General features: G+C 35.2%; 3 protein-coding genes across 5 annotated transcripts; all 3 read right to left on the bottom strand.

The window, feature by feature from the left end:
• Positions 1-27,705: 27,705 nt before the first annotated feature.
• On the bottom strand, positions 27,706-44,161 carry LOC131646371 (FBD-associated F-box protein At5g56370-like). 3 transcript variants are annotated; one of them, XR_009297449.1, is made up of 5 exons: positions 43,364-44,161; positions 43,022-43,168; positions 42,631-42,931; positions 41,314-41,421; positions 40,854-41,222 (listed from the first exon to the last, which is right to left on the bottom strand). XR_009297449.1 is itself a non-coding variant. In XM_058916424.1 (4 exons), the coding sequence occupies exons 1-3, from the start codon at positions 44,048-44,050 to the stop codon at positions 42,653-42,655; spliced, it is 1,113 nt and encodes a 370-aa protein (XP_058772407.1). In that variant the 5' UTR covers positions 44,051-44,161; the 3' UTR covers positions 28,435-28,515; positions 42,631-42,652. The 3 variants fall into 3 exon arrangements, 2 of the variants coding, with proteins under 2 accessions (XP_058772406.1, XP_058772407.1); XM_058916424.1 differs by lacking the exons at positions 40,854-41,222; positions 41,314-41,421 and adding an exon at positions 28,435-28,515; XM_058916423.1 differs by lacking the exons at positions 40,854-41,222; positions 41,314-41,421; positions 42,631-42,931; positions 43,022-43,168; positions 43,364-44,161 and adding exons at positions 27,706-28,269; positions 28,360-28,515; positions 28,716-29,582.
• A 783-nt stretch (positions 44,162-44,944) lies between these two features.
• On the bottom strand, positions 44,945-46,677 carry LOC131649505 (uncharacterized). The gene is made up of 3 exons (XM_058919267.1): positions 46,539-46,677; positions 46,369-46,449; positions 44,945-46,278 (listed from the first exon to the last, which is right to left on the bottom strand). Exons 1-3 carry the CDS (start codon positions 46,675-46,677, stop codon positions 44,945-44,947), a joined length of 1,554 nt encoding a protein of 517 aa, XP_058775250.1.
• Positions 46,678-57,742: 11,065 nt separating this feature from the next.
• On the bottom strand, positions 57,743-60,558 carry LOC131646370 (FBD-associated F-box protein At5g56370-like). The gene is made up of 4 exons (XM_058916422.1): positions 59,794-60,558; positions 59,452-59,598; positions 59,061-59,361; positions 57,743-57,851 (listed from the first exon to the last, which is right to left on the bottom strand). Exons 1-3 carry the CDS (start codon positions 60,478-60,480, stop codon positions 59,083-59,085), a joined length of 1,113 nt encoding a protein of 370 aa, XP_058772405.1. The 5' UTR covers positions 60,481-60,558; the 3' UTR covers positions 57,743-57,851; positions 59,061-59,082.
• Between the last annotated feature and the right edge of the window lie 11,531 nt (positions 60,559-72,089).

Here is a 72,089-nt window from a genome sequence, read left to right as displayed (position 1 = left end):
TAAGTTAGAACTGCAGAGTTTGGGAACTTGTCATTCCATTTGAGCCTCGTTAATGCTCATTCTTCTTAAAAACCCTAATCTGGTGTTCTTGATGAAGACTTGGCTAAAGGAAGAGGAAGCATCCAAAATTAAGGAAAGATATCGTTTTACAAACTGGGTTTCAGTGGACTGCAGGCTAATGGAAATGAGAGATCCGGTGGAATTATCCTCCCATGGAATGATTCTACGAACTTCAGCATTTCAACCTTTTCTCTAAACTACGTAAAAGCACGGCTTGGCAGGAAGAGGAAGAGAATCATTGGTCTTTGGTAGGTATATATGGATACCACGAAAAACATAACAAAAGGAAGACATGGGAATTGATTTTGGATCTTGCGAAGGATATTGGTGATCGATGGGTGTGCTTTGATCAATTCAATGATAATAATCATTCTTGAGACAAGAAAGGAGGGAATGTCAGAACCCTATCACAACTATCATGGAGCAAGCAGCCCCTCGACCTCTGTGGTTTAAGGGACCTTAGTTTTCAAGGTTATCCATATACTTGGTCGAATGATAGGAGTGAGCCAGATAACATATAGTGTAGGATTGATAAGGGATTTGTAAATTCATGTTTCCTTATTATTTACAAATTCATATTTCTTAGTATTTGCAAGTATTTTCATGTATTTTCACTTCTTCATCCCCAACCAACATTTCTCAAGTCTGCAACATTGTTCAAGGTAAGTTATCTGATTCCCATAATGAATGGTGTAGTTCTAGGTTTACATAGGCTGAAATCAAAGAGGCTCTTTTGTAAATGCACCCCACAAAATCCCTAGGCCCAAATGGGCTCCCTACACTGTTTTTCCAAAAGTAATGCCAAATTATGGGTCGTGATATTTGTCGACAGGTTCTTGATATTTTAAATAATAAATAGAATCCTAGAAACCTAAATAAAACCTTCATTGCCTTAATCCCTAAAAAGAAGAACCTTGGATACTCGAAGGATTTCAGACCCATTAGTCTTTGTAACATGATTATGAAGCTAGTCATGAATACGGTAGCCAATAGACTCAAGTGTGTTTTCCCTAAAATTATTGACAAGTATAATGTATCTTCTAGCCACAATGCGAGTGCTAGAATAAGAGATGTGATGCACAGTAGGTTGTGATTTAACATTGTTGATAATCACTCCAGTTTTTTACGACTTTCGGTTTTATCTGGCAGGTCAAAGAAAGCAATCTTCTCTTTAGTTGTTTATTGTGTTTGAAAGAAAATCAAGGGGTGGAAGGAAAATTTCTTATCAAGAGCAAGGAAAGAGATTTTGATCAAAACCAAAACATGGATATGAATGCCAGAGTAAGTACTCTTATTGATCATGACATTGGTTCATGGAACATGGATATGCTTCATGAATGTTTCAACCACCATGAAGCGCTACAAATCGCTAGTGTCCCGCATTTCCGCATATTCCAAGATGACATACTTATATGGCACTATGAGAAGGATGGATAATATTCAGTCAAAACTGCATATCATTGTTGTACCCCAATTTTTGACCACTGATATCCCACCCTATTTCAAATAGTAGGATCATCATCATTATCATTATCATCATGCATATGTTATTTGCTAACAAAAATACCAAAATGTTGTTGCTTGTTACTTGTGTTCCAAGACAGCGGACTAGTCAAAGGGAGACCAAGAAAATTAGGGTTTTTAAACCCACAAGGGAGTGCAAGCATTCTCATATGCTCAAATGATCAATCCCATCAAAATCGAAGTCCAAGGATGGTTCAATTCAAGATCAACAACTTCCAAGTTCATCTGGTACAAAAATTTGGGTTTTGACCTAATTCATCTGAGAAGTTAACTTTTGATCAGGACATGGTTCCATGGCTCAAACTATGACTCAAGGATCTTTAACTCAATATTATAATCCACTCACATCATTCAATTGAAGAGAAGAGCTCAATTCAATTGGAATCCACAAGATTGCAGTTCATCTAGAAAAAGCCAATTGTGTAGGTCAACCTTTGACTTTTGAGAAATTTGGTCAACTATGGACTTTTGAAGATCAAAATCATCAACATATGATTATTCAAGTCATTTGATCAAAGAAAATCAAGAAAGTAAATCAAGTGTTTTAGTCATAACTTCATGGGCACGTAACTTCAAATTTCAAGTATGCAACTGGAAAAACTTCCAACATGAAAGTTGTAGATCTTGATCCAATGAACAAATTTGTCACAAATAAAGGTTTCCCAAAAAATGAATCATTTGAGAGATATGGGCTCATGAAGATCTGTCCAACACTTAGCAAAATTTTCAAGAATTGAAAACTTAGTTTTCTTCCAACTTTGTGGCCAATTTTCACCAAGATCTAAAATGAGTTTGGGAAAACTTCCAATAAGTGGATTGATGTATGTAGCAAGGGCTTTCCAAAGAGACCATTAGCATTAAATTTCAACACTTGAGCTAAGAGTTATAAATTTGTGAATAAGGCACCATAACACTTGAATTCAAGCCATTCCATGAAGAACCAAGTTCCAAATTTTGAATCCAAATCTGCAAGAATCTTGTTTATAACTCCTATAACTTGTTGGAACACCATAATGAGATGATTTTGAGTGCTTTTGAGCTATGAACCAAGTGCTTTCACCATTTCCCATTGAATTACACCATTTATGGCACAAAGTTAACACTTCCATTCTTATAAAGCTACTTTAATCACAAATTCCACTCTCCTTGAGCTCCCAACTTGTTTTCTTTGTACCAAAAGCAAGCTAAACACAACAAACAAGCTTCCCATCTGTAGAAGAATCTCTCCCAATCCTGCTTAAAGGTTGTACTTCACCATGGGAACCATAACTTTCATGTTCCTTCACCAAGAAGCAAAGTGACCTAACTTGAACATGTGATCTCCTATTGATCTGATTTTTCCCTCCACAAGTCACGTTTTGTGCCTATAAATAGAGAGCATTGCCTCTTTCAAAAATAGACAGAAAATCTCATTCTCACTACCTCACTCAAAAACTCCATTTTTCCACTTTGCACAAATTTGCAAATTTTGAGTTCCCTTCAAGTTCTTTGCAAACTAACCATTCAAACACATCATATACACCATATAGAGCTGTAGAAACCTTAAGTTTGCAACTGTAACACCTCCATTATCATCCTCCATTTTTAACTTTCTTCACTTGCAACTCAAAGTGAACAAAAAGTTTCAAACACTCTCAAATCCAATTAATCATTTCATTAGCTCCACCAAGGTCTCAGGAAGGTGTTAGGATCCTTACATTGCTTCTGGAAGTTGATTAAAGAGGAATTGGACCTTCTCCAATAAATAAGATTTTTGCATTTTGGAACTATATCATTTGAGCATCATTTTTAACATTTCTTGATACTATTCTTTTTGTTTAATTGCCATGAATAAAAGCCCTATGAAAATAGGCATTGCTTGAGCCTGTGTGCAATTTAATTTAATTTTGAAATAATTAGGTTTTTCTGGTTTTGAATAAAATTCGTGAGTTATAGTGAAAATAAATGAAACTATGATTACATTTGAAATCCTTGCGAAATTATGAGCAAGATGCTATATTCACTTGTTTGATTTGGTGCAAAAATAAGAGAGTTGCATTTTTGAGAAAAAATGTTACAGTAACTGTAACAACGAAGAAGATGAAGTTCCTGGATTTTGAAATTTTGAACTCATGAACTTGTTTTAATATATTTTAAGTGATTTGCATTCTAATAATTAACTACATGGTTTTAGTTTTATTTTAAGGCTTTCCTCTTCAAGGGAGTGGGTTCGAATCCCCCCTTTTGCAGTTTTGAGTTTTATTTTTATTTTAACCATTCAGAACTTGCTTTACTATTTTATGAACTGATTGGGCCTTATGATTATTTGTAAGCGCCTGACCTGTTGGTTAAAGTTTTAAGCCTCAACCTTGAGGGCATGAGTTCAACACTCACCAAGTGCAAACCTATTTTTTATAGCACTCATTTATTTCACTTTCTTATTCAACTTTGATAATTTATTTAAAATAGCAAAGCAAGTCATTTTAACTTGAAATTTTGTACACTCCTTATTTATCTTGTCTATTTTTAAAATGTATTTTAAAATCACAAAATATTTATTATTTAGTCATATAAAAATTAAATCAAAAAACAAGTCTTTTATGCTTTTTAAAGCTTTTAAAATCAATTTCTCTTAGTATTTTCACCAAGTAATTTGTACATATTTTGTGTGAACCAATTAGGGTTAGGTTAAAATAAATCTTGATGGTACCATGTTCCCTTAGTCACTCCACTTAGGGTTTTAATTAATCAGCTTTAATTTAATTAGGCTTAGGTGTATATAACTAAAAACCTTAAAACCCTAAATTTGTGATTCCTTCATCTTTTGATCTCTAGCAATACCATGTTAATATAACTTGTTGCTTTGATCTCTTTCTTTGTCTTTGTACATATATTTGTTGATTTTTATCCTTGTAAACTTGTACTTTATTCATAGTATTATCATTGTATATATACTTTGTCTACTAACCACATGCATGATGCAACACCCTTCTAAATCCCATGGCAATTATTAAAATAATCAGAGTAAAACATGCAACCTAGGGTGCCACAATTAATTTAAAACAAACGTATGTCAACTGTCATGCATTATTAGAAACGATTTGTCAAATAAATAACATCATGTTTAACACAGCAGAAAATACACATCACCAAAAACAAAGTAATAGAACAAAACTGAAACCATGAAATAGAGTACGCAATTAAAATCTAAACTAAATTGTTCCCCAGTGTTACACTATCAGAGCATGACTAACACGACACCAAACTACTAAATAAGATCTATAAACTATCCTCACCAAGCAATAAGCCGCTACTCCTCAATCTGAAAATATCAACATGTAAGGGTGAGTCTCACTCGAAATTAATAAGTATTATGCATTCAAAAGCAATAAAACATCAATAGAATTATTATTCACCCAATTATAACATGTATTCAGATCTCCAAACAATAACCAAACAAACACACCAATAAATAAGTCATCGAAACATAACACTCAAGTCATTCAGTCATACTATATCATCATGCACATGAATGAACTGACGATATGCATGTGGTACCATACATGGGCTAAACCCACCCGACTGATCTATTCATCTCCAAGATACAGCCCAACCGGCACAAATTCCACACAATGGGAATTATGCCCACCATTTGATCCACAACATCACCGGGATCCATCAACAAAATGCATATGAATGAATGCAAACATATGACATACTTACAACATCACCGATCCGATGCATCGCATCGTCTCATTAAACTCGCCATATCATCACCAATAAGCATGCACATGTATTATCAAGCATCCAATCATATTAAATATACTCAGATTAAGCATCATTCAATCACCACAAGAATCAATGTCGTTTCATCACCAACGCAACACATTGCAACATTCACACGTATTTGTACATAATGCTACAATTTATCATTTCACTTAAATAGAGGTTTAAAATAAAATCGGGCCACTACCCATCTCACCATTTTATTATATAGAGTATTTAATTAGCTTCACAACACTCAAAACGGCACTGAAAACGGATGGACGGTTTAGAAGACACGGATTTTAGAAAATAATTCTTTTTCAAAAATACACAGCAGTAACCGGTTAAAGCATGGCTGTTACCCGGTTACGCGTTTACGTCACCTATTCGCTATTATTAAAAATCCTCCTGTAATCAGTTACAGCAGGGAGGGTAATCGCTTACAACAGCCAAAATAGCCCAGTTTTCCCATTTTTCCACGCGGTAACCGGTTACAGCATGGCTGCTACTGTTAAAAGGGTAAGTATTTCCTTTATCGTTTCCTCAGGGATTGAAGCGATATTACTGCAGTTCTACAGTGTAATGTATTTTGAGTTAAGGTTGGGTAAAAGTTTAGTGACATAAAATGTAGAGAGTATGAAAAGTAAATAAAGACAATGAAATAGGGTTTAAAAACGATTTGGTAAAACTGTGTCAAGATTAGTTTTTGTTAGCTTGCTTTGTAAATACTCTGATGATCATGTATATGAACATATTAATGACTAATATAACCACGTATCCTCTCGATATTGTTTATCTCTAAAGCAATATCGTGAATGTTATTATATTAACCGTCAGATGATCTCTCATGCCGACAATTAACATAATAATCTTTAAAGCTTGATACAAGTGATTATCAACTCACAAATCTATCTCTAGAGTTTGTTTTTTGATAGATGAATATCCTTTAGGTCAAGATTTGAAACATATCTCTCAATAGTGTATCAAAACAACATATAAACATGAATAACAAAGATATTCACCATATATTAACCATCAACAAGGTTCATATACAAAATATCAAACTAAATACATATTATATAAGCTAACTACCTATAATCTTGACACATGAGAAGTTTAGCTCTCCATAGCTTCAACAACAAACATCAATACAAGATCTCCTAGCATAGAAATCCAAAGATGATGAAGAAAAATGCTTGAGAAGTCTTGAATGATTATGAGTTTTTTCTCTTCTTCTCTTGCCCTAGAGTGTGTGTGGTTGGTAAGAATGAAAGCAAGATAAGATTGTTTCTAAAAATATCTCTAAGTGCCTAAAAGTAGCACACTTCAAAAAGTAACTCCGCTTAGCGCACAGACGGCCGCTAAGCGGACAAACAAAAATATCTTCTACCACGCAAGGGTCCGCTAAGCGGAATGAGGTCCGCTAAGCGGAGCTGAAAACATGGTTCGCCACTGGAAAGCCCGCTAGAAGGCTGCTCAACGGACCTTACTAAACAAAAATTCTCCCTCGCCTCTGGAAAGCGCGCTAGACTGTCGCTCAGCGGCCCTTGCTCCATATTACTCCTACAAAAAGGCCTTCAAAATTTCTCCAATGTGACATATTGTCCTTCTACCATCCAAAGCTTTCCCATTTTGCAAAATACCTACAAAATACATAAGAAAAGCTAGTAAATAACATATTTACTACTAAAACTCGATTTTATTTATTTACACGATTATAAACGAAATTAACTCAAAAATGCGAAGAAGAGTTATCGAAATACCACAAAAGTAATTACCAAACTATCCACATTTTGGATTCTAATAGCTACCCGGTTACAGCGTGCACAGACCCAAAAAACTCAGTTTGACAGCACTGTTACATTCCCCATTCATCCCACTTCGTACCATTTCGATCACAAACTCAGAATAGCGCCAAAATACACATTCAAACATACTTTAAACTTGTTTTAACATTCATTAACAACAACACATATTATGAACATTTCATCAAAACCTAACAATTCTCCAAAACCCAACATACTCAATTGAATCAAACAACAATCCTAATCCATTCTACTACCCTTGACTGTATTATAATTACTAACCCGAAGAGTCCCCCCTTACCTTAGAGTTGAAATCTTTGAAGGTTCTCTTTTTCCTCTTCTTCTCCTCTTTCACGTATCTTCTCTGTTCTCCCAATTTGGCTCTTTTTGCTTCTAATTCCCTTTTTCAAAATTTCTCTATTTTATGAAAAATAGAATAATGATTAGTGAGGCCTACACTCTTAGCACCCCAATTTAATTAATTAACTCCAAATAATTAATTTAAATTCCAAATTAAATTAATTTATGAAATTATGGGGTGTTACACATGAGATATTTATCCATCCGTCATCCATCATATTCAGTCATACATAAAATGATTCAAAGGTACAAACATTCTTTTATCCATTATCAGTTGAGTTTACATTGATCTTTTTGTTATACTCACTTGTTTACTTTTGTGACACATGTTATCATAGACACACACACTTGAGGTATCCTTGATTGATTGCTTAAGTTGTTGTTTGAAATATCCAAAGGAATGGGAATGGTATTGACTAAAATTGTCAAGGTACTCAATCTCTCTTCCAAATCTCTTTTATCTTTGTGCTTAGTATTGTTAAAGCTTTGCACCCCACTTGTTTTGAAAATGGTTTTGTATTGTTAAAGCTCAACCTTTTTAAACCAACTCTTGATTTTGTATTTTTAAAGCTCAACCAACATCTTTTATTAAACTTTTGCCTTGTATTGTTAAAGTTTTGCACCTTTTATTAAAACTGGTTAAGTATTGTTATAACTTAACATTTTAAAAATCCGTTGAGTATTGTTAAAGAGTTAGGTATAGAATAGATACCTAGTGTAGTAAAAATTTAAATTATAAAAATTTGTTGAGAAAAGCCGGATATTTGAATCTAACTTTGTTAATATTTGTGAATTAATGTAATTATATTAGTTACTAATCTAGTTATAATATCAAAATAAGAGAAAATGAAAAAGAAAGTAGTATGGTATGACTTATGTCTTTTAAAGAAAATTAGTGTGTGTTTACATGAACCAAAGAGATATTTAATATTACTATTATGCTAATGTAATAATTAGTATTACTTTTGTATTTTTGACAAATTACACATCTCCAATAATTTAGCATTACTATTTTAAATTTTACATTAAGATAAATATTTCTAAATAATAATAATAATAATCATAATAAATTTCTCAGTTATTATAACTTTATAAATTTTTTGAAAACTCAAAAATATTAATTGTAAATAATCTTTTGAAACAATTTAATTTAAGGTGAATTCTTATTTACTCTACACAAAAAGTTGGGTAAAGTTACCCTATTGAAATGTTAAAAGTTGGGTAAAGTTACCCTATTGAAATGTTTAAAGTTACTAATTGTTTAATTATTTAATTATTAAACGATTTCATTAATAATTTTTTTAACTCAGCACTTTAAAAAAATACTAATTAAACGATTTCATTAATAATTTAATATTATAATATTGTAAAAAAACTTATTTATTTTAGAATTTAATAGACTTATTTATTCATTTCTAAGAAACTAACCTTTTTTTTTTAAAAAAAAAAAAGAAATTTTTTAAAGAAATTTTTTAATAACTAAAAATTGAAGTTGAAAAGGATATTAAAAAAAAAAATCAGGAACATGATTTCTCAATTAGGTCTACTCTCGTACTACCACATTGAAGACTTGTACCACCACATAGAGAATTCATTTCGTCTCAACTAACTATTTTATTCACCGAAAGACCAACAACTCGAATTTTCAATATTAGACTATCCACAGCATGTAAAATGGACTAAGAAACAAACAAATTTCAATTTTCTATCAATTGGACTTCAAGAGGCACACCATCACTTTCCCATATCACAATTCACATGACTTCCATAAGAAAATGTCCTTCTCGACTTGACTCTTTCCTTCGCTGGAAGAACATTGACTAGAATTCTCATTATCAAATTGTATATATTATTTAAAATGGACTGACAAACAAAAAAATTTCAAATGTCATCAATGGCACTCCCGAAGGTCCACCATCACATTCCCATATCACAATGCACAAGTCTTCCACTGAAAATGGTCCTTCTCAACTAAATATTTCCTTTATTAGAAGAACATCAACTAGACCTTTCAATATCAGACTGTCCACATCGTGAATAATGTACTAGAAAACAAACAAATTAAAAAGTTTCGTGAATCAGACTCCCGAAGATATGCCATCTTCTTCCTAGATCATAATTCACAAGTCATCCACTATAAATGGTCATTCTCATATGAATATTTCATTCACTAGTGAAGGATAGAAAAACACTTAGAAAGGGGGGGTTTGAATAAGTGTAGCTTTAAAAACTTGACAGATAAAAATAAATTGCACAGTTATTTTTATCCTGGTTCGCTGTTAACTAAACTACTCCAGTCCACCCCCGCAGAGATGATTTACCTCAACTGAGGATTTAATCCACTAATCGCACGGATTACAATGGTTCTCCACTTAGTCAGCAACTAAGTCTTCCAGAGTCTTCTGATCACACACTGATCACTCCAGGAACAACTGCTTAGATACCCTCTAAGACTTTTCTAGAGTATTCTGATCCACACGATCACTCTAGTTACAACCTGCTTAGATAACCTCTAAGACTTCCTAGAGTATTCTGATCCACAAGATCACTCTAGTTCCTTACAACTTAATGTAATCAATTCTAAGAGTATTACAATTGCTTCTTAAAAGCTATAATCACAAACTGTGATATTTCTCTTAACGTTTAAGCTTAATCTCACTAATATATTACAACAGCAATGTAGTGAGCTTTGATGAAGATGAAGATTCTGAGCTTTGAGTAGAACAGAGTTTCAGCAAGTTAATAGGAGTTGTTTTGTGCAGAAATCGTTAACCTTGCTTCTCATCAGAACTTCATATTTATAGGCGTTGGAGAAGATGACCGTTGAGTGCATTTAATGCTTTGCGTGTTCCGTACAGCATCGCATTTAATGTTATACGCTTTTGTCAACTACCTCGAGCCTTGTTCACGCTGTGTCTACTGACGTTGCCTATTATAGCTTTTAACGTTCCTTTTGTCAGTCAGCGTAGCTTGCCACTTGTACTTCCTTCTGATCTGATGTTTGTGAATACAACGTTTGAATATCATCAGAGTCAAACAGCTTGGTGCAAAGCATCTTCTGATCTTCTGACCTTGAAGTGCTTCTGAGCGTGATACCATCAGAACTTCAGTGCTTCTGATCTCATGTTCTTCTGATGCTTCCATAGACCCATGTTCTGATTCTGCTTCGACCATCTTCTGATGTCTTGCCAGACCATGTTCTGATGTTGCATGCTGAACCCTTTGAGACAAAGCTTCTGAGCGCTGAATTATGCATACTCTTTATATATTTCCTGAAAAGGAAATTGCATTGGATTAGAGTACCATATTATCTTAAGCAAAATTCATATTATTGTTATCATCAAAACTAAGATAATTGATCAGAACAAATCTTGTTCTAACAATCTCCCTCTTTTTGATGATGACAAAAACATATATAAATGATATGAATTTGCGATCAGAAAGAGCAGACGGCAAAAGACAAATTACACAGCTATAGCATAAGCATATGAATATGTCTCCCCCTGAGATTAACAATCTCCCCCTGAGATAAATAATCTCCCCCTGAAATAAATACTCGAAGAACTTTAATAAAAGACTTCCCTGATTATTTCGGTAGAGACGATCACATAAGCTTCTGTCTTCAGAGAATTCGTAGCTTCTGACTTCTGCTTCCATTGGACAGCTTCAGACTAGAATTTCTTTAGATCCCTAGAACACTCACAGCTTCTGATTTCTGCTTCCATTTAGGACAGCTTCAGAACTTGAATTTCTTTGATCTTCAGAACATTCACAGCTTCTGATTTCTGCTTCCATTTAGGACAGCTTCAGAACTTGAGTTTTCTGGATCTTTAGAACATTCACAGCTTCTGATTTCTGCTTCCCTCGGATAGCTTCAGAGCTTTGAATTTCTACCAACATCACTTCATGCTAGATTTGTATCAGAACATTGTTGAATGTACCAGAGCATCATCAGAGCATCTCTACATCCTGAAATGTTACAGAACAAAAACTAAACGACAAAAGTCAGCATGAACGAGTCAGAACATAAAATGTATATTAGAACACATGATATGTATCAGAGCCATATAGGCTGAAATAATGTTATCAGAGCAAATAGAATTTTGTCAGAGCAAATAGACAAATATGGATCAAATTCTATTATCTGTGCTTCTGATTCATTCTTCTTTCTTGCTTCTGACTTCTGAAGCTTGATAGCACTCAGCTTGCTTCAGTTTCCATGAGCTTATTCTGTTTACAGAATAACACTTCTTATGGTTTTGCTTCTTGTGTTTGCTTTGAAGATTCTCTTCACTTCTTTATTCCTGCAAAACACTTAAACCATATAGAACTTGCAGTTCTTGTTAGAAAATGTGTGGGAGCTTTACCCAGCAACTGATAGATTAATCAAATCATTTATCATTTATCTTCTCCCCCTTTTTGTCATAACATCAAAAAGAATATTTCAAAAGATTCAGATGAATAAAACGACAAATAAAATCACTGGAATGTAAAAACAAAGAACCGTTTCATTTATAATTTTAAAAATAAATTACAAGAGAGGAATGCAGGAGAACAGATGCAACAAGGAAAGAAAACTACAAAGACCAAAGGACTAAGATCCTAGCCTACGCAAAATCCGCACCAGAACATCATGAATCCCGTCAGTGCTTGTAGCTTGCCTTGCCATGAAGGAGCGAAACTCAGCATTGGCTACTTCTTGCGCGTCCAAACGAGAAGCCAGCATAGCTTGATTCTGATGAAGAGCTTCCAAGGTCTCCATCAGAGCTGAGGTTTCACCAGAAGAAGAGGCACCTGAATTTCTGCCAAAAGGGACAGCAATCTGAGCAGGGTGATCTTCTAGGAGATCTTCAGCTTGTGCATCTTCCATTTCCTCATCTGAGTCTGACTCAGAAGTAGCCTTAGCATATTCTGGTTCAGGCAGCTCAGAAGTTCCATCTTCCAACGCTTGAAGAATAGTTGCTAGGTTTGTTGGAGGAGTAGGACCAGCAACTTCAGCAGGATAAACCACTACTGGAAAGACCATGTGAGGTGCTTTGACAGAGGGGTTCATTCTGAACCAGTTAAACAACCACTGAAAATCTCCAGTCAGCACAGGAAACCATGGTTTCCACACCACGATGTCTCTGCAGAGATTTTCTTCTTCCACCTCATCTGCAGGTATCTTCTTCTCAAGAACACTTCTGTTCCTGATGAGATGGTGATAGCTGCTTTCACCAACTTCCAACCGAAGACCACGAATACCAGGAGCTTCAGACATGATCCTTCTCTGAGTGTCTGTAGCCCTATCCAGAAAATCCTGACGAAAGGTATCCCAAAGGTTGCTTGTAGCATACTCATCCAGATGGTTAAGGTGAGCAGCACCCAGAATCTCCAACCAGCCATTTACATCAGAATGTAAAAGCTCCAGATATGATTGAGTGGTAGGGGTTGGAGGGTTGACAGTGAACCTGGAGTCGGGAAGAACAACACTATAGGGATTAGGTGTTCTGGTGGGAAAAGGGTGTGAGAGAGATGAAGAAATATCTGATGGATGGGTTGAAGGAGAGGAGATATCAGATGGTGAAGAAGGTGGTTCCGAGAGGATGATCCTTACTCTTTTTAGTTTGGTTTCTGGTTCAGCAGTTGCCTTTCTCTTTTGTTTCCGATCATTATCTTGATTTCCAGAGCTTGACGATGGATTCATGATGAAGTTGCAGATATTGGAAACTGCTAGGGTTTATGATATGAATGCAAAGAGAGAGAACAATAAAGAAACTAGATGCAAAGTGAGAGAAATATAAGAGGGAAAAGAAACGTTTGAAGAATAAAAAGAAAACTGAAAGAGAGTAAATGATGAAAAGCATTTAATGTTACGTGACGTGAGGAGAGATAATAATGACAAAAGACGTGATTTGCACAGTTACCTAAGTAGACGTCCCCTCAACTGCACGCACGCTTGTCCAGGAATAGTGAACACGTGTTTACCATCTGGATAGCCAGTTACAGCTGTTTTGCTTTTAAAGAGATTCTGAATCAACTTAGACAATGAAACGTTAGTAATAACTGAATCACAATTTCTAATTGATTTCAATCAGAACTTCAAAAAAAAATTTCATTTCAGAAGATACCCATACATAAGAACTTCTCATCTTCTCATTCTAGGCTTGTTTCTGAAGACCCATTTTGTACCGATTATATTGAATCCATCTGGTCTAGGAACAAGATCCCAAACATCATTCCTTGTAAACTGATTCAGTTCTTCTTGCATAGCAATTATCCAGTCTGGATCTTCTAGAGCATGATCAACAGAAGTTGGCTCGATCAAGGATACAAGACCTAATTGACAGTCTGCATTGTTCTTAAGGAATGCTCTTGTTCTGATTGGATCATCCTTCTTTCCAAGAATGACATCTTCTGAATGACCAGAGATAAGTCTGGATGATCTTCTGACAGATGGTTCTTCAGAAATGTTTAGATTCTCCAGAGAAGCTGATACTTGATCTTCAGATTCTTTGCTTCTGAGAAGCTCTGCTTCTGATGCGTTGCTTCTTGGCTCAACAACTTCTGATATATCAATATCACAATCTGCAAAATTATCAAACTGCTTTGGTTTTTCAGAACCAAGCTTATCATCAAACCTGATATTGATTGATTCTTCCACAATCAATGTTTCAGTATTGTATACTCTGTAGCCTTTTGAGCGTTCAGAATATCCAAGAAGGAAACATTTTTGTGCTTTGGAATCAAACTTACCAAGATGATCTTTAGTGTTCAGAATAAAGCATACACATCCAAAAGGATGGAAATATGAAATGTTGGGCTTTTTATTCTTCCACAATTCATAAGGAGTCTTATTTAGAATAGGTCTGATAGAGATTCTATTCTGAATATAGCATGCAGTGTTTATTGCTTCTGCCCAGAAATGCTTAGCCATATTGGTTTCATTGATCATGGTTCTGGCCATTTCTTGCAGAGTCCTATTCTTTCGTTCTACAACTCCATTTTGCTGTGGAGTTCTAGGACAAGAGAAATCATGGGCAATACCATTTTCTTTGAAGAATTCTTCAAAGGATCTGTTCTCAAATTCACCACCATGATCACTTCTGACCTTTATGATTTTACACTCTTTTTCAGATTGAATCTGAATGCAGAAATCAAAGAACACTGAATGAGTCTCATCCTTGTGTTTCAAGAATTTTACCCACGTCCAGCGGCTATAATCATCTACGATGACTAATCCATATTTCTTCCCTCTGACAGATGCTGTTTTGACTGGGCCAAACAGGTCAATGTGCAAGAGTTCTAATGGCCTTGAGGTAGAAACAACATTCTTGGACTTGAATGCAGGTTTGGAGAACTTGCCCTTCTGACATGCTTCACAAAGAGCATCTGATTTGAATTTCAGATTAGGGAGTCCTCTGACAAGATCCAGTTTGTTAATCTGAGAAATCTTTCTCAAACTAGCATGACCTAATCTTTTGTGCCAGACCCACTGCTCTTCAGAAACAGACATAAGACAAGTCACCTTCTGACTCATAAGATCTTGCAGATCTGTCTTATAAATGTTGTTCTTCCTCTTGCCTGTAAATAGGATTGAGCCATCCTTATGATTTACAGCCTTGCAAGACTTTTGATTAAAGATTATATCATAACCATTGTCACTCAATTGACTGATAGATAAGAGGTTATGTGTTAATCCTTCTACAAGAAGTACATTAGAAATGGAAGGAGAGTTACCAGACTTTATAGTTCCAGAGCCAATTATCTTGCCCTTCTGATCTCCTCCAAACTTGACTACTCCTCCAGACTTAAGCACCAGGTCTTGGAACATAGACCTTCTTCCTGTCATGTGTCGTGAGCATCCAGAGTCCAGGTACCATGACATGTTGTGCTTTGTCCTTTTTGCAGCCAAGGATATCTGCAATAGGAATAATCTTATCCTTAGGTACCCACATTCTCTTGGGTCCTTTCTTGTTAGATTTTCTCAAGTTCTGATTGAACTTGGGTTTAACATTGTAAGCAATAGGAGGAACAGCATGATAATTTTTAATGTGAGTTTCATGATATTTCCTAGGCTGTGTCACATGCTTTTTGGTGTGTGTTATGTGAAAACTTTGAGCATGTGAAGTGTGCCTAATATCATGGGAGTGGCCATACTTGAACTGATCATACAATGGCTTGTATGTGAATTTCATTTCATCAACAGGTTCAAGTTTGTATGGGGTTTCACCCTCAAAACCAATGCCAACTCTTTTGTTTCCAGACACAGCATATATCATAGAAGCTAGCTGACTTCTGCCAATACTTCTAGATAAGAACTTCCTGAAACTTAAATCATATTCTTTCAGAATATGGTTTAGACTAGGAGTGGATTTTTCTGAATCAGAAGGAGATCCAACATTATTGGATAATTTTAAAAGTTTTTCTTTTAATTCAGAATTCTCCAACTCAAGCTTCTTTGTTTCAAATTCAAATAGCTTTTTCAGCTCTTTGTATTTGAGACTAATCTGAGATTTGAATTCCAGAAGTTCAGTTATACCGGAAACTAACTCATCTCTAGTAAGTTCAGAAAATACCTCTTCAGAATCTGATTCTGATGTAGATTCTGATTCGTCATCTTCTGTCGCCATCAGCGCACAGTTAGCCTGCTCATCTTCAGAGTCTGAATCATCTTCTGACTCATCCCAGGTTGCCATAAGACCTTTCTTCTTATGAAACTTCTTCTTGGGATTTTCCTTCTGAAGTTTTGGACATTCATTCTTGAAGTGTCCAGGCTCATTGCATTCATAGCACATGACCTTCTTCTTGTCAAATCTTCTGTCATCAGAAGATTCTCCACGTTCAAATTTCTTTGAACTTCTGACGCCTCTGAACTTCCTTTGCTTGGTTTTCCAGAGTTGATTTAGCCTTCTGGAGATCAAGGACAGTTCATCTTCTTCTTCAGATTCTGATTCTTCAGGATTTTCTTCTCTAGCCTGAAAAGCGTTAGTGCATTTCTTGATATTGGATTTTAATGCAATAGACTTACCTTTCTTTTGAGGCTCATTTGCGTTCAGCTCTATTTCATGGCTTCTCAAGGCACTGATAAGCTCTTCCAGAGAAACTTCATTCAGATTCTTTGCAATCTTGAATGCAGTCACCATAGGACCCCATCTTCTGGGTAAGCTTCTGATGATCTTCTTTACGTGATCAGCCTTGGTGTATCCCTTGTCAAGAACTCTCAATCCAGCAGTAAGAGTTTGAAATCTTGAAAACATCTTTTCAATGTCTTCATCATCCTCCATCTTGAAGGCTTCATACTTCTGGATTAAAGCGAGAGCTTTAGTCTCCTTGACTTGAGCATTTCCTTCATGAGTCATTTTCAAGGACTCATATATGTCATAGGCCGTTTCCCTGTTAGATATCTTCTCATACTCAGCATGAGAGATAGCATTCAGCAAAACAGTTCTGCATTTATGATGATTCCTGAAAAGCTTCTTCTGATCATCATTCATTTCTTGCCTTGTTAGCTTTACGCCACTGGCATTTACTGGATGTTTGTAACCATCCATCAGAAGATCCCATAGATTACCATCTAGACCAAGAAAGTAACTTTCCAGTTTATCTTTCCAGTATTCAAAGTTTTCACCATCAAATACCGGCGGTCTAGTATAACCATTGTTACCGTTGTGTTGCTCAGCAGAGCCAGATGTAGATGCAGGTGTAGACTTTGCAGTTTCATCAACCATCTTTTACTGAAGCGTTTTTCTCTTCCTGAATCTTTTCTAAACACGGTTAAGTGCTTGCACCTTAGAACCGGCGCTCTGATGCCAATTGAAGGATAGAAAAACACTTAGAAAGGGGGGGTTTGAATAAGTGTAGCTTTAAAAACTTGACAGATAAAAATAAATTGCACAGTTATTTTTATCCTGGTTCGTTGTTAACTAAACTACTCCAGTCCACCCCCGCAGAGATGATTTACCTCAACTGAGGATTTAATCCACTAATCGCACGGATTACAATGGTTCTCCACTTAGTCAGCAACTAAGTCTTCCAGAGTCTTCTGATCACACACTGATCACTCCAGGAACAACTGCTTAGATACCCTCTAAGACTTTTCTAGAGTATTCTGATCCACACGATCACTCTAGTTACAACCTGCTTAGATAACCTCTAAGACTTCCTAGAGTATTCTGATCCACACGATCACTCTAGTTCCTTACAACTTAATGTAATCAATTCTAAGAGTATTACAATTGCTTCTTAAAAGCTATAATCACAAACTGTGATATTTCTCTTAACGTTTAAGCTTAATCTCACTAATATATTACAACAGCAATGTAGTGAGCTTTGATGAAGATGAAGATTCTGAGCTTTGAGTAGAACAGAGTTTCAGCAAGTTAATAGGAGTTGTTTTGTGCAGAAATCATTAACCTTGCTTCTCATCAGAACTTCATATTTATAGGCGTTGGAGAAGATGACCGTTGAGTGCATTTAATGCTTTGCGTGTTCCGTACAGCATCGCATTTAATGTTATACGCTTTTGTCAACTACCTCGAGCCTTGTTCACGCTGTGTCTACTGACGTTGCCTATTATAGCTTTTAACGTTCCTTTTGTCAGTCAGCGTAGCTTGCCACTTGTACTTCCTTCTGATCTGATGTTTGTGAATACAACGTTTGAATATCATCAGAGTCAAACAGCTTGGTGCAAAGCATCTTCTGATCTTCTGACCTTGAAGTGCTTCTGAGCGTGATACCATCAGAACTTCAGTGCTTCTGATCTCATGTTCTTCTGATGCTTCCATAGACCCATGTTCTGATTCTGCTTCGACCATCTTCTGATGTCTTGCCAGACCATGTTCTGATGTTGCATGCTGAACCCTTTGAGACAAAGCTTCTGAGCGCTGAATTATGCATACTCTTTATATATTTCCTGAAAAGGAAATTGCATTGGATTAGAGTACCATATTATCTTAAGCAAAATTCATATTATTGTTATCATCAAAACTAAGATAATTGATCAGAACAAATCTTGTTCTAACAACTAGATCATCTGAATTTTCAATATTGAATAGTCCACACCATATGAGAATTATATGTGTTTGATTTATTTTCAATCACATATGAGAAACATGCGATTAAGATGTCTTATGCAGAATCATCCAATATCGTGACTCTGTGTTAATTTAAGGATAAATATTTTCTCTATTTTTAAGATGTATGTTTCTAAATATGGATAATATTTAAGAAACTAATGATTGAAGACCTATTTTTATAGAGAATCTTGTATAGATTTTAGCAGTCTCCTTGCTGCGTTTTGAAGCCCAAATCCAGATCATATACGTGCTTTAAATAGAAGACAACAAACCTAATTGAAGAGAAGAACTTACGGTGAAATATGTTAGGGTTTGTGAGTTAATTGTGAGTCTCTCTAATATCATCTTGATAGAAGAATATGATTGTTTTTGAGTTGTAAGTTTTGTCATGCATTCATAAGCTAGTAAATATTGAATATATGTATGTCACCTAGGTATCATTGATATAAGAATCTAAGTATGTGTTGCTTGTGTTTCAAGCTATTGTTCTTGATCGAAGCTTCTAAGCAAGATCAAGTATTTTTGTTGAATAAGAGGTTCTTAATCTAGTATCGCTTGTAATTGAAGATTGAGGTACATGGCCATCAATATCAGTAACTGGGATTGTTATTGTGAGACATCACTGCAATGATTGAAAGTGAGAGGTGTTTCTCTTATCGTGAGACATCACTACGGGTTAACAATTTTTTGTGTTCAATTACTTTTCATCCTTATTTTTATATCATGTTTGTCTTTCCACTATATGTTGTTCGGATATCAATGTCTCGACATCTATTAGGACATTTGCGATCTGTATATCAAAATTTCATTGTGTAAAATGGACTAGCAAATAAAAAAAATCCCAATGATTGGACTCCTGGAGATTTGTCATTAGCTTTCCGGATCATAATTTCCACGTTTTCCACTAGAAAGGGTCAACCTCAATTGACTTTTTCCTTCACTGGGAGTACACATACTAGAATTTTCAATATTGGATGGTCTACAATATGTAAAATGGACTAACAAACAAAATTTTTAAATATTTCATCAATTGGACTCACGGAGATCCACCATCACCTTCCCAAATCATAATTCACATGTCTTCCACTATAAATGGTCTTTCTCAACTGACTATTTCCTTCATTTGAAGAACAACGACTAGAATTTTCAAAATCACACCATCCACATCGTGTAAAATGGACTAAGAAACAAAAATTTTAAATTTTTTCATCAATTATACTTAAGGAGGTCCACCATCACCTTCCCATATCACAATTCATAACTCTTTCACTATAATGGTTCTTCTCAACTGTCTCTTTCATTCATTGAAATAACACCGATTATAATTTTCAATATCAAACCGTCCACATTGTATAAAATGGACTAACAAATAAAAAATGTAAAATTTTCATCAATCAAACTCCTAGAGATCTACCAACACCTTCCCAGATCACAATCCACAAGCAAGACTTAGTTGAGTCTTCCATACGAGACTTTGTTGAGTCCCTCAGGTAATACTTAGTTGAGTCCTTTAGGCATGACTTCATTGAGTATTCTTGACGAGCTACAAATGACATAAGAATATACTTTATTACACTCTTGCGGATTTGCTTTGCCTCTAAATCGTCTTAAAGTAATTCGCCTGACTGTAGATAATAGATTATAGGTGTCATACAGTTAGGGAGATATGATAATCTTTGCCACCCCTGCCTCTATGCTAGGAATGTTGAGCGTTTCTGGTATTATAGTGTGGTTGAACCCTGCTTTCTTCAAACTAGGCAGCTTAGACAATAGGTCTTCCTTGATGTTCTGTTATCTGAGTACATGAATTATCTCAAACGTTTTAAATTGATCAGAAAAGTCATACATCTTATTCAAATAATTGATTAGTTGTTTGCTGAAGCAATCAGGATCGATGAACACTCGCTTCACATCCCAACTAGCCGACTGAATCATGATGACAATGGAATCATTATTGTGGATGAGTACGTCAATCATGTCTTCTCTTTAAAAGGTTATTCTGGGCTCCCAATCCCTACCAGAGACATTGAAAGCTTTTCTAGGTGTGATATTTGATGTTAACATCGGTCAAGCATACCATCTCTATGGGGAGCTAGATTCTCTCCCAGACAACCTTCAACAATGATATTGGTGGTTTTCTTGAAACGTTGCTCGACTATCCTTGTGAGAAGATAGTGAAAGCAATCATGAGTAAATGATGTGTGATCCAAATTAATTTATCGCAGTCTCACAATGGACACCAATTGTACTCAGCAAAAGTACAAATACTTAAAAAATATTTTTTATAAAAATATTTTAACAATAATTTTTTTCTTTTTAGTGTGTTATTAATTTTTTTTAAATATGAACATGTATTATTATAGAACATGTTAAAAATAATAATTATATATAAAATAAATATGCCCGACCTACTAGTTTTTTTAAAGAAAATATTAAAAAACAAAACAAAACAACGTTACATGTGCTTTTTTTTATATATATTCATATGTTTTTTTTCAAACGTAACATATGTCAATAAAATAAATTTTTTTTGTTTACTTATACATTTCTTTTAAAAGGCAGTCTATTTCAATGGTTGAAATTATTATGTTGTTTTTAAAGATAACGTGCAGTATGAATTAAATTTGCATTGGAAATATCACATTAATGATAAAGATAAATTTAAAATTATTCAAAGAGAAAATATCACATTAATGATAAAGATAAATTTAAAATTATTAAAAGAGAAAAGCTAACATGTGCTCTTATTTAAAACGCGTGTAGACGTAGAATTAATAAAATAATTATGATGAAGAATGATCAAGGTAGTTGGGTGGAGAGTGATGAAAAACTTCAGGATATGGCTAATGAGTACTATCAGAAACTTTTTGCTGCTAATGATACTTGGAGCAATTGGGTTGATACTACCATTCAGTTCCCGCAACTAGAAGATACAGACTACCAGAATCTGAGCAAAATGGTAGATGAGATTGAAATTCAGCAGGCGGCCTTTGCCATGAATCCATGGAAAGCGCCAGGGCCGGATGGTTTTCCGGCGGGATTCTATCAAAATACGTGGTCTACGGTTGGAGCTCAGGTGTGTGATTGTGTTCATAATATATGGAGAAATCCCAGCGAGATTATGAACGTGAACCAAACTGATATTGTGTTGATTCCGAAGGTGGAGCAGCCCCAAACTATTCTTCAATTCCGGCCTATTTCGCTGTGTAACTCTATTTACAAAGTGATAAGCAAAATCATAGTTAATAGACTCAAAGTGTGTATTCCAAAGCTAGTTTCCCCTTTCCAGACAGGCTTCATACCGGGTCGAAATATTCATGAAAACATTGTTATTGCCAAGGAGATAATGCACAGTATGCATCATAAGAAGGGGAAGAAAGGATATTTTATAATCAAAGTGGATTTATCCAAAGCTTATGACAAAATAAGTTGGGATTTCATTTGGCGTGTGATAACGGAAATTAAGCTCCTGAAGGTCTTGATTAATCTTATTATGCACGCGATAACGAGTGTGGAGACGAATGTCAAGTGGAATGGAGTTAGGAGCGAGTACTTTAGACCGCAGCGGGGTATACGCCAAGGGGATCCGATTTCTCCATACTTGTTTGTTCTGTGTATGGAGAAGCTCTCCCATATCATTATGCAAGCTGTGAATAAGAAAAGGTGGGAAGCCATAAGGATGGGAAAAGAGGGTCCTCATCTGTCGCACCTTATGTTTGCCGACGATTTGCTTCTGATAGGGGCTGCCAAGGAGAAACAGATGGAGTGTGTTCTGAACACACTCAACATTTTCAGTGGGATGTCCGGGCAAGAAGTGAACAAAGACAAGACGTGTATTATGTTTTCCAACAATGTTCCGAGGAGCACGAGGAATAAGCTGCTGCACATGTCGAACTTTCGCGAGTCAAATGATATGGGTAAGTATCTTGGTATTCCTCTTAAGGGTAAGACTCTTAAGAAACAAGACTACCAATACCTGCTCGATAGTGTTGCATCAAAGTTATCAAACTGGAAAACTAAAACTCTTTCGTTTGCGGGAAGGGTAACTTTAGCCAAGACTGTTTTGCAAGCAATTCCCATATATCCGATGATGGTTGATATTCTCCCCAAGCATTGCATAGATGAGATGCATAAGTTGCAGCGTAACTTTATATGGGGTGATTCAGTGGAGAAGAAGAATTTACATGCGGTGAGCTGGGATGTTGTGTCCATACCGAAAGCTGATGGAGGATTAGGATTGCGGAAGCTCGATCAAATGAATATGGCTTGTATGATGAAGTTGGCGTGGAAGCTCAATCAAAATAGCGGTGATTTATGGTGTGAAGTCATTAGAAGTAAGTATAAGGTTACGAACATGGTTGAGGCGTGTTGTAGAAGAAACGATTCGAAGTTATGGCGTGATTTGGTGAAAGTTAATGACAACACGAGGCAGTATAGCAGTTGGTGTATTGGAGATGGTTCGAAAACGGCAGCTTGGTCGGACTGTTGGATTGAACAGGGGATGACCATAGATACAATTGGAGTTGATATTTCCAGTGGCATGTTGAATGCTAAAGTTAAAGATCTGGTGATGCATGATGGAACCTGGAACTGGCAGTTGTTCAAGGACTGGCTGCCGACGGAAATTCTTTACAAGATTCAGACAGTTCTCCCTCCTCGGGAGAATTATGGGACTGACATTTTTCTTTTTGCAGGTTTTGGTGAAGGAAGTTTCTCTGTCAAGGATAGTTACGCAATGATCGATTCGTATAACAACATGAATACGGAATTTCGTTGGAAGGCGTTATGGAAGTTGCGGGTGCAAGAGAGAGTGAGATACTTCGTTTGGTTAATGTGCCATGATAGATTGCTAACCAATCTCAATAAATCCAGAAGAGGCCTTGGAGGGGCGAGTTGCAATTTATGCGGTAATGCTATGGAGAATATGCTTCATGCTTTGCGCGATTGTCCGACAGTGCAGAATGTTTGGTTTAATCGGGTTCCTAAGGATATAAGACCGAATTTTTTTACGATGAACATGTGGGGATGGATTGAGCTGAATCTGAGCTATAATCAAGATTGGAGTAGTTACTGGGCAACAGGCTGCCATAGTATTTGGACTTGGAGGAACAAAGAGATGCATGACAGTAATTTTATTAGACCTTATTCCCAAAGTTCCTATGTGCATAAAAGAAGGAATGATTACAAGAAGGCAATGCAAAGTAGTCGCGTAATGAGCAAGAAGAATAATCAGACGATTTTGGTGAAATGGACTCCACCGGATAGAGGATGGATCAAACTCAATACAGATGGTTCTTGTCGAGAGGGGAAGATCTCTGGGTGTGGCGATATTATTCGGGATGATAAAGGCGAGTGTAAAGGAGGTTTCTACAAGTGCATAGGTGTTTGCAGCATCATTAAGGCGGAGTTATGGGGTGTGTACCATGGTTTGTCCTTAACTAAGGATTTGGGTTATCAAAGAGTGGATCTAAATGTCGATTCGTATATCGTGATTGAAATTCTAGAGTTTAAATCTGTTCCAAATATGGAGTGTATGGCTTTATCCAAACAAATTCATGTGCTAATGGCGGAATTTGAGGAAGTTAAATGGAAACATGTCTATAGAGAAGAAAATCGGTGTGCAGATACTTTAGCTAAATTTGGAGCTACAAGTCGGGAAAGTGAGTCCTTTGGAAATTGTATGCCGAACTTGATTAGACAATTAGTTGTATCTGATATTTCTGGCTCCCCTGTTAGTCGGAGCATTCAGCTGTAGTTTTCTTGTTTGGGCTTAGGCCCTCCCTTTTACCAAAAAAAAAAAAACACGTGTATTCAATATATTAAAACTTTAAATATTATTTTATTATATTTAATTACATTTAACTTTTATTTATTTATTTATAGTATCTAGTGCCCTTACCCTTATTAAAATTTGTGTTGCTATAATGAAATTATTTATTTATTTGAGTATTTCTATTTATTTATAGTATCGTGTGCTCTAACCCTTATTAAAATTTGTGTTGCTATAATGAAATTATTTATTTATTTGAGTAATATGACAACCTACATTTTTAGACCAATCAATTTTAAACAATTAAGATGGGTAAATTTACCCAACTTTTTAAGTTGGATAAGTAGTCCCTTTAATTTAAATTTAAAAAAAAAATTAAACCTTCAAGATTTTTTTTACCAAAATAGTTTTAAAAAATTTACACTTCGAAATTTGTATTAGAGTTGGTTCTCATACATACTCTCCAACTGAGCTCAAACTACCAAACTAGCTACTTGTTTTCCATTAAAAGTCTGTTGATTTCTACTACTTTAGTCTAATTAGTTGAAAACTTGATATCCATTAATCCTTCTCACAAGTCCACAACGAGACTACCAAAAATTGATGGACATTCAAACAACCTAAGTAAAACAAATTCATCAATAAGCTTAGAATTGGATCTCTAAAGCAATTAATTTTAAAGTGGGGAATGGATCCAGAATTGAGTTTTGGAGTTTAAAACAAAATCTTTGTGTAGACAGTTCCCTGCCCTTATCAGATTGCAGAGTTTCGTGTTGCAAAAATATCAGAAGATGGAGCATTGGATTTATTATGTTTATCTCTCTTTCATTTATTTATTTTTTTCAACAATTTCTTAACCCTTAGATTCATGGCAGAAAGATAGAGCTAGATTCATGGCAGAAGAAAAAAGCAGGAGACAATCCATTTCCGAAGATCAATGGCATTGGATCATTGGTGTCACTAAAGAAATTCTGGACCTGACAGAAAAAAAATCAATTGGCAGATCTGCGTGTCCAACCTGAAGCTGACAGAGAGGACTCCTTTGTGTGGTGGAAAGGAAATGCTGGTTTTTTTGTAAAAAAAATGCCTGAGGTTCTGTCAGAATTGTTCAGAGAAGATATAATTCTTGAAACTGGTTATATATCAGAATTGGACTTGATTTGGAAATCTAAAACTCCGAGAAATATTCAAGTTTTCTGTTAGATATTGTTGTTCGACAAGTTGCCAACAAAACAGCTACTTGCGACACTGAGGCATTCTAGAAGGCAGACATAATCTTGTTGGTCCTTTGTGTTTAGATGTTGAAGAAGATGCGTGGCAAAGCATGTGTGCGTGGACAGGAATCCCTGAAATGGAAGCAGCTGGACCAATGTATAATCATCTAGCAAAGTTCTGCTCATTAATCAGTTCAATATTCCATGACTAATTCTTCTGCAAATTCTGGTCTGCAGTTTGCTGGTGGCTCTGGTTATGCAAGAACCACAGCCTACTCAAAGGTGGAATATTGAGCAAGTGGGATAAAAGTCAATATATTTAAACATCTAAATGAGTCAAAATGAAACATTGCCAATAATGCCTTTAAAACCTAATTTATTAAGTGTAGACATATAAGAACTATACCACAACTATGCCCAAACTATCATTAATCAATTAAAAATTTACATGTTGGTGAGACATTTGCATTTTTGAGAGAAGCTAATTTCATTAACATTTTGTGCTTGACATTTGCATTTTTGAGAGAAGCGCTCTTGATCGACATTGTGTTCGGTACTTTTGAATTCTTCATAATGTGTTAAGCAAATTGAAGAGCACATTCTGTGTATGTAAATTGTTTAATCAAACATATTCTAAGCTGTGCTGAAAGACATCCCGGAATAGATGCGGGTTCCCTCCAATTATATACAATTTCCTCTCCATTCCCATTGTCCTGTCAACAATTCACATACTTCTTATAAGATATAAAATAGGTAAACAAAAAATGAAGTAAAAGCAAAAGAGATTGGTAGACAGTACAAAACCTCATTAATGGTAAGATTCAGAAATTTGGGACAATAATCCAGCCTTTCAGAAAACACACCCACTGCTCCTTAAGATCACTATGCTTATTGATTACCTCCATATATGTTAGATTGTAAAGAATAGGATAGCTGCAGCTATATTAGTCCTGTTGTGATACGCAAAAGTTAGATATGAACCTTAATTCTATTATCATAGAAAAACATCATAGGTGAAGAAATAATCTCTATATGATGACACCAACAATGTTCTCACTAGTTCTCCATGCAGAACCTGAACATTTGGCCAATGAATCATACAGATCAGATTCACCAAATTTTGTAAGGAACTGCTATATCCCTATTACGGACACCTAAACATTCTGTATGCAATTCCTCTAGAATGGGATATCCATATAGAAGCACGACAAGATAATCAATACGTTCGAACAAATCAAATCTTATCTAAAACACACCAAAGACAGTCAAAATATACCTCAGAACTAAGGAAAACACCTAATCCTCGATAGGTGCAAGTAAAGAATAGGGTTCTAAATTCATTCCTTGAAGGTGCAATAGTTCATCTATCTTTTGCCCAAAACCAATTCCAAGTCAAGAAAATACTATTCTCCTCTGTCTCTTACTCTCTTTCACTGAATTTGTGACTCCCTTAAATATTACATTATTTCGGGCTTTTCAAATGAACCATACAACGGCACACCAAATTAAAATACACCCACCCCTATACTTAATCCTGCCCCCTAGAGAGAGAGAGAAACTCAAAACAGACCCTAAGTTCATTAGGAATAACTACCTACCACCTCAACCACTTAAAACTATATACCACACAAACAAAAGGTAACTTACAACAAAGGTATGAGAAATGAACTCAGAGCCAAAGGCCAGCTCGAACCCTCTAAGAATAGTCTTAAAACTCCACAACTTCTTTAGAGTAGGGTCAGCTACAAGGAGAGTATCATCAGCATATTGAAGATATGACACCATCAACCCACATGTGTTGACCCTAAACCCAGAGTAAAGATCAATCTCCCCAACCCCGGTAACTATACTACTAAGCCCCTCAACCACTAGGAAGAAAAAGAACGGAGGTAAAGGATCCCCTTACTTCAAACCCCATTGGATACTGATCTTTTGAGTAGGACACTCATTTACCAGCACTGCAAGATTATCACTAAAGATGCAAGCTGTCATCCAAGACCTCCACTTCTCACTAAACCCAAATCTAATAAAGCATATAATGCAGAAAACTAGAATATTACAACTAACTGAACCATACACTTTGTCAAAGTCCACCTTAAGAATGAGACAAGCTCTCTTAGTTCTCTTGGCCATGTTGACCACCTCATTGACACCCATCACTCCCTCAACCAGCAACCTTCCCATAAGAAAAGCTGGTTGATTTGGGGATATAAACTTATCCATCACTGTCTTATGACCAACATTGTATCTACATTCTTATGACCTAAGTATAACACAATCATCAATAAGCTTAGAAATTAAAAAGTTGAAAGAAACTAGCATCAATTAAATTACATATAAGTCAATATGTTTAAATATCTAAATGAGTCAAAGTGAAACAATGACAATGTCTTTAAAACAGAACATAATAAGTGTAGACATATAAGAACTATACCGCAACTACGCCTAAACTTTCATCAATCAAATAAAAGTTTACATGTTGGCGAGGCCCTTTCCTCTGAAGCTAATTTCGTTAACATTTGGTACTTGTCATTTTCATTTATGAAAGAAGCACTCTTGATTGACATTGTGTCCAGTACTTTTGAATTCTTCAAAATATATTCAGCAAATCGAAGACCACATTCTGTGTATGTAAATTGTTTAATCAAACATGTTTTAAGCTGTGTTGAAAGACATTCCGGAATAGATGCTGGTTCCCTCCAATTATACACAATTTCCTCTCTATTCTCATTGTCCTGTCAACCAATCACATACTTTTTATAAGATAAAATAGGTAAACAAAAAATGGCGAAGTAAAAACGAAGGCGATTAATACAACACAAAACCTCGATAATAGTAAGATTTTGAAGTTTGGGACAATAATTCAGCCTTTCTAGCAAATACATCCATTCCTCCCTCTCCTCCTCAAGATCTCTATGCTTATGGATTACCTCCATGTATGTTAGATTGTAAAGAATAGGATAGCTGCAGCAATGTGAGTCCTGTTGTGACTCACCAAAGTTAGATATCAACCTTGACTTCTTTTATCATAGAAAACCTAATAAATGAAGAAATAAATGAAGCACAGACACCCCTAAACGTAATCACAAGTGTCAGGTCACAGACATAGATTTTTTCAAGAAATGTCGGTGCTACATAGGCAGATATAATCACTATATGGTGACACCAAAAATATTCTTACTAGTTCTCCACGCAGAACCTGAAGATTTGCCCAATAAATCATGCGGGATAGATGCGGCAATTTCGGTAAAGATGGATAATCTTTCATTATAACCTCATGAGGAACCACCTTATCCCTACTACGTACACCTAAACATCTTGTACGCAATTCCTGTAGAACGGGGCATCCATATAGAAGCACTGCAAGATAGTCCATACGTTCAAACAAAATGAAAGATAAATGGAGAGTTGTGAGGAGAGGAAAATCAACATCCAGCTTAGAAAGGCGGTTCACTTTCATGTTTCTCAAATGAAGAACAACAAGGGTCCTACAACTGAAAAGGCTGGGAGGTACGTTAACCCTAATGGTAAGGTCAAGACGGACGTTCTGGATTCTTCGTTGCGCAACGGCGTCAAAGAAAGCGTTGATGTCGAGTGAGTGGCGGCGCTTAGAAGCGTTTACACATTTGAGATGGAAGGATTGAATGGGGAATGTGATGTCTCGTGAGATTAATGCGGAGGAGACGAACTTGAGAAAGGATTCGATGTTTTGAGAGGTTTTGTCGTTGAAGTTGAGAGTGGGAACTGAGAGCCATAATGGGTGCCATCTTTTTGAAAGGATGCTTGTTGTGGCAGCGAGTTTGGTTGGAAGGAAGGAAAGAATGTGAGATATGATTTCATCTGGTAGGGAACTAATCCTATCTTCCATTGAAAATGATGATTGCCAGGAAATTTCAAACTGTCAAAACCCTAATTCGTGTCGGCGATGAAGCAGTGTGATGCCGGCGATCATTCACATTCGGGCCAGGCACAAATAGTTCTTGTTTTCGGGTTAAATAGTTTATAATTATGAGTGACACTAATAATTTGCATGAGATGCAATCTTAAACGATTCACCTAACTAAAAAATGTGTGAAACTTGTGGAGTTTAGTTAGTTTGTTATGCATGCGGCTTTTGTGAAAGCTTTGAAGCATGTGAAATTCTTTTTTTTTTTAAACAGCAAAAGCATTATATTAACAATCACTATGGCATGAGGCGTGCCACTGCGCCTTACAAAGAAAACATTGACAAACATAATAGCTTAATGTAGCCAATGAGCAGTTTACCACCATACCACACCAGTACAGAATAAATCCTCAATCTAAATACAAAATTAATCCACTGCCTAAACAAACCTCAGAACTTGATAGTATCACCCCAACTACAATTCAAATAGTATGAGCTTACTCCTGCTACATAAGGCAACAGACTGCCAAACACCAACATCCTAGTAAATTCAGAAAATTCAAGAGAATCAGCTAGTGAGATACACTGCCAGCACAACATTACCGACTCCAAGACGACTCGAAATAACAATGACACTTATGCAGCCACTAACTTATGCAGCCAATAACAATGATTCTGAGCGCCTAATTGCAGCATATAACCGAACGGCGAAACACCACCAACAGCAGCACTCCACCTCTCTTACCCGCCGAGATGAATGGGGCGGGCTAGACGGACACAACAACATCGATCACCCAAAGGAAACATCCTTGCCTCTGCCCTGAAGACAGAATATTATCCACAGTTGCAAACCGATCACCCGAGACACATCCTCACCTGAATTAGACTCAGACAAGTCAAGATTCGCTGCCACTCCCCAAAAGTTTGATCTCATGACTTTGATATTCCTAAACAGGGCCTGGGATCTGCGTTCCATTGAGCTATATTTAGTTTTACGTCAATAAATTTTGTGGACAGCCATCTCCTTGCATATTCTTTAGCGTCCTCGAATAACTTTCCCGAATCTAACTCAGTGTTACGAAACAGTTTGTCGTTCCTGGCTTTCCAGATACTCCATACACATGCGAACCAGACCACGCTGACTTTAGATGACACTTCCCTACCTCCTCCACCCAGTCCTTCAAAATGGGAAAAGTGAACCAATCCTTCTCTGTGCAGAGCAGTATCTGTCCTAATCCATTTGCAAACATTCTGCCACAAACCTGCAAAAAACGGGCACTCGAAAAATAGGTGTGAGACAGATTCTAAACCCCCGCATTCACCAACACAGTTGAGCGAACTGCTTCCAATTACACCCCTTCTAAAGAGATTATCCTTAGTAGCTATTTTGTTTTGAAATAATCTCCACACAAAGCATGACACTTTCAACGGAATCGAATTATGCCAAGCTTTAATCCACGTGGGGCTAGAGGGATTAGTAACACTCGAAAGCAAGTCCCTATACACCTCTTTAACAGAGAAGAAGCTTGAATTTTCCCACTCTCTTATTTCTATTCCTCGAATGTCCTTCCACCACTGTGACCCTCCTCTCCACTCTATTTCACTAAGATCCTCTAATCTACCATACCTACAAGTCAATGCGCTGTACCACAAACCATTTCTTTCTGATTTAATTTTCCACATCCATTTACCTAGGAGAGCCTTGTTGAAAATATTGAGATTTCTCACACCCAATCCCCCTTCTTCTAACGGCCTACACACCTTATCCCAGTGGACCCAATTAATTTTCCTTTCATTCTCACTCCCACCCCATAAAAATTGCTTGAAAATAGAATTGAGCTTTGAGATAATACCTGTCGGAGCTTTGAAGAAAGAGAGAAAGTATACCGGAAGCGCATATAGGACTGATTTTAGGATAACCACTCGACCGCCAATCGATAAATGAAAGTTTCTCCATTTAGAAAGCCTCGATCTAACAGCTTCTACCACTGGCTGCCAAGTTACTAATCTCTTTGGATTAGCTCCGATTGGGAGACCGAGGTAATTGAATGGAATTGAACCCAATTTACAATTCATGATATTTGCTGCTACCTCCATCCACCTTTGCTGGATGTTTATCCCCACTAGGATGCTCTTGTTAAAATTCACTTTGAGACCTGACATAACTTCATACAGCAGTAGACTAGCCTTAATTAGACGAATGTTTGACCAACTTTTTTCTCCAATTATAAGCGTGTCGTCCGCGTATTGAAGGTGGGAGAATCGTGCCTCTCCGTTCTCGAACTTGAACCCGGTAAATTTACCACTTTCCACTGCTTTTTTCATCAGCATGTTGAAACCTTCAGCCGCTATTAGAAATAAAAAAGGTGACATAGGGTCTCCTTGTCTTAAACCTCGCTCCATTTTAACTTCATTGGTCGGACTACCATTAACGAGCACGGACACTGTTGACGATTTTAAACATTCTAATATCCACCTCCTCCACTTATCATGAAATCCCATCTTTAACATCACATATTCGAGGAAGTTCCAATCCACCGAGTCGTAGGCTTTCTCAAAGTCAACCTTGAACATCAACACTTCTTTCTTCCTTTTCTTTGCTTCGTCCACGATTTCGTTAGCGATAAGGATCCCGTCCAGGATCTGCCTACCGGAAATGAATGCAGACTGAGGCTCCGAAATCACCGTACTAATAACTTTTTTAAATCTGTTGGACAGGACTTTAGAGATCACCTTATAAATACACCCTATCAATGAGATTGGCCTATAATCTGAGACTTGCATCGGATTTCTCTTCTTTGGTATTAATACAATGAATGAGTTATTGGCACCCTTCACCACCTTTCCGTTCTCATGGAATTCAATCATAACCCTCATGAAGTCCTGCTTAATTTCTTCCCAGAATTCTTTCAGAAAGCCAAAGTTCACTCCGTCCGGTCCTGGGCTTTTGTCACTATCGCATTCCCACACTGCTCTTCGAATTTCCTCTTCCGAGAATTCTCGCACCAAGTCAATATTCTGCCCAGCACCAATTCTTTTGAATTCCATATTATCCGGGATCACTCTAACACCACGAGCTGAGTAGAGACGTTTGAAGTGCTCAAAGATCTCATTTTTTATTTCCTTTGCGTCCGTTATCCTTCTTCCATTCACGGACAGGCTCAAGATTTCGTTGTCTTTCCTTCTCTTGTTTATGCATCTGTGGAAATACTTAGTGTTAGCATCCCCGTCCTTCAACCATCTTGAACGGGCCTTTTGCCACTGAATTTTACAATTTAGACTTGAAAGATCATGTAGTTTTCTTGCAGTGTCTCTCTTAATTCCCAATTCCTCCTCTGATAGGGCTGCGCTTTCACCCTTAATCTCCATTTGGTTTAGCTTTTCCTTTACCTCGAGAATTCTTTCCTCCAAATTTTGAGTATGATTCTTGTGCCATTCTCTGAGCCTTGCCTTGATTCTTTTGAGCTTTTCTTTTAAGACAAACATCCCCCATCCCGCCACTTTTATGTCGCGCCAACTTTCGGTAACGAATTTATGATACCCTTGAACATCCTTCCAGCATTTCAGCATACGAAAAGGTTTCGGACCCCAATCTTGTACTGAATCGCAAAGCATGATAGGGCAATGATCAGATAACCCCTTATCTAGGCACCATTGAGTGCTTTTCGACCAGATTGACATCCATTTGTCTGAGTTAAGGAATCTATCCAGTCGACTCATGACTGCGCCCCCGGGTCTGGCCCAGGTGAACCTTCTGCCGTGCAGCGGGAGATCCACCAGCTCTGCTTCTGATATAAAGTTATCAAATTCTTCTATCTCATCCCTTCGAATATTTCCACTGCCCCCTTTTCTTTCAGAAGTTTCTCTTATAAAGTTGAAGTCCCCCATTATGCAGATACTTTTTCCTTGCTTCCTTTCTATTCTCGATGCTAGATCCTCCCACAGAGTTGCTTTACTTCTACCGTCGCAAGGAGCATAAACTATAACTAAGTTGACTTCTATTCTGTCTCCACCCCATTCACCTTCCAGCCATAAATAATTATCCAAGATATGTTTCCTCTGGATTGAAATTACATTACTATCCCAGATTGCCAGTAACCCTCCAGATCTGCCTATTGATGGTTTGAAAGCATAATCGAAGTCGTTTGACCCCCACATCGAATGACACATTACTCTATCAATTACCTCCAGCTTTGTTTCTTGAATGCCGATAATATTTGGTTTCTCCTTCAGAATTAGATTTTGTACTTCCTTTTTCTTAGCCAACCCTCCTAACCCTCTGATATTATAGCTGATTATCTTCATATCCTTGAATCTTGCTTTGACTCCCCTTTCCAGAACACCTCTTTACGCAATTGGGTTGCTCCCTATCCCCTTGCTCACTCCCAGCTCCAGTTCTTGAATAATTTCCCCTTCCTCCCCTTTATGGATTAATCCAAATTCTTTGCCTAGATCCCACGTGTCTTTTGCGATTTCTTTTGCATCACCGTGGAGTATTTTCCAGTTAACCCTATCCATCTCACTCCCTACTAAATTGAGATCGGAAGAATCTAATACCTGGATTTGCGATGCTTTCCTTTGATTGCAGTTGCAAGCTAGGCTCTTCCCTTTTCTTCTTTTTGCTCTCGCTCTCTTCTTTTCTCTTAGTATAGCACTCCTTCTTCTTCTTCTTTCTTTGGGCGTTCTTGCTGGACTTTGACCCTGATTTGAAATTTCGATTTCTCTTCCTATTGAATCTGAAGGAACAGAAACTAATTCAAAATGTGATTCTTGAATCCTTTCTTGATCTCCGTTTCCTCTGTTTTCCTCCTCGCCTTTTTCGATTTCTCCTGCTTTCTCACAGTTGGAGTTCCCTTTCTCCTTGCTAGAACCTCCCTTTTCTATTCCACAATATTTGACAGGGCTTTCAACATTAGCTTGGCCCGTATCTGCTTCCTGTTTTTTTTTCTTTTTTCTTTTTTCCTTGACTAGGCCCACCTAAGTTTCCTATTATTTCTCTAGGCTTTTTATTTGTATTCCCACACGTTTCTTTTTCCACCTCATCAAGATTGATTATTTGTTGGCTTGTGGCATTGCTGATGTTCTCGATTAATGTAGATATAACGGTCCCTTTATTTCCGCCTCCCATACTCCCTTCTCTCTCCTCATTAACATATGTGCATTTGTTCTTTTGTCTCTCTGTTTCCGCCGAATTCTCGAGCCGCTCACACTCCTTGATTGCTTGTTTTGACTCCCGCATTAAATTATCGTAATTACTTTCCAGCCACTCTCTCACCTCATCACCTTCTGAAGACGCCATTGATGAAGGAATGAAAGATGAATCACAATCTTCGTCACTAGTGTCTTCTTCAATTAGATCCGGGATGAATTTTTCCTTTTCCACATACGAGCATTCGCACATTTCCTCTGTGATTCTAATACTGAAGTTTTTGTTGTTAATATTAATCTTTATCACCTTGTTAATAAAGTCCAGTTTTGGTGTTCTCACATATACCCTAGCCACATCCAGTCTCTGTAGATTTTCGGTCACCGGATCTAACTTGATGAGCCTGCCGAATGATGTTGTCAACGTAGAGAAGACACTTTTCTTCCACGCGTAAATGGGGACGCCATACATCCGACACCAAACGTATCTTGCCCCTCCAACGTCTTGAGTTTCCCACTTTCTTACCACTGTGAATATCTGGTTAAACACATCTTCTGATTCCTTCATCAAAGCACTCAGATCCTCATCTTCCGTTGTTTTAATGAACACCTTTTCGCCGCCCATCGGTATTGCTTTGATAGAGACAATTCCTTCATTGGCCAGCCTTTGATTGATGGAACCTATCATATCTGCGTTTCTCAGGCATCCTATATGCCCCTTCTTGGCCCACTCCATTTCATCTTCCTTAATGCTTATAGATATTCCTGTCCACTGCTTCTCCACTGTATTGAGCTCTTTGTTGTTCGCTTTTGCTGGACCTGCTACTTTGATGTTATTTACCATAGGCTCTTCTTCCTTAATTACCTGTGCATATGACTTTCCCTCCTTTCTCAAGCTCTGCCACATTCTAGCTCTTGATCTTGAACTCTCTTCCGGTTGGTCCCACTTTTTATGTCTGTGTTGTTGGACTTCTCTTCCCGAACTTCTACTCTTCATTATTCTCCCTAATCTGATGGGTCTGGAAAATCTTGATATGTTTGCCCACACCTTGTACGTGCCAAACCATATGTCCTTCATTTGCTTCTCAAGCCATACTTCATCTTTGATGTCTACAAACCTGACAAATGCGAATTTCCTTCCTTGCTTGTTTCTCTTTTTTGCGATGTACACGTCTGACACCCTTCCCCATCTTTCAAACGTTCTCTCCATCTCTTTCTCCGTGATATCTTCGGGTAGATTGTTGACATAGCATGTGGTTATTCCTTTTGTTGATGATGAGTACTGTTAAGTCCTACTGCTTTCCAGCCTAACTGCTCTCCTTCTCCTTGGACTCACGACGACCCAAGTTCTCTCCATAAACCCTAAACCCTACTACTTTTTCTATTAGATGACGTTTCGTAAGCATGCACGCCTAGCTGACGTTCAAAGCGAAGCATGTGAAATTCTCCTTTTCAAAGGTGAAAATCTTGAGGGAGAAGATTCATGATGAGTAAGAAATAGTGGATGGGAGAATGGTTGTTCTTATGCCTCGTAAACCACATACCAACACGATTTTTTAATTTTTTTTACAGTGTTTCTTTCAAAGTACAAATATTTTTTATGATAAAAATGCTCGTTGTTTTCTACCGACGGCAACGGAGCGGGTTCGTGACAGTTATAGCTCTTTCAAATTCAAACTCGAATCTTCAAGCAATTTCCTGCCCTAAATTCAAATGGAGATGGAAAATTAAAACTCAAACCCGACCCAAACAGGTTCGGATTGGGTTCAGATATCTCCGGCCTGTTACCATCTATTTAGTGAAATCAACTTTTTTAATAGAAATACTTATTTTTTTCAAAATTAAATTACTTTATAAATAATAAAATGAAACAGTTTCAAAAAATTTCATACATACATTTCAAATATTTTAAATAATAAATACAAATCAAAATATCAAAAATAATATACACAATGAAATAAACGGGGCGGATTCGGAGACGGGTTCAGAGTGGGTATTGGTGCCCCCATTACTTGACCCGTCCCCATATTTTATAATCGGGGAAAATCCAATCCCGAATCTAAACCTAGTCAAAGCGGGTTTTTCCCGTCAACTTTGAGGCGGGTTCGGGTGGGTACACGCAGGTACGGGTTTTGTTGCCATGCTTATTGTTTTCTCTTGTTTGTATGGTTACTGTTGTTTTCTACTGCTACGGGAATCACCCCTTTACACCCAAAAATTCCAATTTTTCCAAACAAAACCAGTGTCAATTGACTCTATCAAACACACATACATTATATCCATCATCCTAACATAATCTATATCAACATTATGAGCAATTTTATCCAATTTTGCAGAAAATCACACAACATTCATAATATCATAAACACACCCAAAAACCCAATTTTTCATACAAACATGGATACAAGAGCATGTAATCTAATACCCACCATAAGCTATCATCATACAAACCCTTATAATGTAGGAACCCCATCCTTACCTTGGATTGAAGGTTGCCCTAAGCTTCCAATGTGATTGCCCTAGCTCTCTCTTCTCTTCCGCTTCTACATTCTTTCACACAATGCCAATTCTAATATATTTTTCCTAATTTTCTTTTGTTTTATTATTCTTACTAACTTTTAATGCTACTAATGGGCTTAATCTCACACCCCCACTAATGCTACTACTAACTATATGTTAGGCCCAAATGCTAATAACCTCATTATATTATTACTAATAATTAATTAATAACATAGTTTAATACTAAATAATCCCATAATTATACCAAATAATTCACAAACACATCATAAAATAATTAATTAAATAATCGAGAATTACAAAGATCATAAAATGGGTCCAAGGGGTTAAATTAGAACAAGCCAAGGAAGGGAACAGGCTTCGCGGCGGCGTCAACGACCGCGCTAGACGTCCGATAACAAGACCTTCATGCGGAACATATGGTTATCTTGGCGATGGGCACCATTAGGCATTTTGTTATGTTTTCTTTAATCAGTTGTTGTCGATGTACCATTTCCCTAAAAGTAATGAAATTTGTTATTTCCGGTTTTTTTATATAGACCCGTTGTTTCGATTTCGATTACCGGATGTCAAAATAGGTGGTTCTAAATGTTAATTATAAAAACTAAAAAAAAATAAAAAAATATACCATTGGGCTTAGGCGCCAAATGGTTTGGCTAAAAGGAAAAAAAATAACCCTAATGAGTCATTCCATTTGGCGCAAACATAGGGAGAATTAGGGCTAGCCAAATCGATTGGCGCATACACCTCTAAAATACACTTATGCGCCATTTCATTTGACGCATTCACCTTTTCGGTATCCCAAACCTAGACATTTTGATAAATAATCTGAAAACATGATTTTTTTTTAAACATAATTATTTTAAAAAAAAATTTCCAATAATTAGTATTACTATTTTAAATTTTAGACAAAATACTCTTTTTGGTCATATATGTTAATCTCAAATTTTATTTTGGTCCCTTAACTTAAAAAGAGCTCATATTGGTCCCTTAAGTTGTATTTTTGTCTAATTAGCGATGAATTTAGTGACCGATTTCTAAATTTTTCCGTCTCTAATTTGATAAAAGAGACTAAAATGAAACGTTTTGAAAGCTAAGGGACCAATATGAACCCTTTTTAAATTAAAGGAAGAAAAAGAACCTTGAGGTTAACATAAGGTACGGGACCAAAAAATGTAATTTGCCTAAATTTTACATTGAGATGGATATTTTTAAATAATAATAATAATTGATCGTACCTGATCAGACTGGATTGTCAATGGTCTTCAATGGACTTGGAATGAATGGGGGTGTACCTGCAAGGTATTCCGATGCCAAAGTGAGAAGAGAGAGCAATCAGAGTGAAAGTACAAGGTAAGAGTGAGAATGAATGAAGTTACCTGACCCTCTAATGAAATAGGATATTTATAGCCCCCAGCGCGGAGTCAAGATTTCCTCATTTTGGGCTGGATCGTTGGAGGCCCAAAACGGAGGAAACTGCCAGAATGCCACAATGTAGAGCAGAGTCAGCAAATTACTCACGTCCTATTTGAACCACCCGTATTCAGAGCAGGGACGGACGAAGAAATATTATGTAGTAGGGCAAAACTCACATATAAGTTTTTATAATTAAAAATATAACAAAATAAAATTTTAAGATATAAAAATATCATTTTGTTCATAAAAAAGATAAATTGACATTTTTTATCTTAAAAATGATTATCACATCAAATTATAAATACATCATTAATTTTATTTTTATTAATATACCTTAATTTAATTTTACTCCATTAGATGTAGTAAATATAGTAAATAGTAGTGTTTTAGTATTTTTATTATTAAAATCAACTATAATTATTAATTTTTTAGAAACAATTTATAACCTAAATATCATATTCATATTTAACTTAACTTTAGAGGGAAATTCCATCACACATTCTTCTATTATATTATCAAAACAATAAATCATCCTCTTTAAACATCTACACATTTACAACTAAATATGACAACTACAGATATGGACAAATATGCATGTAAAACAAATACGTATATAATAACATATATACATGGAAAACAAATACGTATATAATAACATATATACATGGTGGGTTTGAAACATTTAGTGGGGACTTTGTCTACACAAGTTAAGTTTAGGTTTGTCCCTGGTTCAGAATGGAATATTGACCGGATTTCCTGCTATTAAGTGTCCACTTCGCGGGGCACATGAGGTGAAGTTCCAACGGTCAACGGAGAGCACATGCTCAATTGGACTTGGGCTTTGAATTATGTTCATTGGATTTGCTCGGGTCAGACCATAATAATAATAATAATAATAATAATAATAATAATAATAATAATAATAATAATAATAATAATAATAATAATAATAATAATAATCTTCTCAATTATTATAACATGTTAAAAATTCTTTTGAAAATTCAAAATTCTTCTTATAAATTTTTTTTAAAAAATCTAAACAATTAATATAATGCTAAAAAATTTAAAACTTTCAAGATTTTTTTTACCAAAATAATGTTTTAAAACCTCAAATACAATGAGAATGGTATTAGTGTTGGTTCTCATACATACTCTCCAACTGAGCCCAAACTACCAAACTAGCTGCTTGTTTTCCATTAAAAGTCTGTTGATGTTCTACTACTTTAGTCTATTTAGTTGAAAATTTGATATCCATTAATCCTTCTCACAAGTCCACAACAAGACTACCAAAAATTGATGGGCATTCAAATAACCTAAGGAAAACACATTCATCAATAAGCTTAGAAGTGGTTCTCCAAAGCAATTAATTTTAAAGTGGGGAATGAATCCAGAATTGAGTTTTGGAGATCAAAACAGAATCTTTGTGTAGACAGTTCCCTGCCCTTATCAGATTGCGGAATTTCGTGATGCAAAAATATCAGAGATGAGCTTGCGGTTGGGTGGTCAATGGCATTGGATCATTGGTGTGACTAAAGAAATTCTGGACCTGACAGAAGAAAATCAATTGACAGATCTGCAAGGGATCTTACTACATGTCCAACCTAAAGCTGACAAAGATGACTCCTTTGTGTGGCGGAAAGGAAATGCCGTTTTTTCTGTAAAAAAACCTATTAGGTTCTATCAGAATTGTTGAGAGAAGATATAGTTCTGGAAACTGGTTGTTTATCAGGATTGGACTTGATTTGGAAGTCTAAAATTCCGAGTAATATTTTAAGTTTTCTGTTGGAGATTATTGTTAAATCGGTTGCCAACAAAACAGCTACTTGCGAAGCTGAGGCATTCTCGAAGGCAGACATAATCTTGTTTTTGCAGAGGTGACAAAGCACGTGTGCGTGGACCGGAATCCCTGAAATGGAAGCGGCTGAACCAATGTATAATCATATAGCAAAGTTCTGCTCTTTAATCAGTTCAATATTCCATGACTAATTCTTCTGCTAATTCTGGTCTGCAGTTTGCTGGTGGCTCTGGTTATGCAGGAAGGACATCCTATTCAAAGATGGAATGTTGAGCAAGTGGGATACTTTTGGTAAAATCAAATTGCGAAAATAGAAATGGTATCAAGTAAGACATCATCATTCTGCTAGTCACAAATGGGAGGACTGGGTAGTTGACCCGGCCATATGACTTGTTCTTTAAGTTTGAGGCTCTGTTTTAGTTTATTTTCATTTAGCTTGAGTTTTCTTGTACTGAGAGTTGAGCACCCCTTGTGTTCATCTTTAATACAAGTTCTTTGGCTTATAAAAAATAACCTTAGAAATTAAAAAGTTGAAAGAATCTAGCATCAACTAATTACATAAAATCAATATATTTAAAATCAAAATGAGTCAAAGTGAAACATTGGCAATGTCTATAAAACCTAATATAATTATGTCTAACTTTCATCGATCAAATAAAAGTTTAAAAGTTGGCAAGGCCGGCTCTTCTCTCAGAAGCTAATTTCATTAACATTTTGTGCTCGACATTTGCATTTCTGAAAGAAGCACTCTTGATTGACATTGTGCCCAGTACTTTTGAATTCTTCAAAATATATTTAGCAAATTGAAGACCACATTCTGTGCATGTAAATTATTTAATCAAACATGTTCTAAGCTGTGTTGAAAGAAATTCCGGAATAGATGTGGGTTCCCTCCAATTATACACAATTTCCTCTTCGTTCCCATTGTCCTGTTAACCATTCACATACTTTTCATAAGATAAAATAGGTAAACAAAAATGGTGAAGTAAAAACAAAAGAGAATGGTAGACAGTACAAAACCTCGATAATGGTAAGATTCTAAAACTTCGAACAATAATTCAGCCTTTCCAGCAAACACACCACTGCTCCTTAAGATCACCATGCTTATTGATTACCTCAATGTGAGTCCTGTTGAGATTCACAAAAGTTAGATATGAACCTTAATTTCATTTATCATAGAAAAGCATCATAGATTAAGAAATAATCTCTATATGATGACACCAACAATGTTCTTACTAGTTCTCCCATGCAGAACCAGAAAATTTGGCCAATGAATCATGCAGATCAGATTCACCAAATTTGGTAAGGAATTGCTGTATCCCTATAACGTACACCTAAACATTCTGTAAGCAATTCCTCTAGAATGGGATATACATATAGAAGCATGGCAAGATAATCAATACGTTCGAACAAATCAAATCTCTATCTAAAACACACCAAAGACGGTCAAAATCTACCTCAAAACTAAGGAAAACACCCAACCCTTGATAGGTGCAAGTAAAGAATAGGGTTCTAAATTCATTCCTTGAAGGTGCAATAGTTCACCTATCTTTTGCCCAAAACCAATTCCAAGTCAAGAAAGTACTATTCTCCTCCATCTCTTACTCTCTTTCACTGAACCTGTGACTCCCTTAAATATTACATCATTTCGGGCTTTTCAAATGAACCATACAACGGCACGCCAAATTAAAATACACCCACCCCTATACTTAATCCTGCCCCCTAGAGAGAGACAGAGAGAAACTCAAAACAGACCCTAAGTTCATTAGGAATAACTACCTACTACCTCAACCACTAAAAACTCTATACCACACAAACAAAGGTAACTTACAAGTAACAAAGATATGAGAAATGAACTCGGAGCCAAAGGCCACCTCGAACCCTCTAAGAATAGTCTTAACTCCACATCTAACTAAACGCAAATCTAATAAGCATATAATGCAGAAAATTAGAAAATTCCAACTAACTGAACCATACACTTTGTCAAAATCCACCTTAAGAATGAGACAAGCTCTCTTAGTTCTCTTGGCCATGTCGACCACCTCAGTGACACCCATCACTCCCTCAACCAGCAACCTTCCCCCATAAGAAAAGCTGGTTGATTTGGGGATATAAACTTATCCATCACTGTCTAATGACCAACATTGTTTCTATATTTTTATAACCTAAGTATAACACAATCATCAATAAGCTTAGAAATTTGAAATTTGAAAGAATCTAGCATCAATTAATTACATAAAAGTGAATATATTTAAATATCTAAATGAGTCAAAGTGAAACAATGGCAATGTCTTTAAAACAAAATATAACAAGTGTATAGACATATGAGAACTATACCGCAATTATGCCCAAACTTTCATCAATCAAATAAAAGTTTACATGTTGCCGAGGCTCTTTCCTCCGAAGCTAATATCGTTAACATTTGGTGCTTGACATTTTCATTTATGAAAGAAGCACTCTTGATTGACATTGTGTCCAGTACTTTTGAATTCTTCAAAATATATTCAGCAAATTGAAGACCACATTCTGTGTATGTAAATTGTTTAATCAAACATGTTCTAAGATGTACTGAAAGACATTCCGGAATAGATGTTCGTTCCCTCCAATTATACACAATTTCCTCTCCATTCTCATTGTCCTGTCAGTCATTCACATACTTTTTATAAGATAAAATAGGTAAACAAAAAATGAAGTAAAAACAAAAAGAGATTGGTAGACAGTACAAAACCTCGATAATGGTAAGATTTCGAAGGTTGGGAAAATAATCCAGCCTTTCTAGCAACCACACCCACTCCTCCTTAAGATATCTATGCTTAAGGATTACCTCCATGTATATTACATTGTAAAGAATAGGATAGCTGCAGCAATGTGAGTCCTGTTGTGATTCATCAAAGTTAGATATCAACCTTAATTTCTTTTATCATAGAAAAACATAATAAATGAAGAAATATAGGAAGCATCGACACTGACACGGCAACACAAACTTAATAGCGTAATCTCAAAGTGTCAGTAAAGATGTCGGTGCTAAGTAGAAAGAAATAATCTCTAATGACACCAACAATGTTCTTACTAGTTCTCCTCTCAGAACCTGGCCGTTTGGCCAATGAATCATACACATCAGATACGGCAATTTTGGTAAAGTTGGATAATCTTTCATTATAACCTCTTGAGGAACTGCCTTATCCCTACTACGTACACCTAACCATTTTGTACGGAATTCCTCTAGGACGGGACATCCATATAGAAGCACAGGAAGATAATCGATACGTTCGAAGTTAATGTAAGATAAACTGAGAGTTTTGAGGAGTGGAAAATCAACATCCAGTTTAGAAAGGTGGTTAACTTTTATCTTTCTCAAATGAAGAACAACAAGGGTTCTACAAGTGAAAAGGCTAGGAGGTACGTTAACCCTAATGGTGAGTCTAAGACTGACGTTCTGGACTCTTCGCTGCGCAACTGCGTCGAAGAAAGCGTTGATGTCGAGTGAGTGGCGGCGCTTAGAAGCGTTTACACATTTGAGGTGGAAGGATTGAATGGGTAAAGTAATGTCTCGTGAGAGTAATGCGGAGGAGACGAACTTGAGAAAGGATTCGATGTTTTGAGAGGTTTTGTCGTCGAAGTTGAGAGTGGGAACTGAGAGCCATAATGGGTTCCATCTTTTTGAAAGGATGCTTGTTGTGGCAGCGAGTTTGGTTGGAAGGAATGAAAGAATGTGAGATATGACTTCATCTGGTAGGGAGCTAATCCTATCTTCCATTGAAAATGATGATTGCGAGGAAATTTGGTACTTCCAAAACCCTAATTCGTGTCGGCGATGAAGCGGTGTGTGATGCCGGCGATCATTCACATTTGGGTCAGGCACAAATAGTTCTTGTTTTCGGGTTAAATAGTTTATAATTATGAGTGACACTACTTTTAATAATTATAAATTAGTACTCCCTCGGTCTCTAAGGCTATGTTTGGATATCATAAAATCAACGGAACGGAATGGAGCGGAGCGGAGTGGGATGGAGCGGAGTGGAACAGAGCGGAACGAAAATAACATTTCATTGTTTGGAAATTTTAGGACGGAACAAGATAAGTTGTTCATTCCGCCCAAATTGGAGGGTAAAAAAAATGGTGGTAAGTGATGGAATGGAATGGAATCCATACCACTCTATTCCGCTCCGTTCCATCCGTTTTTAAATTATCCAAACAATGGAATACCATTTTATTCCATCCCATTCCGCTCCGCTCCTTCCGGTTCCATCAATCCAAACAAAGCCTAAAAGATAGTCGTTTAAGAAAATTTAAAAAGTTGCAAAATAAGTGTCGTTTTGGATTTCAAGGAGTTATTCTTTTTTTTCCTTCCAAATTTGCCCTCAACTTTAACAATACTACTGCATGCTTTTTTTTCTTGGAAAAGTAACTATACAGACTAATGATGAAAACGTAGGAAACATAACTACTCCATAATCATAATGTGTATTTAGTTTAAAGCTTTTATGTTTTATATTAAGCTATTATCTCATATTAAATTTAATCTTAAATAGACACAAGTTTAAAAATACATATGTTAAATAAATAAATACATAATTTAAATACATGTACATAAGTTTATATACAGCTAAGAACATCTCAAATGACAAGTTTATTTAAAGTAATAAAATAACTATCCTAAATAATTAAGAACATCTTGTACTAATTTTGGATCACATTTTAATTGTATAGGCAACTCTCCTTGTCGTTCTAACATTTCTTTTTGCATATGCGGGATCTTATATTTATTGAAACTCCTTGCTTTCATGATTTCAATCATGCACGATTGTAAACTTAAAAATATATGATTTGATTTCACCGCAGAAAGTTCTTCAAATGATTTTTCAACTGCTTTCAAAAGATCGTCAATAGATTTAGGCGACTCCTTATATTGCAAGGATTGAATAGCATTAAAAAATCCAAGATCTAAAATATTTAAATCTGGAGAATTTGGAGGCTGACACGTCATTCGGATATCAAAACCATCTTGTGAAGCTACTCTACGAAAATCATCATCATTACAATCAATGTGAGTTCTTGCATTGTCTTGTTGGCTAAATATTGGATGACTTAAATCCTCTCTTGGCCATTTTGCTTTGATAGTAGCTAAGACTTTATCAAACAAAAAGGTCTTTATAACTTGTTTATTAACTGAAGTTATTGGTTTGGTCTCTAGTGTTCCTGCAACTCTATTAACACTAGACCTCTTAGATGGCTCTTGTGTGATAAAAGGAAATATACCAATTTTTCCAGAAAAGAGTTCATTTCCTTGTGAATCAAATCTCGGACGAGCTATTGCAGCTAAGAACATTACTTTTTCGATGAAATTTTTACTTCTACAAGTGCGAATCGGATCTTCTTCATCTTGTACTAAGTAGTAGTTCTCGGACTTTTTTGTCATATAAAACCACTTTTCATCGATATGTATGATGTTATACATCCCTGAAAATATTGGATCATGTGGTAAACTAGCACTTTGAGGCATTGATATACAAAAACGCAATCTACTTCTTTTGTTCTCTTCATTTAGAAAAGGTTTTATAGGATTTGAGTGTCTTCGCATGACTCCCGACTTTAGACGTCGATGTATTGTGGTCTTACTCATATTTAATGCATGAGAAAGACATCTAATAATCGTTCTTTGAGACAAAGGAATTCCACGAATTTGATCAACATCAAGTTGAATTTTTTTTCGACCACAATTTTTTTTCATTCTATGGGATACATCACCATATACACAATTTTCTTTTCCTCGTTTCCAAATGCGTTGAACAGTATGCATGGTTACTGAAAATTGTGATGCCACAAATTTAGTCACCCCTTTTTTCAAATTTTTTTCAACACTTTTTTCCAAAAGAGACTCGTATATGGCCTTTCTTACATCATTAGACAACTTTTTTTTAGAATGAGTGTTTGTTGATGCTTCTGACAATTCTAAATTTGTGACTTCATCCATGATATTTTCATCTGCAAATTTGATAATATTTTTTAGTTTTCTTGCAATAAATATAATAATATTAGTAAGTTTACTAAGTAAATATTGTTATAAAAACGTACCATTGTCACAAGATAGATTACTTGATAAAGAAATATTGGATGTTGCATGAGCTTGACTTTGATTAATGTCACCATTTAACTCTAATAAAAAATATAAAATTGTAAAATAAGGAGAAACATATAAAAATAAAAAATATATTAATTTCACAATTAAAATAATTTATACATACCAGTATTTAAATTTGATTCATGCAATACACCTTCCATATGTATATCTTCTTCCACAAACAAATCCTCATTTAAATCAAAAGAAAAGGAGTTTGATGGAGGTGTGTGAGCATCTGAACTTTCATTAACATCACAATGCATGGCTCAATAATTAATAAAACATCAATAAAAATATATAAGAAAAATATATAAAAAAATTAACATACCGGTATTTAAATGAGACTTGGGTAATATTTCACCCATTTGTGTTTCATCCTCCAATAATATCTCATCATTAAGATTGAAAGGAAAATAATTTGATGAAAAATTCTAAACTAATGAAACTGAAGAACTTTGATTTATGTCAATGTCAAATTCACTAGGAATAACATTTAGATCTATTTCTCTAAATGCCATTCTCTATTATATCCTATAAATATGTATTATGAATACTGATATATAAATGCACTAATATTTATAGGATTCAATCAAGAGGAAAAGATTTCAAATTTTTGGCGGTGATAGAAAATAAAATTTTGGCAAGGCGGTAATAAAGTTGGCGGGATTAATTTCTTAATGTGTTTTCAATGTTTTTCTAGAGTGTTCTTGCGTGAGTTTTGTGAAATGATTTTTCAATTTTTTTTATTGCAATAATTACTCTGCAAGTGTGTCATACTTTGATTACTTAAATAAGTTACTCATGAGGGCAGTTTAGTAAAATTGATAGTTTTATTCACAAATTTATTATTTTTCTTAATCTGTGTGGAAAAACCTTAAACGACACTTATTTTGGGACGGAGGGAGTAATACATTGGATTTTAAAAAGAGAAATGCATATTTCCATTAGTATACTTATGTGAATGAAGACCGTGGTGGTTTGAAGATGGCTATGTACAATCTGCATGAGATGCAATCTTAAACGATTCACCTAACTAAAAAAATGTCTGAAAGTTGTGGAGTTTAATTAGTTTGTTATGCATGCGGCTTTTGTGAAAGCTTTGAAGCATGTGAAATTCTCTTGTTTAAAGGTGGAAATCTTGAGGGAGAAGATTCATGATGAGTAAGAAATAGTGGATGGGAGAATGGTTGTTCTTATGCCTCGTAAACCACATACCAACACGATTTTTTAATTTTTTTTTACAGTGTTTCTTTCAAAGTACAAATATCTATCTACTTTAATATATAAAAATCAATTACCACCAAATTCCCTTAATTACCCTAATCACGATCAATTTAAGATGGTTTTACATACCCCTGAGAGTAATTACACAACTAATAATCATTACATTCCAACAACTAATTTAATGCAAATCTTTTTTATTGGAATATGAAAAAGATGCACTACATTCTATGCCTGCATTGGAACATCTATTAAGGCGAATTATAACTTCCAATCACGTGATAAGATTTTTTCAAAAAAACTTCTAATTCCAATGCATTTATGGTGGCTCTCCCTCACGTTTCATCTGCATAACCAAATTTCAAGGTTTCTTCTCATTATCTCTCTCAGAAGTTGTAAAGGTTCAACATTTTTCCAATGCACATAAAATGTAATCTCTATCAGAAGAACCCTCATGAAGAGATTAATTCATTCTCCACATATTTTATTTCTCATGAAGAGATTAATTCATTCTCCACATATTTTATTTCCTAAAGGCAGACTCATTTTCTCTTCTATTTCTCTGGCTTCTTCCATTTTCTCTTCTTCGCATCTTTTCATACCAATAGTTGTTTCTCTTACCAGATCCAAATGCATTGCTTTTCAAACTTCCATTTTCGCCGCCACTGGTGACCGTAAAAAACAACAAGATCCGCCAATGGTCTCCAATTATGAATAATTTTCTTTTCTTCTTCCTCTCTCACACAGTAAATCTTGACCTTGACTGCTCCTTCTTTGCTTAAAACCCATAAAATACACCATTGTTTTGTTTCAAGTTTGCAAAGAGAAGGAAACAAAAGCAAATCTATTTTAACCTTAAATTTTCATCCTCTCTCTGCCACCGCTGATTTTGACTTCTATGTAGCATTCCTTCACATAAACCACCATTATCAGTATTCATGCTTCATCAAGTACACTTATCAATTAATTCAAACTTCTATTTAATTGTGTTGTTGATTATTTCGTTTTAGTTATTTTAATTGGTTTCATGACATTGTAGTTTTTGTAATTGTTCATCATTCAAAACCAAAAGTAATGTGAGAACAAGATCTAATCTTTATTTGAAGTTTGTCCTTTTTATCACTTTCTTTATTTTGGTGACATAAGGTTCATTGTTGATATCATTTAAATCAGGTTACTTGAGTAGTAGACATTGGATCTGATTCTTGCACATAAGTTATGAACAAAATGTTTGATACATATTTGATGAAATGGTTGAATGAATTGACAATATTTAAGTTGAATGACTAATTTTTATTTTGTTTATTGGCGGTATAGGCATGCATAGTAGGGGAGCATGAGGATATTTCAATGGCATTATGATAAGTATTAGAGTTGTGGTGTTCCTGTGTTGAGTTTATTGGAGAAACAAGAAACGGGCACGCTTTGCAAGTTCTTAGTTCTTATGTTACCGATGCAAAATAATATTTCCTTCTATTACATTCATTCCTTATTTATTCTATTAAATGATAATTATTCCTTTTAATTCTATGTATTTTTTTAATGTTTTTTATTTTAAACATGGTAGTACTATATAATTATAGACAAGAGTCTTTGGCCAGCTATGACTATTAAATTTGAATTGAGAAGAAATTAATCACACAATTGATAAATAAATAATTAATCACTCAAACTCAGACTACTTAAATTTCTTTTTAATTATTTTTTTATAATTAATAATTATATTTTATTTTATTTATTTATTTAATAATAATTTATATGTGACTCTTCAATTACTTTATATTTACTATGCACTCTTTCATTAGTTACTTTCTACTACATATAGAGATAAAGATAATTGACTGAAGTGGATTAAAATTAATATTTTAGCAATGCTTTCAATTCACTTTTACCTATGTTATTTATACCCTATACTCTATGATATATTCTATGTTATTAGTATTCATCATGGTGAAAATAACAATTGATAATATAAAATAGTGGAGAAGTTAATGCACTGAGTCAATTCCCAATAAACAGTTGTCATTGTCTTTACATAGATCTATGCTACAAATCATAACAAATTCTTCTTCGGAAATTGAATTTTGATTCCATTAATCAGTATTTTTTTTGTTGAATACTCATAAAATCATATTAATATTATTATAAAATTTAAAACAATATTAAATTAAAATTAATAATATATTAATGTTAAAGTAATTGTATTCTACATAATATTAAACTATTATTATATATATATATATATATATATATATATATATATATATATATATATATATATATATATATATATATATATATTTAATAAAAAATAATTAAATAATTAGTTTGAATTAGTATTAATGTGAGTTTAATAATATATGTATGAAATATCACCCTATTTAACCTATTTGATTTCAATTAATAATTTGATTTATTTCTACTTTATTGTTTCCAATACATATATATTATTTTATTTTAGAATTCTCTATATTCCAATTTTTCCAATTCATCCACAATTTATGTTCCAATTCACCTAAAATTTATGTCGCTGTTTATTCTATCATTTTTTTTAAACTAATGTATTACAAATAAAAACATAATCTTTTATTTAATTTTTAATTTATGTATTCTAATTAATGTATTTCAATATTTCAACCATGACTCTCCATATTTCAAGTCCACATTAATCCATTACTTTTAGTATTACTTTTATTATCGTAACCAATTAACCTCCTTATTCACAATTCAAAAAAAAAATTATTTATATATTTATGGTCAACTATGATATTTTAATGGAGTAAAGTGACTAATAATGATATACTATTAATATCCTTTATTTGAATAAAAAACAATTAATGTTAATAATAAATATTTATTACTATTGTCTTTTACTATTTAATAATAAAAATAATAATAATAATAATAATAATAATAATAATAATAATAAGTTAGTATTATTATTAACTTAGTAATTTTTAAAATAAATTTTTTTCACATTAATTTATTACAACAAAATTATCAATTTTTTTATCCTTAATCTATATCAATTTATTTGTATGCTTTGGATTCTAATATTATAATAAGAAAATTAACATCTATCAAGTATTTTTTTTAAAGTTAAACGACTTCACCCTTATTACTGTCTTACACGTTTTTTTATATGACCAGGGAAAAAATTATAATTTTTTAAAAAAAAATGGATGAACAAAACTAAATGACTTCATCATTATTAATGCCTTACATGTTTTTTTTTATATGACCAAGGAAAATAACTATGACTTTTATTCAAAAAATGTTTAACCAAAAAAATTATGACTTTTAATATGTATAGAAATATTTAATTTTAATTTTTAATATATTGTTTTAATTTTAATTTTAATTTCATTATCATTCAAATTTTTATTTCAAATACCATAAGAGTCATTTATTAATCTTCATACTACTCTATCCATGTGAATACACGGGTAGATGATAATTTAATTTTTTTTATTTATATTTTCTACTTAAATATACATTTTAAACGGGCCGAGACTAATTTATTTGTATATATTTTGTAACCATCACTATATTATATTTATTTACTATTTATAACGATATTACGCGACCTGTGTGAACGCACGGGTAGATGACAACTTAATTATTATATTTTTCTACTAAAATGTGCATTTTAGATGGACCAAGACGGCTTTGGCTAATATGCATAAGGATTTTCCTTATGCACCATGCATAAGCCTACATAAGTTATTGGATCATGTTATTTTAATCCAGTATTGAGTATTGAGTATTGAGTGGTGAGTATTGAGTATTGAGTAATAATAATTGATGTCTAGAATTTGATCCAAAGGTCCATAATAATCTATGCATTTATCTATGCACGGTAACTGCACCCGACCAAGACTACTTAATTTATATATATTTTATATGTATTTCTTAATCATCACTATACTATATTTATTTACTATTCATAACAATGTTGTGCAACCTGTGGAATCAGGGCCGACCCAATCAAACTGGAGGCCCTGTTCTTATTTATAAAATAGAGTTAAATTTAAAAATATATAATTTTAAAAATATGATTTTATACCTATTTTTTAAAAATATATATAAAATAACAAATACTTAAAAAATAAATTATGATTTTACACGTATTTTTGAAAAACTAAATTGAAAATCTATTTATTTTTTAATTGAAAAAAATATTGAACCTCACAGAATTTAAGGTCAACCCTTTATAAAATATTATTAATTTGTTTGAGTTATATTTTATTTAAAATGATGATAAAAAGATAAATTAAATTTATTTATTTTTTGAATTAATGTATTATTAAGTTGGAGTGAAAATGACAAAAAAAATGTTTAATTATTGAGCTTTGAAATAAAACAAAACTTAGTTTTTCTAATGATTAAGATAAAAGAAAAGTGTAATAAAAAATTAAAATTAATAGAATTTTATATTTTCTATAGAAATTTTGTCTCACTCTACAACTCTAGAGTTTAAAGAATACCTACTAATTAATTTATTTTTATTTAAAACAGTAACTTATGTTTTTGTAACTAAATCAAACTAAATTATATATATACTTTGTCTTTCTTCTTTTTTTGTCTTAATAATATACACTTTTTCTCAATTTTTAGCTTTCTCAAAAAATTAAACACACAATATTTAAAATAATATCTATGTATTTAATTCATTATAAGTGTTTTGATGCACTCACAAATATTTGATACTTTATTAGTATGCATCCAATGTTATTACTAAAAGAAAAACAGATATTACTGTAAATTATAAAATATAGAAAAGTGACTAAGCATGTAATATTGGGGCCTCCTAAAAAATTGGGGGCCAGTGCTGCAACAACATGCTGCACCAGGGGAATGGTCGGGCCTGCGTGGAATGCACTGGTAGATAATTACTTAATTATTTTATTTAATTTTCTACTAAAATATACATTTTCGACGACTCAAGACTACTTAATTTGTATATTTTTATATAGATTTCTTTCTTAATCATTACTATACTATATTTATTTACTATTTATAAAGAAATTGCACAACTCGTGCTAACACACTGATAGATGACTACTTAAATATTTTCTTTATTTTTTCTACTAAAATATATTTTTCTACTAAAATATATTTTCTCTACAAAATTATATTTTCTTAATCATCACTATACTATATTTATTTACAATTTATAACGATATTGCGCGACCCGTGCGAATGCGTGGTTAGATAATCGATTTTATATATGTGTCTGGTGAAGTTTACTACATCATCTACTCATATATTTTTAACTATAGTTTTTATGTATATCCGGACAACTACTATAAAATGATAAATTAAATTAATATTTATATGACAATCATTATTTAAAATATTTTTTCTCTTAATTCGTACATATTTATTTAAACATTTCTTAACCATAACTAAATAAAATTTATTTAAAATTTGTATCGACATTGTGTGACCCGTGCGAACGCACGGGTCCTTTGCTAGTTTTTTATGATAAAAATGCTCGTGGTTTTCTACTGACGGCAACAGAGCGGGTTCGTGACGGTTATAGCTTTTCAAATTCAAACTCGAATTTTTAAACAATCTCCTGCCTTAAATCCAAATGGAGATAGAAAATTAAAACTCAAACCCGACCCAAACAGGTTCGGATTAGGTTCAGATATCTTCGCCCCGTTACTATCTATTTAGTGAAATCAATTTTTTTTAATAGAAATACTTATTTTTTCAAAATTAAATTACTTTGTAAATAATAAAATGAAACAGTTACAAAAAAATTCATACATACATTTCAAATATTTTAAATAATAAATACAAATCAAAATATCAAAACTTTTGTCACATATTTAATATTTTAAAATTTTAAAAATATATAATAATATACACAAGAAATAAACGGGGCGGATTCGGAGACGGGTTCAGAGTGGGTACTGGTGCCCCCATTACTTGACCCGTCCCCATATTTTATAATCGGGGAAAATCCAATCCCGAATTTAAACCTAGTCAAAACGGGTTTTCCCGTCAACTTTGGGGTGGGTTCGGGTGGGTACACGCAGGTACGGGTTTTGTTGCCATGCTTATTGTTTTCTCTTGTTTGTATGGTTACTGTTGTTTTCTACTGCTACGGGAATCACCCCTTTACACCCAAAAATTCCAATTTTTCCAAACAAAAACAGTGCCAATTGACTCTATAAAACACACATACATTATACCCATCATCTCAACATAATCTATATCAACATTATGAGCAATTTTATCCAATTTTGCAGAAAATCACACAACATTCATAATATCATAAACACACCCAAAAGCCCAATTTTTCATACAAACATGGATACAAGAGCATGTAATCTAATACCCACCATAAGCTATCAGCATACAAACCCTTATAATGTAGGAACCCCATCCTTACCTTGGATTGAAGGTTGCCCTAAGCTTCCAATGGGATTGCCCTAGCTTTCTCTTCTCTTCCGCTTCTACATTCTTTCACACAATGCCAATTCTAATATATTTTTCCTAATTTTCTTTTGTTTTATTATTCTTACTAACTTTTAATGCTACTAATAGGCTTAATCTCACACCCCCACTAATGCTACTACTAACTATATGTTAGGCCCAAATGCTAATAATCTCATTATATTATTACTAATAATTAATTAATAACATAGTTTAACACTAAATAATCCCATAATTATACCAAATAATTCACAAACACATCGTAAAATAATTAATTAAATAATTGGGCATTACAAAGATCATAAAATGGGTCCAAGGGGTTAAATAAGAACAAGCCAAGGAAGGGAACAGGCTTCGCGACGGCGTCAACGACCGCGCTAGACGTCCGATAACAAGACCTTCGTGCGGAACAGATGGTTATCTTGGCGATGGACACCATTATGCATTTTGTTATGTTTTCTTTAATCAGTTGTTGTCGATGTACCATTTCCTTTTAATGAAATTTGTTATTTCCGATTTTTTTATATAGACCCGTTGTTTCGATTTCGATTACCGGATGTCAAAATAGGTGTTTCTAAATGTTAATTATAAAAACTAAAAAAGAAAATTAAAAAAAATACCATTGGGCTTAGACGCCAAATGGTTTGGCTAAAAGGAAAAAAAAATCCTAATGAGTCATTCCATTTGGCGCAAACATATAGAGAATTAGGGCTAGCCAAATCGATTGGCGCATACACCTCTAAAACACACTTATGCGCCATTTCATTTGACGCATTCACATTTCCGGTGTCCCAAACCTAGACATTTTGATAAATAATCTGAAAACATGATTTTTTTTTAAAACATAATTATTTAAAATTTTTTTTCCAATAATTAGTATTACTATTTTAAATTTTAGACAAAATACTCTTTTTGGTCATGTATGTTAATCTCAAATTTTATTTTGGTCCCTTAACTTAAAAAGAGCTCATATTGGTCCCTTAAGTTGTATTTTTGTCTAATTAGCGATGAATTTAGTGACCGATTTCTAAATTTTTCCGTCTCTAATTTGATAAAAGAGACTAAAATGAAACGTTTTGAAAGATAAGGGACCAATATGAACCCTTTTTAAATTAAAGGAAGAAAATGAACCTTGAGGTTAACATAAGGTACGGGACCAAAAAATGTAATTTTCCTAAATTTTACATTGAGATAGATATTTTTAAATAATAATAATAATTGATCGTACCTGATCAAACTAGATCGTCAATGGTCTTCAATGGACTTGGAATGAATGGGGGGTGTACCTGCAAGGTATTCCGATGCCAAAGTGAAAAGAGAGAGTAATCAGAGTGAAAGTACAAGGTAAGAGTGAGAATGAATGAAGTTACCTGACCCTCTAATGAAATAGGATATTTATAGCCCCCAACGCGGAGTCAAAATTTCTTCATTTTGGGTTGGATCGTTGGAGGCCCAAAACGGAGGAAACTGTCAGAATGCCACAATGTAGAGCAGAGTCAGCAAATGACTCACGTCCTATTTGAACCACCCGTATTCAGAGCAGGGACGGTCGCAGAAATATTATGTAGTAGGGCAAAACTCACATATAAGGTTTTATAATTAAAAATATAACAAAATAAAATTTTAAGATATAAAAATATCATTTTGTTCATAAAAAAGATAAATTGACATTTTTTATCTTAAAAATGATTATCACATCAAATTATAAATACATCATTAATTTTATTTTTATTAATATACCTTAATTTAATTTTACTCCATTAGATGTAGTAAATATAGTAAATACTAGTGTTTTAGTATTTTTATTATTAAAATCAACTATAATTATTAATTTTTTAGAAACAATTTATAACCTAAATATCATATTCATATTTAACTTAACTTTAGAGGGAAATTCCATCACACATTCTTCTATTATATTATCAAAACAATAAATCATCCTCTTTAAACATCTACACATTTACAACTAAATATGACAACTACAGATATGGACAAATATGCATGTAAAACAAATACGTATATAATAACATATATACATGGAAAACAAATACGTATATAATAACATATATACATGGTGGGTTTGAAACATTTAGTGGGGACTTTGTCTACACAAGTTAAGTTTAGGTTTGTCCCTGGTTCAGAATGGAATATTGACCGGATTTCCTGCTATTAAGTGTCCACTTCGCGGGGCACATGAGGTGAAGTTCCAACGGTCAACGGAGAGCACATGCTCAATTGGACTTGGGCTTTGAATTATGTTCATTGGATCTGCTCGGGTCAGACCATAATAATAATAATAATAATAATAATAATAATAATAATAATAATAATAATAATAATAATAATAATAATAATAATCTTCTCAATTATTATAACATGTTAAAAATTCTTTTGAAAATTCAAAATTCTTCTTATAATTTTTTTTTAAAAAATCTAAACAATTAATATAATGCTAAAAAATTTAAAACTTTCAAGATTTTTTTTACCAAAATAATGTTTTAAAACCTCAAATACAATGAGAATGGTATTAGTGTTGGTTCTCATACATACTCTCCAACTGAGCCCAAACTACCAAACTATCAATTGATTTGGAAGTATAAAATTCCGAGTAATATTTTAAGTTTTCTGTTGGAGATTATTGTTAAATCAGTTGCCAACAAAACAGCTACTTGCGAAGCTGAGGCATTCTCGAAGGCAGACATAATCTTGTTTTTGCAGAGGTGACAAAGCACGTGTGCGTGGACCGGAATCCCTGAAATGGAGGCGGCTGAACCAATGTATAATCATATAGCAAAGTTCTGCTCTTTAATCAGTTCAATATTCCATGACTAATTCTTCTGCTAATTCTGGTCTGCAGTTTGCTGGTGGCTCTGGTTATGCAGGAAGGACATCCTATTCAAAGATGGAATGTTGAGCAAGTGGGATACTTTTGGTAAAATCAAATTGCGAAAATAGAAATGGTATCAAGTAAGACATCATCATTCTGCTAGTCACAAATGGGAGGACTGGGTAGTTGACCCGGCCATATGACTTGTTCTTTAAGTTTGAGGCTCTGTTTTAGTTTATTTTCATTTAGCTTGAGTTTTCTTGTACTGAGAGTTGAGCACCCCTTGTGTTCATCTTTAATACAAGTTCTTTGGCTTATAAAAAATAACCTTAGAAATTAAAAAGTTGAAAGAATCTAGCATCAACTAATTACATAAAATCAATATATTTAAAATCAAAATGAGTCAAAGCGAAACATTGGCAATGTCTATAAAACCTAATATAATTATGTCTAACTTTCATCGATCAAATAAAAGTTTAAAAGTTGGCAAGGCCGGCTCTTCTCTCAGAAGCTAATTTCATTAACATTTTGTGCTCGACATTTGCATTTCTGAAAGAAGCACTCTTGATTGACATTGTGCCCAGTACTTTTGAATTCTTCAAAATATATTTAGCAAATTGAAGACCACATTCTGTGCATGTAAATTATTTAATCAAACATGTTCTAAGCTGTGTTGAAAGAAATTCCGGAATAGATGTGGGTTCCCTCCAATTATACACAATTTCCTCTTCGTTCCCATTGTCATGTTAACCATTCACATACTTTTCATAAGATAAAATAGGTAAACAAAAATGGTGAAGTAAAAACAAAAGAGAATGGTAGACAGTACAAAACCTCGATAATGGTAAGATTCTAAAACTTCGAACAATAATTCAGCCTTTCCAGCAAACACACCACTGCTCCTTAAGATCACCATGCTTATTGATTACCTCAATGTGAGTCCTGTTGAGATTCACAAAAGTTAGATATGAACCTTAATTTCATTTATCATAGAAAAGCATCATAGATTAAGAAATAATCTCTATATGATGACACCAACAATGTTCTTACTAGTTCTCCCATGCAGAACCAGAAAATTTGGCCAATGAATCATGCAGATCAGATTCACCAAATTTGGTAAGGAATTGCTGTATCCCTATAACGTACACCTAAACATTCTGTAAGCAATTCCTCTAGAATGGGATATACATATAGAAGCATGGCAAGATAATCAATACGTTCGAACAAATCAAATCTCTATCTAAAACACACCAAAGACGGTCAAAATCTACCTCAAAACTAAGGAAAACACCCAACCCTTGATAGGTGCAAGTAAAGAATAGGGTTCTAAATTCATTCCTTGAAGGTGCAATAGTTCACCTATCTTTTGCCCAAAACCAATTCCAAGTCAAGAAAGTACTATTCTCCTCCATCTCTTACTCTCTTTCACTGAACCTGTGACTCCCTTAAATATTACATCATTTCGGGCTTTTCAAATGAACCATACAACGGCACGCCAAATTAAAATACACCCACCCCTATACTTAATCCTGCCCCCTAGAGAGAGACAGAGAGAAACTCAAAACAGACCCTAAGTTCATTAGGAATAACTACCTACTACCTCAACCACTAAAAACTCTATACCACACAAACAAAGGTAACTTACAAGTAACAAAGATATGAGAAATGAACTCGGAGCCAAAGGCCACCTCGAACCCTCTAAGAATAGTCTTAACTCCACATCTAACTAAACGCAAATCTAATAAGCATATAATGCAGAAAATTAGAAAATTCCAACTAACTGAACCATACACTTTGTCAAAATCCACCTTAAGAATGAGACAAGCTCTCTTAGTTCTCTTGGCCATGTCGACCACCTCAGTGACACCCATCACTCCCTCAACCAGCAACCTTCCCCCATAAGAAAAGCTGGTTGATTTGGGGATATAAACTTATCCATCACTGTCTAATGACCAACATTGTTTCTATATTTTTATAACCTAAGTATAACACAATCATCAATAAGCTTAGAAATTTGAAATTTGAAAGAATCTAGCATCAATTAATTACATAAAAGTGAATATATTTAAATATCTAAATGAGTCAAAGTGAAACAATGGCAATGTCTTTAAAACAAAATATAACAAGTGTATAGACATATGAGAACTATACCGCAATTATGCCCAAACTTTCATCAATCAAATAAAAGTTTACATGTTGCCGAGGCTCTTTCCTCCGAAGCTAATATCGTTAACATTTGGTGCTTGACATTTTCATTTATGAAAGAAGCACTCTTGATTGACATTGTGTCCAGTACTTTTGAATTCTTCAAAATATATTCAGCAAATTGAAGACCACATTCTGTGTATGTAAATTGTTTAATCAAACATGTTCTAAGATGTACTGAAAGACATTCCGGAATAGATGTTCGTTCCCTCCAATTATACACAATTTCCTCTCCATTCTCATTGTCCTGTCAGTCATTCACATACTTTTTATAAGATAAAATAGGTAAACAAAAAATGAAGTAAAAACAAAAAGAGATTGGTAGACAGTACAAAACCTCGATAATGGTAAGATTTCGAAGGTTGGGAAAATAATCCAGCCTTTCTAGCAACCACACCCACTCCTCCTTAAGATATCTATGCTTAAGGATTACCTCCATGTATATTACATTGTAAAGAATAGGATAGCTGCAGCAATGTGAGTCCTGTTGTGATTCATCAAAGTTAGATATCAACCTTAATTTCTTTTATCATAGAAAAACATAATAAATGAAGAAATATAGGAAGCATCGACACTGACACGGCAACACAAACTTAATAGCGTAATCTCAAAGTGTCAGTAAAGATGTCGGTGCTAAGTAGAAAGAAATAATCTCTAATGACACCAACAATGTTCTTACTAGTTCTCCTCTCAGAACCTGGCCGTTTGGCCAATGAATCATACACATCAGATACGGCAATTTTGGTAAAGTTGGATAATCTTTCATTATAACCTCTTGAGGAACTGCCTTATCCCTACTACGTACACCTAACCATTTTGTACGGAATTCCTCTAGGACGGGACATCCATATAGAAGCACAGGAAGATAATCGATACGTTCGAAGTTAATGTAAGATAAACTGAGAGTTTTGAGGAGTGGAAAATCAACATCCAGTTTAGAAAGGTGGTTAACTTTTATCTTTCTCAAATGAAGAACAACAAGGGTTCTACAAGTGAAAAGGCTAGGAGGTACGTTAACCCTAATGGTGAGTCTAAGACTGACGTTCTGGACTCTTCGCTGCGCAACTGCGTCGAAGAAAGCGTTGATGTCGAGTGAGTGGCGGCGCTTAGAAGCGTTTACACATTTGAGGTGGAAGGATTGAATGGGTAAAGTAATGTCTCGTGAGAGTAATGCGGAGGAGACGAACTTGAGAAAGGATTCGATGTTTTGAGAGGTTTTGTCGTCGAAGTTGAGAGTGGGAACTGAGAGCCATAATGGGTTCCATCTTTTTGAAAGGATGCTTGTTGTGGCAACGAGTTTGGTTGGAAGGAGTGAAAGAAGGTGAGATATGACTTCATCTGGTAGGGAACTAATGCTATCTTCCATTGAAAATGATGATTGCGAGGAAATTTCAAACTGTCAAAACCCTAATTCGTGTAGGTGATGAAGCAATGTGATACCGGCCATAATTCACATTGCGGTCAGGCACAAATAGTTTTTTTTTTTTTCTTTGATACTCATAAGTTTAAGTTAAGTACCTATTAGACCATTTACAATGGGGTATTGAATAATTTATTCAATAGTTGAATAGCTACAATGGTGTGTTGAATCATTGTTTAATGTGATGTGGATTAATTGGTGTTGAATACTTTCAACATGTTGAATAAGAAAAGAGTGGGGGCCACCTAAAGTATGTGACAAAATATTATTGGTTGTTGTGTATGTTTAGATTTTTTATTTCATAATAATTATTTAATGTAAATTATTTTTTAGTAAATCAATTTTTATATTTATTTTGAATGTGTGTTGAATGATGAGGTGGAAGAGAGAGAAGATGATGTGGAACATAAAAAGTGAAAAAGTAGAGTGTTAAATAACTAAACCATTGTACATAGTCTTAAAAAAAAAATTAAGTACCAGTACTTTTAAAGTTATATTTTTATTTTAATTTATTTTAAAATAATATAAAATATAAATTTGATGTGCAAACTAAACTAAAGAGTATCGGAGTAAAGGGTATCGGAGTGTTCGCTTTTTTATATATAACTAGTGTCTGACCCGTGCGTTCGCACGGGTACCCGTCGGTCTTGCGCATTGGGTTTTAGGGAAATTAAATAGGATAGGAAAGTTTAATAGATATGGGTAAGTTTATATAATAAGGTTAAATGTTTGAAATAGGTTAAAAATATATGTTGGACCTTATTGTTGGTTAAAATATGTAAGTTAATAGGACATTAGAATTCATTGGGCCTTAGATGGTAGCCTTGGTGGAGATTACATAATTTTATTGGTGGACCTAATAGGATTAATAGGCCCACAAAAGAATCCTATTATTATTATTGTTACATAACGTTGCAATTACAAATAAAAGTAACGTTGGACTTCATAAGTTTCAAACGTGTTGGCAATCAAGGGAAACGTTGTGTCTTCATAAGTCTGTGTTAGGTATTGTTGCTGTAAGAAACGCAGGGTTCGGTGTTAAGTTTGAAGAACAACATGTCACGGGAAAGAAGGTATCCTCTTCGAATGAGGTATGTGCATGTGTTTCTGTTTATGTTGTTTACAAAGATTATTATAAGATATTCATCCATTTAGAGGTCGTGATGCTGTTTTGATTCCAGTTCACTGTTTACGGTGATTTCCGGTAAACAACCGCTAGTCTTCCAAACTATAATAAATATGATTTGGTTACTCGCAGGATCGACTAGATTGATCCTAGGACACATAGTCAAAAAGATTGTTATCAATGTTCATTTGAACCATATTCATGATTCGTCTTCTTCAATAAGCGTTGTTCGATTAAAGAACAAGTAATCTTGATAATCACTTTGTTATATGTAAGTATGATTTTAATGAAAAGATAAGTAACATAACATATGAAACTAAAAGGACTGTTAAAACGTAAAGAATCTTAGAATGCAGAAACGTTAAAGACTTTGAAAATAAATGACATGAAAGTAATTCGAAAGTAAATGACATTAAAGTAAAGATACAGAAATGTAAATGGCAAGAAGTAAATGGAATGCAGTAATTCTGAAAGATATTTGAAAACGAAAGATAATACACATGTATTAAAGTGGTGGTGTCATACGTACATTTTCTCAGCGAACTCTTTCTCTTAACACTTGATACTTGAGTAAATATGTGAGTGATTTGTACAAAATGAACACACAGAATCCTAACATTAAGACTCCTATTTATACTAGTTTCGACCTTAACGGTCCTACACTAATCTACTGCCACATCTCTCATAAGAACTTCCAGCGACGCCATCTGTTACTTGGACAGTTACGAAACCGTCTTCGAATTTCAAATCTTCCCGCCTGAGTCCGTCTTCGACGCGTGGCAGTGTATTAAAAACACTACGAAAACACGCTAAGTAGTAATACTTGAATATATTTTATAAATTTTGTCTAAGTCCCCGAAGACACATACTTTCACTAGCTTTCAGTATTCATTATCTTCATAACGAACTTAGAAATCTTTATTCTCGAAGCATGGCCATCAGTAACCATCTTTCCTTCGATTTTCCACTTCTTCAAAGGACAAATATTACAAGACGAAATCTTCAGCTAACAAATTGCCCCCAATAAATGCCTGTTTCGAAAATCAACAGAAATAGGCGTTTCTTGTCATCATAAGATTTCGTTTCTTATTGATCTTTGAGAGTTCCAAGACTGCTGACTAACGTCATAATCATTGATGACCCTGTTCCCGAAACGTCTTGTCATTTTCAAAGATGTCTTCTCATAACTTACATTCCCACGTTTTTGACCTTACTTCTTGATCATTACTCCTACATACTAGGAGTGAAGCTAATTTATTCGACCGCCGTCGGATTAAATCACCAGCCGCCACGTGTTCTTTGGGTTTTACCCAAAAGATTTAAAAAGGGTTTCCGTTAAACCTTTAAATACTTGGTCTTGCACTTCTATACAACCTTTCATTCCTATTTCTTCATCTTCTTCAACAGAAAAACCAACATCCTCAATCTTTTCAAAATCTTGCTTTCTTAATCAAAATCTCTCTATGGCTTCATCTTCAAATGTTCTTCAACCTGTTCTAAAGCTCCAATCAACAACACGGTCTGGGGAACAAGAGCACATTCCAAACCCTAACACTGAAGAAGTACGCGCTATTTACGGTTCCCAGGTAATCATTCCCTTTGAACTTTCTGGAAAATCTCTTGCTTTTATGGGTCCGTTACCGGGTGAAAATATTTCATCTCTGAATAGATTCTTCCCTGCTTATTACAAGCCTAGACCATTAGTTAGCAAAACTAAGATAGATGAAGATGGCTGTTCTCCCTCAGGAGAATCTGCTAACATTGAAGAAACTTCAACTGTAACCCCTTTGGCTTTGACGAAAATTAGGTTAAACTATATGACCAACTTTGTAAAAGTGTTTAGGTCAATTCCTTTAGCCAAAGATCCTGATTTGTACTATGCCTGGTTAGAAAAAGTAGAGAAACAGAAAGAATCCTTCTGGAAATCGTTAGGAATATACGATTTGATTCAATTGTCAAAAACAGGCTTAGAATATAACCAACCCATGCTAGTAGCAGCGGTTCACTTTTGGGATGCTTCTCACAACACTTTCCATCTCCCATGTGGAATGGTTACCCCCACTCTTTTCGATGTGGCTGCGATTACAGGACTTCGACCAACTGGTGAAACCTTCGATCCCAATGAGATGGATACTGATACTATTGGTTTTAATGACTCGCTAGTCACTTATACTGCATTCATCCAGAAGCACCATATCACCACCGAAACGGCAGTATCCGATGAAGAGCATATTGCTTTCTTAGCGCTATGGCTCTCACGATGTGCCTTCTGCTCAAGATCCATACAAGTTGCAAAGAGATACCTTTGTATGGCTAATCAGTTGCATGCTGGAAAAAAGCTCAACCTCAGCCAACTGCTTTTAGGGTTTCTTTATGAAAACCTCAGCGAAGCTGCAAACCTTACCAAGAATTACAAATCCGGTACTTTGCTTTATGCTGGTCCTTTCTGGCTATTGCAACTGTGGCTTAACGCTACATTCGAAACTCATCTTCCCTTTCGAGGAAACGTCAATGAGGAAGATAGCAAAATCAAGAATCGAACTATAGAAGGGATCAGGTTAGCTTACCTAACTCCAAAAGAAGAAACTGGGAAGCTTCGTGAACACTTTCTGGCGTATTCAATGATGTTTGCCCAGCGTAATCAGTTCGATCCTTCTATGGCCCCGTTTGTACACAGAACAATAGGTCCCGAATGGTTTACTCGAAAATTCCCATCAACATCTCAGGATCAACAAACTGAGTCTATGGAAATTTGGGAAGCCTTTCTGACTCCAAGGTTATTTTCTCATCGCCTTCGACCATCAAAAGGTCAATGTATTCTCGTGTGCTATCAACCAAATTTGGTCTCGAGACAGTTTGGGTTGGTTCAAATAAAACCCAAGTGCTTATATGAGAAAAGGAGCCATATGTGTTTCCATACCTTGTACTTGACTGAAGGAGAATGTGAAACAAAAATCAACAAATACGTTGGCACCACCAATTTTTCTCCTGTTCCTTTCGAACCTGCTTTCTACTCTACACCAGATTTTCACCAATGGTGGACGGATTATTATAGCTCCCAAATCTTTGATGCCGATAGTCTTGCTCAAGAACTAACTGCAGCTTTTGCTGATGTGCAGGAGAATTTTCACAAAGGTACTTCAACTCATATTAAAGAAATCCAAGCTTTTCAAAAATTCTTTGAAACTATCTACAGGCCTGATGATCTTAGTCGGACCGTTCGTGAGGCTGCAGTCATTTTGCGCGAAAAGTTTTCCGCCAAACTGGATAAGTTGAAATTGCCCTCGTATGTTCGACCAGAACTACGTTATGAAGTGGCTTTCAAACTTAATCCTCCAAAATTCCCTCCACTGCCAAGTGCGGATTTTGGTGTGGCTTTGAGCCCTCCTTTTCCAAATTGGTTTGTGTGTGGCAACGTTCTAAAAGACCTTCAAAACAGTACTAAAAAACGCGCCGAACGAGTGGTTCCGACTAAGCATACCTTGGATACTTTCAAAGGACATCTTCATATAGATCTTGAACATGTTCGTGTCTTGACTCCAATACCTGAAGGTTTGGATTCAGACAATCTTTTCGACTGACTTTTCTTTTCTTTGCTGATATACTGATTTCAGTTTCAACTACAGCTGTTGCTCGAAGGAGGAAGATTAAGGAAGCTCCTGCCCAAAAGGATTCTGGGACATCTAAAAGCAACAAACCAAGTGAGAGTGACTCCATCGTCACTGACAAAAAGCCCACGGTACATACCCATCTCATATTCTTAATCTTGTACAATCTGTGAGTAGTACTCATCTTACTTATCATCTATTTTCCAGAGCTCGAAACCCCCAACAGGTTCGAAGCGGAAAGTTTCTTCGACAGCTGCCTCAGATGACGAAGATAAATCCCCTCCTCGTACTAGACAAGGACACAGGAAGAAACAAAAAGCTGTTACCCCTTCAAGAAAAGGGAAAGGGATAAGTCCCTCTAAAGCTGCTTCTCCTAGTGATAAGGCATCCTCTGAAGAGTCTCCTTTGAAAGTTGCCAGCAATGCTTTCGTTGTTGAAAGTCATAATTCAAGTCCAGATAATATCCCAACCAAGGTATTTGGGTTTCACCCCACATATTATCTTGTAATTTTAACTAAATGATTGAACTGACATTTTACCTTGTTATTGCAGGATGATGCTGGCACTGCCACTTCAGGTTTTAAGGATCATGGCCTTACCATTAATGTTGACAAACTTTACGGTAATCGCCAATCTTTAACTTTCGTCAATAAACCCCTCAAAGGCTTATCTTTATGACTAACTCTGCTCCGTTTAATACAGATACCTCTCAAAACAAAACTCATGTTCTCTCGCCAGTCTTCGAAGATGCTAGGCCAATCGCCACCATATTGCCTAATGAACCAGTCGAAGAAAGCCAATCCACTGACGAATCCCCACCTACTCACCAAGACAAAAATTTGGAAGAAGATCACCCATTCTCAGGCAGCGACAATGTGAACCTACAACCACATGACAGCGAAGATACTGCATCGGAGCAAGATGCTATGGAGGAGACTTCTAAACCAGAAAAACAAGATCCTCAAGGAACTTCGACTCTTGATACAGAAGCCATTCCTGGGACAACTTCGACGCTTGCCCCTGCGAAGCCTACTCCTTCAGAGCTGGAACAACTTAAGCAAATTGATCCTCTTAGTTTCCTAAAGGCTATTATGAATGTGAATACTTCTTCGCCTTCGGAACTTGATGTCTCTCCAGCCGTGACTGTAGAATCTAGTGACAAGGAAGATATTCCTAGCCTCCTTCGACAAATAAAAGAGAGATTCTTTGGGGTCAATCTTGTGGATGTTCTCAGCCGGGAACCTATTAAGAGTCACAACTTAAATCAACTTTTAAAGAAAGTAGATTTGCTTCAAGTCTCCACAGAAGTTTCAGAGGTAATTGTTCTGCTAGGTTCTCTAATTGATCAACTCCAGGCCAACATTCTTCGAAAGCAAAATGTCGAAAAAGAGCTATCTGAGACAATGGCCTCTCATGACTCTTCATGGAATTCTGCTGTGGATGCAACGAAACAAGGTGAGGCCCTCAAGCTTAAGCATTCAGAAAATCAGAAGGCTTTTGATGATTATGAGAAGAACATCAACTCCTGGAAACAAGAGATAAAGGTACTCGAGGACAAGATAAAGGAAGCTGAACGTTGTCAGGCAGCCATACAAAAATCCAACCAACAGGATTTGCTCGAAGTGGTGCAGTCGGGGATTAAACATTTCGAGACTGCACAGAAATTAGTGCCAGAGATCGAAAGATTGAAGAAACAACGGGCACTAATTGAGCTTCGTATGTCTTCGTGGGAAACTCAATACTTGAAGATCAAAAACAATCTCCCTGAGGATTTTAACTAGCTGTTTCCAATCCTGTAACTTGTTGCATTTTCGTTTTGGAATCGAAGCCTTTGTAGAAACATCTATTTGTATGCTTGACTTCTATTTTCTTCGTTCATATCTACAATGTTCGCCAGCACTATTTTAGCGAATCTTTCAATTTCTGCCAAAATATATCTTTAGATTTTCTACAGTGCTTTTATTTAATGCAACGTATAGACCCTGAACATCCTTCGCAGCATCCTTGCCTCTAGACTTGACGTTTCCACTTCTCTAGCCATAATCATTATTGAACAGTGACGTCACTTTCTTCAAAACGTCAATTTAAGACGTGCGTGCATCAGTTTCATGATTACTTCTCAACTTCCAAGGGCGGGAAACGGCGGAAGCCATAACTTCTCTCTTTGGAAAACCAAACGCAGTCCACTCAATCATTAACAATTTAAAACCACCCTTCAGTATCCCCAGTCTATATAAAGGGTCTAATATTGCTTTCATTTCTCCATTCATGCGCTTTCTCTCCAAACCAAACACAGAAAAAGAAAACACACAACTTCTTTCTCAAAATCCTTTCTTTTCCTTGCAATGGCTGAACCTCTTTCCTTTAATAACATCAAAGCCCTCATCAAGAACGAGTTCAGACTCTCTGAGGATGAACTTGTTCGTAACTTCATCAACATCGAAACCCTCTTTGTCAATCAAGAACTGGACTTCTATTTTGAAGAAGTCCTAGAGGGTGCTATCTACCCCAACATGGTGGCAGAATTCTGGATGAATGCGTCTTTACGCATAGATCCTGAAGGTAGGACCACCATTGATTCTGATATTCGACATGCTCGTCTTAGCATCACTCCCACCACCATTGCCAACCTAATGAGATGCAAAAACTCTGGGGAAACTTTTGATGACAACAGTTTCAACATGACTACTCATCTCATGTTGAGAACTCTTATGGACAACGACCGCTTTAGTGCCAAAGTTATCAGGATCTGGCACCAGATGCTCGTGGGAAACTTTCAACCTCGGAGGATTGATGAAAATAACATCATGGTTGAAGACTTGGAGTTTATCCTCTGTGGTCTTCGAGGGAAGAAAATTAACATTCCTTTGATGATCTTTAAAGGACTTGTTAAGGCTGTCTCTATTGGTGTCAACCGTCAAGGGAGTGTGACCTGTCTTCCATACGGGAGACTCCTCAGTTACATTTTCCTTAGGAAAGGTGTAGTGAAGAGGATGCGCAATTCTGGAGCCATGGATATGTTCGAAGCTGAACCCTCGCCTGTGCTGTCCTTGGAAGGTTTAGACCAAAGGATTAACTAGCAAGTATTTACCTTAGGTTTTTTATGCTTTCTTTTTCTTTTGTAATCTCAGATCCTGTTCTTTGGATCCTTTTGTAATGCACGTACTCCTATGTTTTGAATGAAAAATATTTTGGTGTCTCTTTAGACTCTTTTCCTTCCATTTAACAATCTATTCTGATTGTAAAGCCATTTTGATCAATGTGACATATATGTTTTGACACATGCCTGACCATTTTGGCTTTCGTAGTACCCTGAGTATCTACGTTTTTGCAATCTTTACTTCGTACATACTTGGTTTATATCTCTTCAAATATTTCCCGTTTACTCTTAAGATCCTACGATCTTCTGCTAACTCTTCAATTTCGTAAGCATTGTTCGAAAATACTTTTAAGATTCGAAAGGGTCCTTCCCAATGTGGGGACCATTTACCAAGTGCCTGATTCTTTCGATCTATAGGTAAAATAACTTTCCAAACTAAGTCATTATTAACAAAAGTTTTACCTTTCACCTTTTTGTTGTATGCTCTGGACACTCTTTCCTTTTGCCTTTTTATCATTTCCAGTGCTCGAAGTCTGTCTTCGTCCAAATCTACTAACTCATTCATCATTAACTCCCAGTACACGTTGGGAGGAATGTCTGCTTGTCTTTGTATTCTTACCGATTGCAAATATATCTCAATTGGGAGTACTGCATCATGTCCAAACGTCAACTGGAAAGGAGTTGTATTTGTAGCTTCTTTTGGAGATGTTCGACAAGCCCAGAGTGCTTGATCTAAAGTCTTATGCCAGTTCTTGGGTTTCTTTCCCACATGTTTCTTAATAAGGCCAATTATTATTTTGTTTGCTGCTTCAACCTGTCCATTTGCTTGAGCGTAGTAAGGTGTAAAAGTAAATAACTTGAAACCTATTTCCCTGGCAAAGTCTTGCATTTTTCGTCCAGTAAAGACTGATCCCTGATCGGTTGTTATACTTTCTGGGATTCCAAACCTATATATAATATGTTTCTGAATAAACTCAATCACAGCCTCTTGATCCACATTTGCCAGTGGTATTGCTTCGACCCATTTTGTGAAATAGTCTATTCCTACCAAAATGTACCTTTGACCTTTAGATGACTTGGGGTGAATTTCTCCAATCAAATCTAATGCCCATCCCCTAAAAGGCCACGGTTTTACTATCGTACTTAATTCGTTTGCTGGAGAGTGTTGGATACCTGCATGTTCTTGGCACTCTTGGCACCCTTTCGCAAACTCTATGCAATCTTTTAACATCGAAGGCCAATACATCCCATAACGAAACAAGAGCCATTTCATTTTGTGCCCTGCTTGATGTGCACCACATGCCCCACTATGTACGTTCGACAGAGCCAAGTATGCTTCTGCTTCACCCAAGCATTTCAACAATACCCCTTCAGGAGTTTTCTTGAACAATTCATTTCCCATCAGGATATATGATAAGGCTCTATACTTGATTTTCCTGTCTGTATCCGTCAAAGGATTTTTCAGATAGTTAATAATTGGACTCCTCCAATCTGTGTCTGCCAACGAGTCTATATTTAGTACTTCGAATTCTTCTTTGTTGGCATAACCCAATTGTGAGTTCTCTAGATCACTTGGAGAAAGTTTAGTAGACATTGCTCTTCCTCTTACTTCAATCAATTCCTCCAACTTTTCTTTTGATACTTTATATCCTGAAGCTAATTGTGCCAAGTCGTTTGCTTCCTGGTTATTCACCCTTGATACGTGTTTTAATTCCACATATTCGAATCTCTTGAGTAGCCTATTTGCAATGACAAAATACATGATCAAATTCTCTTTGATACACTTGTACTCCTTTGTCAATTGTTTGATGACCAATTCGGAGTCTCCTTTAATTTCGACTCTGGTTGCCCCCAATTCTAACAAAGCCTCAAGTCCAGCAATTAATGCTTCGTATTCAGCTTCATTGTTGGAGCATAATGGACCTTCGATTTTATACTTGAGCTTTGTTGGAATTCCATCAGGAGAAATTATCAACATTCCAACTCCAGTACCCTCTCTATGTGTTGAACCATCGAAGTATAACTTCCAAGGTTTTAAGTCCACATAATGCTGATGATTCTCAACCACCGCATGGTCGACAATGAAGTCTGACACAATTTGACCTTTCATTGCCTTGAGAGGCTGAAATATTAATGAATATTCAGTAAGGGCCAAAGCCCACTTGCCAATTCGACTATGTAGTATTGGCTTAGATAACATATGTTTAATAACATCACAATGAGATGAAACGTAAACATCAACTGCCTTTATATAATACTTAAGTTTGATACAGGAGAAATACAAGCAAAGGCAGAGCTTTTCTATATCAGTATATCTAGTCTCTGCATCATTGAGTACTCTACTTAAGTAATAAATGGCTCTTTCGATGCCATTCTCATCTTCTTATGCCAGCATGCTGCCTATTGTTTTATCTGACGCTGAAATGTATAGGCGCATGTGCTTCTTCCCATTTGGGGGAGACAGAATTGGTGGACAAGTCAAGTATTGCTTTATCTGATCGAAAGCTTCTTGATGTTCAGCACGCCATTCAAATTTTCCTTGCTTAAGCCGTAGTAGAGGTGAGAAAGTTTGCGTGCGTCCACTCAAGTTAGAGATAAATCTCCTTAAGAAATTTATCTTACCCAATAATGATTGTAGTTCTTTCTTCGTGGATGGAGACTTGGTTTCCATAATGGCTTTTGTCTTGTTCTGGTTAATTTCTATCCCTTTTTTGTGGACTACGAAACCCAAGAAATCACCTGCCTGCACAAAGAAAGCACATTTGAGGGGGTTCATCTTCAAGCCATATTTCCTCATTCTTTCGAATGATTGGCTCAGATGATCGAGATGACTCATACCCGAGGTAGATTTTACCACAATGTCATCTATATATACTTGCATGAATGTTTCTATAAAGTCATGAAATATAGAATTCATTGCTCTTTGATAAGTTGCCCCAGCGTTTTTCAAACCAAAAGGCATCACAACCCATTCGTAAGTGCCTATTGCCCCTGGGCAACGAAATGCTGTTTTGGATACATCATCTTCTGCTATAAAGATTTGATTGTATCCCGAATATCCATCCAACATGCTCAAATACTCAAAACCTGCGGCTGAGTTTACTAGCATTTCTGCTACAGGCATGGGATACTCGTCTTTAGGAGTAGCTGCATTAAGGTCACGAAAGTCTATGCATACTCTTAATGAGCCATTCTTTTTAATTACAGGTACTATATTAGCAATCCATTCAACATACCTTGTAGTTTGGATAAATTTGCAACGCAAGAGCCTTTCGACCTCTGCTTTAATCTTCGAGTGAATCTCTGGCGCGAATCTTCTGGGAGTTTGCTTTATAGGCTTCTTCCCTTCTTTTATTGGTAATTTTAATTCGACTAAGTCTCTTCCTAGACCAGGCATCTCATCATAATCCCAAGCAAAACAATCTCTGTTTTCTTTCAGCATTTTGATGACCGTTGCTTTTAATTCTGGTTCTAGTTTCGCGCTGATATATGTTATCCTTTTTTGATCATTGTCTCCAAGATTTACTTCTTCAAGTGGATCTTGGGCCAACATCTTTATGTTCGACGCCATTGGGTCTTTTTCGAATCCCAAAGGTTCCTCGTCGTATATTGCATCTAACCTTTGATTTGGTTCTTCTCTTATGATCTCTTCGTCTGGAGCCGTGTCTTCAGAGAGTTCGAAACTCGTACGTATCTCCAATTCTGTTATTCCTTCTTTGGT

Source organism: Vicia villosa, linkage group LG2, assembly GCF_029867415.1.
Source record: "Vicia villosa cultivar HV-30 ecotype Madison, WI linkage group LG2, Vvil1.0, whole genome shotgun sequence".
NCBI classification, from domain to species: domain Eukaryota; kingdom Viridiplantae; phylum Streptophyta; class Magnoliopsida; order Fabales; family Fabaceae; genus Vicia; species Vicia villosa.
This window is presented reverse-complemented; position numbering and strand designations above follow the sequence as displayed.

What these genes read in the sequence shown, in the direction of transcription:
- LOC131646371 (XM_058916423.1), bottom strand. Translation starts at nt 29,402, where the DNA reads ATGGAAGATAGGATTAGTTCCCTACCAGATGAAATCATATCTCACATT. An exon ending in AGGTTCTGCGTGGAGAACTA is followed by an intron (nt 28,516 to 28,715) that starts GTAAGAATATTT and finishes GAGTCACAACAG; the next exon opens with GACTCACATTGCTGCAGCTA. An exon ending in AAAATCTTACTATTATCGAG is followed by an intron (nt 28,270 to 28,359) that starts GTTTTGTGTTGT and finishes ATTGGTTGACAG; the next exon opens with GACAATGAGAATAGAGAGGA.
- LOC131649505 (XM_058919267.1), bottom strand. Translation starts at nt 46,677, where the DNA reads ATGCATTGTGATGTTAATGAAAGTTCAGATGCTCACACACCTCCATCA. An exon ending in TGAATCAAATTTAAATACTG is followed by an intron (nt 46,450 to 46,538) that starts GTATGTATAAAT and finishes ATTTTTTATTAG; the next exon opens with AGTTAAATGGTGACATTAAT. An exon ending in TAATCTATCTTGTGACAATG is followed by an intron (nt 46,279 to 46,368) that starts GTACGTTTTTAT and finishes TCAAATTTGCAG; the next exon opens with ATGAAAATATCATGGATGAA.
- LOC131646370 (XM_058916422.1), bottom strand. Translation starts at nt 60,480, where the DNA reads ATGGAAGATAGCATTAGTTCCCTACCAGATGAAGTCATATCTCACCTT. An exon ending in AGGTTCTGAGAGGAGAACTA is followed by an intron (nt 59,599 to 59,793) that starts GTAAGAACATTG and finishes GAATCACAACAG; the next exon opens with GACTCACATTGCTGCAGCTA. An exon ending in GAAATCTTACCATTATCGAG is followed by an intron (nt 59,362 to 59,451) that starts GTTTTGTACTGT and finishes AATGACTGACAG; the next exon opens with GACAATGAGAATGGAGAGGA.